This window comes from Callospermophilus lateralis, chromosome 5, assembly GCF_048772815.1.
Source record: "Callospermophilus lateralis isolate mCalLat2 chromosome 5, mCalLat2.hap1, whole genome shotgun sequence".
Taxonomy (NCBI): domain Eukaryota; kingdom Metazoa; phylum Chordata; class Mammalia; order Rodentia; family Sciuridae; genus Callospermophilus; species Callospermophilus lateralis.
The window spans coordinates 143015158-143074258 of record NC_135309.1 but is presented as its reverse complement, the minus strand read 5'-3'; the positions used below and the strand labels follow the sequence as shown (position 1 = coordinate 143074258).

Genomic DNA, 59101 nt, shown 5'->3' with positions numbered 1-59101 from the left:
CTCAGTGAGACCCAGCCTCTAAATAACATAGGACTGTGATGTGGCCCAGTGGCTCAGTGCCCCTAGGTTCAATCTCTGGTATCCCCCCACCAAAAAAAAAAAAAAAAGAAGACATGGGAGGGCTGAAGACATAGCTCAGTTGGTAGAGCACTTGCCTGGTTTTGATTCTCAGCATCACATATAAATAAATAAAGATCCATTGACAACTAAAATAAATATATTTTTAAAAAAGACATGGGAGGCACTGGGGTTACAGCTCAGTGGCAGAGCACTTTCCTAGATGTGTGAGGCACTGGGTTCAATTCTTAGCACCACATACAAATAAATAAAGATTCATTAACAACTAAAAAAATATTTTTTTAGAAAAGGACATGGGCGCTAGTTTGAAGGGAACTAGCTAGTTTTGGATAATTTTTGAGCTAAAACCAAATTAGGACTGTAAAGGATTATAACTCATTGAAAAGAAGAGGCATTCACAATCCCCAGGACCACATGCATAATATAAAAATAGAAATCCATCATTGCATGCTGATATTAAATGAGTAAATATGTAAACGGGAGTATGGGAGAACTTTTCCTTATAGTGAAATGCAGACTGATAAATGTGAAAGGAGAAATGGGGTTGGGAAAAAAAATCACAATTTTTCAGCTATCATAATAATAAAAAAATGGTTTGGGCAGGAAATTGCAAACATTGCTAAATCTAGCAGGATGAATTGTGGTAAGGAACAGGATGTTGACTCAATCCTAAAGTGTCTTTCCACAGATTGCTTTTTGGTTGTGAGAGGAAAAAAAGGTAACTATACTGAAGAAACCAGACAACTTCTGGATCCGGATCTGGATTCTGTTGACCAGTGAGAGGCAGATTGACATGATGGCCTCCAGATGAGATGTCTTGAGAAGAACATAACGTTGCTCTTCTCTCCTGGGGACCCCAATTCTGAATCAAGGCATGAAAAAAACATCGGAAAAGAAAAACTAAAGAACATTCTAACACAAAATAACTGTGTTCTTTAAGCATATCAACATCATGAAAGAGAAATGCTGAAGAATTGTTCCAGATTAAAGAAACTTGACAACTTAATGTGTGTGATCACTGGCTGAGGCTTGTACTAAGGTACAAAAAAGGGCAAGATCTTTACAACTTCTAATGGATCCTAAAAATAAATAATACAGATGGTGAGAAGGAGAGAAATGATTCATCTAAATAAAGCCTATAGGGGAGTTCTGTTAGTTCTGCAAGCTTTCTTTATATTGGAAATTATTAAAAACAAAATATCTAAAAAGGCACATAGTGGTTGTTGTGACATGGTATGAATTATTTTATTCTTAAATATATGAGTGCTTGTGCACTTAATTGAGATACCTCTGTGGAAATACTTTATTCAGTGTGGGGGAGAACAAAAGAGATAACTTTGGGAGAGTTCTGAAGATGTTTGTCTGCTTCTGCTCTTGAGAGGCAATAGATGCTGGTGATGGGGTTCCAAAATGGAAGGCTGTAGGGCCTCCTTCTTTATGGCACCTCACCATGCTCTGTTTTCTTTCTTCCAGAAGAAATACTCAGCACAGTGGAGAGATACCCTGCCCCCCAACCACCAGGGGACTAGTCCGGAGTGATTCTTTACCTCCTCTGTTTCAGCCATTAAACCCCATTATCCCTATGATTTCCTCTATCTTATCTTTCTAAATTTTAATTCCATATCATTAATTTTTGTGTAGAGGTTCCATTTTTAGTAGAATCTTTTCTTCAACCACAAACCCCCCAAATTCCTTTAATTTTGAAACAAGACAACTTGAAAGATACCTGCCAATAAACCAACCAACTACCATTGAAAAGGACTTAGGAGGAGCAAAGGGGGGATGCCAGTGGTGACTGGAACAGGGCTGTCATACTCCCAGAGGTTGTGGTTAAGGATGGGAGCACATCTCAGAATGGTAGGCGTATCTTTGATGAGCTAGCTGCCATGATTTAACTAACGTGGTAGGTGTTAAATACTGAGTTCTAACTCAGTATGTGAGACCCATCCCACAAGGGCTTATTTATGTATTTATATTTAGAAAGGCCACTGGTCTGGCCTTTGTAAAAGTCAAGTCTAGAAGCTTTGCTCCCCTCTCCCCTATTAAAAAGGCAAATAAATAAAAATAAAACTGGTAGACCAAATTAAAATTTGGATAGAGCTACAACTTAAGGGTTCAAGGACATGAGGTATCAGTTAATTCACTGGGGCAGATTTATCTAAGAGGCAGCTAATGTGATAAAGGAGTTAATGGTGTTTCCATTGTTCATGATATTCTCCTCAAGGTGGGCATCTTCAGTGGGAGAACAGGGATAATTCGAGTTGAAACTTGCACATTTATGTTACAAGGCTTCCTTTCTTTAATTTTAAAGGGTTCTGTGTATAATCAAGTATTAATTTTGCCCTTCCAAGAGACTAAAAATAGTAGGGATACCAAAAAAGGCAAACATATTTCAGGGCCATCTTTATTAAGAAACTCTTTGGGAGAGTGAAATTGCTTTCCTGTTGCTCATCTCAAATTCGAGGCCTTAGCTAACCTCAGCTTCTGAGGCTGAATTTCTTGCTGGGGGAGTGTTCTGTTTCCTTAGTGAGGAGCCATGCTAGCGTTCCTTGGGAGAAGTCACAGAGGAAACCCTTAAAGGCAAAGGTAAAAAGGATGTCCAAGAGTGCGAGTCCTGTCAGCCAGGGAGATGGAGACGTGAGTGGCTCTGTTCATCAGTTCATGTTTCCTGTTATGACACGGAGTCTATCTTACAGAAATACTCATAGACAAGTGTTTGTAGAAGGGGGTTAATGGCAGCACTGCTGGAATAGTGGAAATTTAGAAAATCATTAAATATCCAGAACTGATTAAATAAATTGTTTCTTTCTACTGTGAAATACTTTGCAGCCATTAAAAAGAAGGAGGTAGAGGGGCTGGTAGTATAGCTCAGTGATAGAGCACTTGCCTAGCAAGCATGAGGCCCTGGGTTGAGTCCTCAGCACTCCAGGGGGGAAAAAAGGAGGTAGAGGTAAGTGCACTGATGTGGAAGATTCCCTGGGTAGAACAGTATAAATAGCATGATCCTTTTACATTAAGAAAGTAGCAGGGTGTGGTGGCACCCAACTATAATCCCAGTGGCTCAGGAGGATAAAGGCAGGAGGATCAAAGCCAGCCTCAGCAACTTAGCAAGGCCTTAAGCAACTCAAGGGGACCCTGTCTCTAAATAAAATATAAAAACGGGCTGGGGATGTGGCTCAGTAGTTAGGTGTACCTGGGTTCAATCTCCAGTACCTCCAAACAAAAACTATGATAGCCAGGTGTGGTGGTGCAGGCCTATAATTTAAGCTATTCAGGAGGGTGAGACAGGAGGATCACAAATTTGAGACCAGCAACGTAATGAGACCTGTGTTAAAATAAAAAGACCTAGGAATGTAGCTCAGTGGTAGAGTACTCCTAAGTTTGATCCCAGTACTTAAGAAAAAATATTTGTATTTTATATATATATATATATATATATATATATATATATATATATATATGAATGAATAGCACATAAATGAATACATAATACACACATAAATGAATAGCATAGGGACGGGAAGGTTGGGCACCAAAGTACAACCCTGGTTACTTTGGGGAAAGGATGCAAAACTGGGGATGAAGATGAAAGATGACTTTTATATTTTGCTTTCTAGGATTGATTCTTCTTTGAACCTTTTGTAATAAGAATCTGTTCATATTTCTTGAGTAATTTTTTAAAGATCATTTGGTGCCTTCTATCTATCCAGAAAACAACATGTTTAGTTCACAAGAACTAAATTCATAATGATATAGTGAATTTGCATGAGTAGCTCTTTGGTATCTGAACTTATCCTGTTCCCCCTCAAGAGCTAAGAAACTAAGATGATTTTTTTGTAACAATCTCCAAATTCATGCTCAGGACAATTAACTGCTTTGATTTCTTTTCTTCTTACTCTCACAATAAGAAAGTTCTCTCCTCCTCTCTTAAAGCAGATCCACTGCTCCTTTTCATGATTGCTGCATTAACCTGATTATTTTTCTAAGCCGGGCTGCTCCTGGCCCCTGTGTCCACTGGTGACTTAATTCTTCCTCAAGTCTCCAACCTGTAAAATGAGTAAAAGGTCAGTTCTAAGTTACTTAATTAGACAAATTATCCAAACTGATCTGCAATTAATAACAGCTCTTAATTACTGACTTGGTTAATTCACCTTAAGAAGAGGGGAGTCTGGGTTGGGGATATAGCTCAGTTGGTAGAGTGCTTGCCTCACATGCTTAAGGCCCTGGGTTCAATTCCCACTGCCGCCGCCACCACACACACACACACACACACACACACACACACACACAGAAGGATGTCCTTTAAGTTTTACCAGAGTCATGTGCTGTATAATGAATAATGACATTTGTTCAACAAACATAGGCTGCATATGGGTGGTCCCATAAGACTGCATCCCATAGTGACCTCATGGCTATCTTCGTTTGCAGGAATACACTCTATGATGTCCCCATGAAGTTGAAATTGCCTAATGATACATTTCTTAGAACTCTTCTTGTCATTAAGTGACGCCTGAATGTACATAGCAGCCCCTGCTTTAGAGAAGCTGGGGCCAAGCAAACTGCCCCCCCCCCCCCCCCGTCCCCGTGCTTCAGTTACCTCTTTCTGATAACTATTTAGTTATCTCCTTCTCAGGCATTGATGGTTCATGTCTGCTCCCATGGCATCAGCTGGGATAACTCTACTCGAGGATGAAGGATTCACTTTCAGATTGGCTCACTTACACAGCTCACTTACATAGTTGGTGCTGACTTAATTGGATGCTCAGCTGGGGTTGTGGGCCTCTCCACAGGGTGCCTGGCTTCCTCTCTGTAGAGTGGCTGTTCCAAGAGTCTGTATCCCAAGAAAACAGAGCAGATGTGTATGATATCTTTATGACCTAATCTCAAAAGTTACAAGGTCAATTCTACTGCTGGAGGCAGTCTCAAGACCTGCTGAGGTTCAAGAGGTGGGGATATAGACTCTACCTTTTAGCTGGGAGTTGGGTGAGAGTAGTTTAGGGGAGGAGTGGCAAGATTCTAAGAGAGCATATAGGCTATCTATTTGCCACACTCCATTTTGAGAAATAGCATTGGTTATGAAATCAGAAGTGAAATATTTAAATATTTTGAACAAAAACGCCTGGCCCTCCATATTCACGTGCTCTGAGTCTGTTCATTCAACCAACCTTAGAGTAAAAATCATTTGAAAAAAATTGCACCTGTACTGAATATATTCCAACATTTTTTCCTTGCCACTATTCTCTAGAAAGTGCAGTATAACAACTATTTACATATTTACATTGTATTAAGCATGATAAGTAATCCATAGATAACTTAAAGTATATGGGAGGGATGGGTGTAGGATACGTGCAAACATATGCCATTTTATGTAAGGGACTTTCAGCATCCCAGGACTTTGGTATGAGGACCATTGGAATCCATCCTCCTTGGATGCTCAGGGATGGTTGTACTTTTTCAGTAATTCAGCAAATGCAAAGAATGAGAAATTTATCTTTTTTAGATCTCCCTCAATCAGATCATCTACAGTTTAGTGGTAAATTAATTTTTGAAAACTCAAAAACACCTTCAAATGTAAATGCAAAAATAATAATTAAAAAATAATAATCAAGAAACTCTTCAAAAAACCCAAACCCAATTCAATGTCAAATTAGGTATTATTTATTACCTATTTTGACATTTTGACTTATTGGAATGTCCCTCTTATAAGAGAGGGAAATAGTTAATTATATCCCACTGTTATATTTATTTATTAAATGATGGGAAGCAAAAGTTTACTGGGATTTTGAGTAAAATAAGATATCATTATTATAATCATTATAAAATAACTGTCAACTATTAAGATCACTTGGTTGCACTTCTTATAATTTTGATAGGAGGAAAAAACCAGTTGAAATGGTATTTTCTATTTTTAGTAAATTAAATTTTGGTAAAACCCCATTGTAAATGATTTGAATGTACTCTATTCAGAAGCTTTATCTAAAAAAAAAAAAAAAAAAGTAAGTTAAAAATTCACTTGAGCCGAGCATGGTGGCGCATTCCTAAAATTCTAATAGCTCTAGGGCTGAGGCAGGAGGATCCTGAGTTCAAGGTCAGTCTCAGCAATTTAATGAGGCTCTAAAAAACTCAACGGGACCCTGTCACTAAAACGATATAAAAAAGGGCTGGAGATGTGGTTCTGTGGGTAAACTCCTCCAGGTTCAATTCCAGGTACCAAAAAAAGAAAAAGAAAAAAAAAATTATTTGGGATGTTTTCTGAAGTTTCTTAGTGAATCAATTTTCATGGTAAGAAAAATAATAGCATAGGAACAAATGTGGAAGAGGAACTGTTGTGAATCTTGTAAAAATTGCCAACAGGTACCTGAAGACCTTCTGAAAAGGGGCCATATAGTTAGGTGAGGTGGAGCGCGCCTATAATCCCAGCGACTCAGGAAGCTAAGGCAGGAGAATCTTAAATTCAAGGCCAGCCTCAGCAATTTAGTGAGACCCTCTCTCTCTCTCTCTAAAAAAAAAAAAAAAAAAAAAAAAGGCCTGGGGAATGTGATTTAGTGGTTACGCACCCCTGGGTTCAATCCTGGGATCAAAATAAATAGATAGGGGTCATATAAATGCAAAATAAGAAGATACTTTCATCTTTTACAGTGGGATAGGAGCCAGATATGATGGCACACACCTGTAATCCTAGCCACTCAGGAGTATGAGTCAGGAGGATTGCAAGTTCAAGGCCAGTCTCAACAACTAACTCTATCTCAAAATAAAAAATAAAAAAGGATGGGGACGTAGCTTGTCAGGTCGGTGGCAGTGACTTAGGACAAAGCAGCCCATTGGGGAAGAAACGTCAATAAGGCACCAACGGAAATGCCTGTCAATCAGTGGGCTCTCCTGGCCAATCCTGGATTTCCGTCAGTTCCCCTGACCAACTCCTGAGGGACAAGGGACTCTAAAAACACCTTTTCCTGTCCTGAACCCTTCCCTTCCTGCTGTAAGCCCCATAAAATTCCAGTTTAGTCAAGCTCCCACGTGGTTTCTCCTCAGACCCTTCTGCTGTCCACTCTGTGGGTCTGAAGGAGTTCCACCTGGGAGGGAGTCTCAGGAGGGAGTCTCAAATAAAGCAGCCTTTTTAAATCTGCCTCTTTTAGTCGCTGCCCTCCTTGCCTGATCTCACATAGCTCAGTGGTACAAAGTCCCTGTACCATCTGCTTCCTGATGTGAGCTGCTTCCCTCTGCCACACTCTCCCACCATAATGCTCTATGTCACCTTGTGCCCTGAGGAATGGAGCCAGTCTTCTATGTACTGAGGCCTCTGAAACCATGAGCCTACAAATAAACTTTTTCTCCTCTAAAAAAAAAAAAAAAAAGAAAGAAAAGAAAGAAAGTCCCTGTACCACATATTTTTTTTTTAATACTTATTTTTTAGTTGTAGTTGGACACAATACCTTTTTTTCACTCATTTATTTTTACATGGTGCTAAGGATCGAACCCAGGGTCCCGCTCCTGCTAGGCGAGCACTCTACCGCTGAGCCACAACCCCGGTCCAAAATTTATTATTATTTTAATTTAAGTTGGGTAGGTGATGGGAAAAGACCCTAAAGTTACCATCTCAGGGACACACCTTGAGAAGAGCTCTTCTGCCTGTGGCAGGTGAAACTTGGAAGAGGAAAGGAACCACACAAAGAGGGGCAGGGCAGAAAACTAGTGAAGAAATTCCGTGTCAGCTAAGGACCGTGGGCAATTGGCAGAAAGTCATTCTTCCCTGACATCAAACATTTATAGAAATGAAGCTAAATAAAGTATGATAATAGCTGGACAGAGATGTTTGGATTGGGGCAAAGAAAGCAAAGCAGCTGTAAACGAACAAATGGATTAAATTTGTGAATGAAGGAAAAAGAGGAACCAACATCCCACAGAATAGGCAACTCTCCAAATCAGGAGACAGGAAGCAGGCGCGTGGTGCTTAGCCCTTCAGCAGTGAGAGTGGGGACAAAGGAAAATGACTCCTAGTGGATATGCATTTAGGGGACACAAAATGACAAAAATGTTCTAAAAAGGTAGTAATGCTGAGCCCTGCTTCACTGTCTGGCACTGCTAGGATTCAGAACTCCCTGCCAATTGTCCAGCTCTGTGGGTGGATGAGAGGAAGGGTCTGCTACAGCTGTGCTGTAAGAAGCTGCAGATCTGCTCTTTGCCCATCCATAGCATCCTCTTGAGAGGATCTTGGAGAGGTTGGATCTGGGACTTTATCCAGCAAGTGCAAGTGCAGTGTTCCTGGAGACTGTCCATTTTGTCTACTTTTGCTACCTATGGGGGCCAGATGAGCAACCTGAGGAAGCTCTTTTTCTCCCACATCTGTGTGTCTGCCTATGCTTCCCAGGAGGAGACAGATCAGTTGATGGATGATATTACCTCACAGTTTGCCAAGATGGACAGCCTCCAGAGTCTGTACCTGGATGGTGTCTTCCTCCTAGATGCCCGTCTGTGCCAGGTGCTCAGGCTCCTGAAGACCCCCCTGGACACCCTCTCAATAACCAACCGCAAGCTGTCAGATCCAGACTGGAATGATCAGTCTAGGTCTCCAAACCTCTAACAGCTAATACACCTCACGTTGTGGGGCAGCAAATTGATGAGTTTCAGACCTGAGCTCCTCGTAATTCTGCTAGAGAATGCTGCAGCCACCCTTGAGACCCTAAACTTGCAGGACTGTGGGATCACCACTTCCCAGCTCCAGGCCATCCTACCTGTCCTGAGCTGCTGCTCCCAGCTCAGGGTCTTGAGCTTCAGTGGGAATGACATCTCCAAGTTGGTCCTGAGCAACCTGCTGCTTCACACTTCCAGGCTGACCTGGTTGAGCCTAGAGAGGTACCCTGCCCCTCTGGAGAACTATGATGCCCAGGGTGCCATCCACCCAGGGAGACTTTTCCAACTCATCGATGAGTTGAATGGGATACTGAGAGATGTGAGAGAGCCAAAGGATGTCTTTTTCCATACTAAACACTGCCATAGATGTGGCAACCGGTTTATCTATAACCTGCCCTCCAATCCGTGTCGCTATTGGCTGCCTGCCTAGTGGGATGCATATATCAGAAATGTTCTCCTGTGCACTTGAAAATAAAGCAGGTGGCGAACGAGAGCCATAAGACCCCCTTGGATAAACTTGAGTTCTCTGCAGAAGTCCATTACTGCCTGGTGCTGTGGCACATGCCTGTTAATCCCAGCAGCTCAGGAGGCTAAGGCAGAAGGATTGCAGGTTCAAAGCCAGTCTCAGCAAAAAGTGAGGCACTAAGCAACTCAGTGAGACCCTGTCTCTAAATAAAATACAAAATAAGGCTGAAAAAATAAATAAATAAAATAAAAAGGTAGTAATGCTTGTAAAACTATGAATACATTAAAAACCTTGGTTCAATTTAATTAGGTGAATTGTATGGTATATGAATGATACAGTAATAGAACTGACATTTTGGAAAAGTAAATCTAAAATTAAATATCAATAAAAAGTATATACATGGGCAGATTTTTAAATTATACTGCATAGAAAAACCAAATACATCATCTACATGTTCACCACTATGTCGCTATGTTAATTCTCAAGTCACATAACTCCTTTTGTTAGTTTCTTCTGTCTTTCTGGGATTTAAAAACTGCATATACAGGCAGATATAAATATATATTCTTTTGTTCTTCCCCTTCTTACACTAATGGTAGCATATTGTATAAACCTCTCTGCTCTCTGGATTTTTCTCTCTACAATACATATTAGAGATTGTTCTATTTTAGCACAGAGAAAACTTCCTCATTCATTTTCATAGTTCATGGGTTTCCATTGTGTGGATGCCCTACAGTTTAACCAGTTTTCTACTCATGATCTCTTTGGGTTATTTCCAATCTTGTACTCCTATAAACAATGCTACGACAATAACCAAGTATAGAAGTCATTTCATACATTGGTAGATAAATTTACAAGATTAATTCATGAAGAGATTTGCTAGATCAAAAGGTAAATACAATCATAATTTTAATAGATGTTATCAAATTGCCCTTCGTGTTGCATTACTTCTACCAGGAATGGATAAAGTTCTGATTTCCTTCTACTTTTGCCATCATGTTGTGGTGCCAGATTTGTTGATGTAATTGAAGAAATGGGGTTATCAGAATAATTTTAATGTTTTTCTTTTATACTTAGTAAAGTCAGGCATTTTTTTGTATTTAAGAGCTACTTGGCTGGGCACAGTGGTGCATAAATGTAATCCCAGCAACTGGCAAGGCTGAGGCAGGAGAATTGGCAACTTAGCAAGACCCTGTCTCAAAATAAAAATTTATAGCCAGTGGTAGAGCACCCCTGGATTCAATTCTTAGTATCAAAAGATAAAAAAATAAAAAAGCACGCGCGCGTGCGCACACACACACACAACGCACACACACAAATAACAAAGCAAAAACAAAACAAAATAAAAAACCATGGGTTGTATTTACTTTCCTGTGGACAGTTAATATTCTGTGCCTCAGGCTGGGGCTGTAGCTCAGTGGCAGAGCACTTGCCTAGCATGGTCAGGCACTGGGTTTGATCCTTAGCATCACATACAAATATAAACAAATAAAATAAAGGCATGCTGTCCCTCTACAACTACAAAAAAATTGAAAAAAAATATTCTGTGCCTCTTTTTTCCCATTTGCCATATTGTGGATTTGGTGATTTTTTTTTTCCATGCAGGAGTTCTCACTTTTTCTGAAATCATATTTTTAATGTTTTCTTTTATGGGTCTGGATTTTAGGTGATATTAAGAAAGACTTCTAATCTCCAAAGTTATGAGACAGTCTAGCCATAGTATTCTTTGGTACTTTTATGGTTTATTAGTGATAGGTTGTCATGATGGGTAAAAGGTGGAACATCTGCAGTTGAGGGGACAGAAAAAGAATGTCCACACGCTTCTGCTCTTTTCAATGTTTTATTTACTCAAATCACTTAATACATTTTCACTTTATAGGTTCTTAATCAAGGAAATGACAATCCTTAATGCTAGGAACTGCAATAGCCATACTCAATTCACAACAAACAATTCTAGATTAATTAATTCCCAGCAAACAATTTTAGATTAATTTAAGTACTGTAAACACACTTAATCATGACAGGCTCATAGTAGACATTCCCTCTGCATGCCAAGTTCAAGTGTCAGATCAAAAGACTTAGGGTTGGAGCTGTGGCTCAGTCATAGCGCACTTGCCTGGCACATGTGAGGCACTGGATTCGATTCTCAGCATCACATATAAATAAATAAAAATAAAGCTCAATCAACAATTTAAAAAGAAAAAATGTCTCAGTCCTTAGGCTTTAAACCCAGCAGATGCACACTCATGCAGACCATGGTGATCAGATCAGGAACCAAGGCAGACTTTTCCTGGGCCGGTTGAGGGAGAAGTTGCAGCTCTCACCAGGGTCAAGATGTGGGTTTAGAGTTTGAGAGTGGTGAGAACAGAGAATCAGGCAAACAGTGAAAAGTGTTGGGGTGTCAGTCCTCATCAGGCTCTCAGCGTGAGGGCATCATTGTCGGCTGACTGAATGTCTGTCTGTTCATTTGCTCCATTATTTATACCAAATTTTGGGGATTTGACCCCCCTTTCAATCCTTATCATCATTTACCCTGGGGTTAAAATATCTGATGCGGTGGTCCCCATCCTGATCTTTCTGCCCTTCCCTCTTATGGGGAGGACAGCCTGACAGAGACTTAACTTTGAGTTTATCAGGGTGGGGAGAAGTGACTTGTTTGTGCCTGAGGGCTATACTGGAGGGCTCCATTAGGCATGCCTGATGAGACTGGGGGTTTCAAATTGGAGTTTTTAAAATGGAGTTGCTTAGGCTCAGGCCTAAGGCCATCCTCACATAAGTGCTCTGAAATGTTTGTTAAAATAAAAGATTGAAAGAGAAAGGAAAATAGCAAGCTATGTCTTAGTTTTTTTTTTTTTTTTAAGAGAGAGTGTGAGCGAGAGAAGGAGAGAGAGAGAGAGAATTTTTTTTTAATATTTATTTTTTTTTTAGTTTTTGGCGGACACAACATCTTTGTTTGTATGTGGTGCTGAGGATCGAACCCGGGCCGCACGCATGCCAGGCGAGCGCGCCAACACTTGAGCCACATCCCCAGCCCGCTATGTCTTAGTTTTTTACTCTAGCAGAATATCTGAAACTGAACAATTTATAAACAAAAGAGGTTTATTTTGCCTCATGGTTCTGGAAGCGGAGAAATTCAAGACTGATGACCACATCTGGTGAAACCTCATGTTGCATCATAACATGGCTCATGATATCACCCTATAAGAGTTGGGAGCTGGTACAGGAAGAAGAGAGGAGGCGTTGAAGGAACAGATGCTTACAACAACGCACTCTCCTGAGAACTACATTAATTCTGTAAGAATTAATTCAGTCTAAGGAGAAAGGCATTACTCTTTCTTAAAGAACCTACCTTCCAACACCACTATATTAGTAACCCATTTCAACATGAATTTTGATTGGAACAAACCACTGCAACTTATTAAGAATAAATTAAGTAATATTTAAGACTAACATGTGAAGACATTCATAGGTAATATATTATTGCATATGAGCAAAGATCAACTAACTACTTTAACAAAAATAAATATTAAATACCATTCTTTCTTGGGGCTGGGATTGTAGCTCGGTGGTAGAGCGCCTGCCTAGCATGTGTGAGGCAGTGGGTTCAATACTCAGCACCACATATAAATAAATAAAATAAAGGTCCATTGATAACTAAAAGAAATTTTTAAAAATACCATTATATCTCTAACCTCATCTTGTATATGAGGATCGATACCTGAAATAACTATCATGTAAATCTTGAAGTGTTCAGATTTTTTTTTAGTTGTAGATGAACATACAATATCTTATTTATTTATTTTTTATGTGGTGCTGAGGTTCAAACCCGGTGCCTAACTTGTGCAAAGCAAGCGCTCTACCACTGAGCTAGAGCCCCAGCCCCAAGTGTTCAGATTTTAATTATGTAATGTAGAAAGGAAAAGAGGTGGAGTCTATTTTTCCACCTGTTGAATGTAGACTCACCTTGGGATCTACTGTGATCAATAGAATAGCACAAGTAATACTATACAGCTTCTGAGTCTTGCAGATTCTTTTACTTTTGGAAACTACATGTCATGTGAAAAAGACTGGCCAACCTCTGTAGACTGGGAGCTAGCCTATAGCATTGCCAGTCCCTAGTGAGGGAGCTCACTGTTAAACCACACAGTCAAGCTGCAATTTGGCTGCAGCCATATGAGTGACTCCACCAGAGACCAGCAGAACCAGCAGAGCCCAATTCATATTGTTGAAACACAGAATAACAAGCAAATAAAATAATTATTGTATTTAACCACTAATTTGGGGTATGGTTTGTTATACAGCAGTAAATAATTATATGAAATTTTTAGAGGGAGCCATGAATAAAGAAAAGGATAACCAAAAAATACAGATAGGTAGGTTACTCTTGTTCTTTAATTTGTTCTTTCACATACTTTCCATCTCCATGTGGAGAGAAATCAGGCCCACTGTGGTGGGAAGACCCTAAGGAGACCACAAGGATACCCTCCTTCTGCTTTTTATGCATTTGTGTAATGGCCTCCTCTTGAATGTGAGACAGATTTCTCAACTGGTTTCTAAACAACAGAATATGGAAGCAGTGTTGACTTGTCATCCCCATGGTTGTGTTGGATTATATAAAACTCCATTCTGCTGGCAAATTCACAACAGGAATTCTCCTTGTTGGCATGAGGAAGTAAGATGTGGAAGACACCCACATGCAGCTTCCAGAAGCTGCAGGTGGCCTCCGGCCAATAGTCTACCAGACACAGAGGCCCTCAGTTCTACAGCCACGAGGAAATGAATTCTGCCAATAACCTAGCCAGCTTGGGAGCCAGTTGCCTCCCAGTTGAGTCACAGCTGAGAATGCAGCTCAATAGATTTTCCATTGCAACCTGGTGAGTTCCATGTCAGATAACCTGCCCACAGGAAATATTTCCTCTGAGACAGGCACGGTGGTGCACACCTATAATCCCAGTGACTTGGGAGCCTGAGATAAGAGGATCCAAGTTTGAGGCCAGCCTCTGCAATTTAGCCTTGGCCCAATTTCAAAAAATAAAAAAGGTGGGAAAGTAACTCAGTGGTAGGGTGCCTCTGGGTTCAATCCCCATTTCCAGGTGGGAGTGAGCAGGAAAAAAAGAAAGAAATATAACTATGGGGCTGGGAGTATATTTCAGTGATAGGCCCTGGGCTCAATTCCCAGTGCTGCAAAAAACAAAACGAAACAAAACTAAACTAAACAAACAAAACCCCAAACCACACTAGGGTTTGTAGAATATTCCTACAGCTTCTCAAGAATTCAATTCTTTGACTTTAAAGCAACCTTTACTCCCAGGAGAAAATAGTGTGGTTTGTGAAGAAGAAGGCATTCTACTTTAGAAAGTTGTGTCTTTCTTGTCACACCTGATTTATTTACAATCTCACAAAAGAGAGCATTTCTTTTCATGGCTGACTCAAAGAACTGATGATAATTCACTCAGAGACTGTGATTTGGGCAAGAAATTAAATTTGTATACCTGTGTAAGGGGCCATTTTCCAGGTAGCAATGAGTAAGCTATTCCATTTCCCCTGGCTGAGAAAAGGAGGGTGTCAAGGGCAGCAAAAGGATGGAAGAGTATACTTAAATCCAAAGTAAACTCCAGAGATTCGCCCTGAAGCTTCTGGATGAAAATAGAGACTGTGACTTAGAAGTCAGGAGATGCCTGATCTCCAGGTTGTCACTTTCCATATGCTGCCTTGTGCAGACTAATAGTTAAAGATTTAGTTTAGAAGTTCAGGAGAATTCCTGATCATCATGGTGGAGAGAGACCAAGCTTTACCTGGTAAAAGCAAGAAATCTCACCTCTAGACTTGCAGGAATAATGAATAGGCAGTTAGAAAAATTCCAGAAATGTGCACCAGTTTGATCTCTTGAGCATTTCTTAAACTATATACTTTTGGAACATGTGACAGACTGTGGTGAAAGCAAAGAACTAAAATTATTTTCATGGCTTAGCTAGTCTCTGTATTCCTGTACATTTACATTATTTGTTTCTTCACTCTAATCTTTAGTGAAAGTAAATACAAAAAAAACACTGTGTTTCAAAATTTAAATCCTAATCCAAACATATTGGTTTTTAAAAATTGAGCATTTTCTTATGCTGAAAATGTGTTTTTCATCAGCATCCCACAAGTGGTGATAAAACAAAACAAACTGTGTTCACAGCATTTAAATCTAAAAATGAGGGGCTGGGGCTCTAGCTCAGTAGTAAAGCACTTGCCTAGCACGTGTGAGACACTGAGTTCAATCCTCAGCACCACATACGAATAAATAAATAAAGGTATTGTGTGCATCTACAACTAAAAACTTTTTTTAAAAATCTAAAAATTAAAAGCAATTATTACAAAAAGCATAATCATAAACCAAACTTTTCCCCAAGAAAATATATTATCTTGGAACATGTTCCTAGCTAAACCCAATTTGAAGATTCATAATTTTGTTAATAACGGATTTATTAAAATATAATTTATATACCACAAAATTCACCCCTGTACATTGTAAAATTCAAAGTATTTATGTATAGTCATGGAGTTGTGTAATTGTCACCAGGATGAATTTTAGAACATTTTCATCATCCCCCCAAAGAAACCCCATACCCATTAACAGTTGCTTCTTTTTCCCTATAATCTCCCCAATTCTCAACAATCATTAACCTACTTTCTATTTCTATAGATTTGCTTATTCTAGATATTTCATATAAATGGAACCACACAATATGTGGTCTTTTTCTTCTTTTTATTTGTTCTAATTAGTTATACATAGACAGTAGAATGCATTTTGACACAAATGGAGCACAATTCTCATTCCTCTGGCTGTACATGGTGCAGAGTCACCCCAGTAGTGTAACCATGTATATAGGGCAGTCATGTCTCTCTCCTACTGTCTTTCCCATTCCCACTGCCTCACTCTTGCCCTCACTCCCTCTGCACTATCCAAAGTTCCTTCATTCTTCTGTACCCTGCAACACCCCCCCCCACCCCCCGCCAACTATGGATCAGCATTTGCTTTTCAGAGAAAACATTTTGCCTTTGTTTTTTTGGGACTGGTTTATTTCACTTAGCATGCTATTCTCTAGTTCCATCCATTTATCTGCAAATGCCATAATTTCATTCTTCTTCAAGGCTGAGTAATATTCTATTGTGTATATGAACCACAGTTTCTTTATCCATTCATTTGTTGAAGGGCATCTAGTTTGGTTCCATAGTTCAGCTATCATGAATTGAGCTGCTATAAACATTGATGTGGCTGTGTCACCATAGTATTCTGATTTTAAGTCCTTTGGGTATAAACCAAGAAGAGGGATAGCTGGGTCAAATGGAAGTTCCATTCCAAGTTTTCTAAGGAAAATATGTGGTCTTTTATGACTGATTTATTCCACTTAGAATATTTATATATATATATACATATATATATATATTTTTTAGCTCTCGGCGGACACAACATCTTTGTTTGTATGTGGTACTGAGGATCAAACCCGGGCCGCACTCATGCCAGGCAAGCACGCTACCACTTGAGCCACATCCCCAGCCCCCACTTAGAATAATTTTTAAAGGTTTATCCATGTTGTAGCATGTACCAGTACTTCATTCCTTTTTATTGTCTAATATTATTCCATGGTGTGGATATGTTCAATTGATGAACATTTGAATGGCTTTATGAACTGTATTGGTATGAACATTTGTGTTTAGGTTCTTCCCATTATTGAGGATTCAACTCTGAGGCACTTTGCCATTGAGCTATATCCCTCTTTTTATTTATTTCTTTATTTTAATATTTAGTTTTTAGTTGTAGGTTGCCACAATACCTTTATTTTTTATGTGGTGATGAGGATTAAACCCAGTGCCTCAACACAACCCCAGCCCCCTCTTTTATTTTTTATTTTGAGACAGTCTTGCTAAGTTGTAGAGGCTTACCATCCTTTGTCTCAACTTCAGGGGTAGTTGGGATTACAAGCATGAGCCAGCCCACTTGGCCATGTTTAGGTTTTTGTATAAATGATATATTTTAATTTATCTTGGGTATATACCTAGAACTGTAATTGCTAGATCTTATGGTAGCTCTATATTTAATCCTATCAGGATTTACCAAACTTTTTCTAAGGTGGCTATAACATTTAACATTCCAATTTCCCCATACCCTTGATAAGTATATCTTTTTATTATAGCTCTCCTGATGGGTGTGAAGTGTTATCTCTTTGTAATTTCTTTCTTTTTTTTTTTTAATTTTTTTTTTAATATTTATTTTTTAGTTTTCGGTGGACACAACATCTTTGTTTGTATGTGGTGCTGAGGATCGAACCCCGGCCGCAATGCATGCCAGGCGAGCGCGCTACCACTTGAGCCACATCCCCAGCCCATGTAATTTCTTTCTTTTTCTTTTTTTTTTTTGTGTTGCTGGGGATTGAACCCAACGCCTTGTGCATTTGAGGCAAGCATTCTACCAACTGAGCTATATCCCTAGCCCCTGTAGTTTCTTTTCTTTAATGCTTTTTTTTTTCAGAATTGGAGATTGCACCCCAGTGGCACTCTAACATTGAGCAACAGCCCTTTTTTATTTTATTTTGAGATAGGGTCTCAGTAAATTGCCCAGGCTATCCTCAAATTTGACATCCTCCTGCATCAGCCTTCCAAGTAGCTGGTATTACAGCTAAGCCCAGTAGTCTTTCTTTTGATTATCTGGAAGTGTTAGGACCTTAATTATATCTGTAACATCCTTCACCTTTGTTCATACTCTGTTAGAAACAAGACTCTAGCTCTGCCCAGGCTCAAAGAGAAGGGATCACACAGAAGTGTGGACACCAGGGGGCGGGAACCATGGCAGCCATCTTGGGATTATGTTCACAATAGATGGACATCAGGGTTGAAATACAATGTGTTTGTGTTCAGGCCTTTTATTCAATTTTTGAAAATAAAATATGTGAATTTATTACTTATTCAAAAATCAGATGAAATTTAAAGCCTTTGAAACTTTACATTTGTTTCAGGCTTTTATGTTTGTCATGAGGAAGACCACTTTATGTAGTTGTTGGACCCTAAAAACACTGAGTCATTATCAGGTCCTTGTAAAGAATGTGGCCTCTGGAGCCATTGTGTAACCTGGGGTAAGATATTGAATGACTCTGTGCCTGTTTCCTTTTCTGTAAAATGGGGCTAATTATGGTACACAGGATGTCATGAGAACTAAATGAGCTAACTTATCAGTATTCTTTACCTACTGCTATCTGACAACACAAAAATTAGTGGCTTATAAAATAACCTTTGTTTCTGGCTCATACAATCATGGGTAGTTTGAATGGCTCTGCTGATCTCAACTGGGCTTGCAGGCTTGCAGGCTTGCCTCTAGGTTGTGGGCTTGCTTCTACCTGCTCCATTCTCCTTCTTTTGGAACTCTGGGAGACTATCCAAAGTGATTCTCAAAGCCATGAAAGAAGTTCTTCGAATCGTGGTGGTTAGCGAGAGCAAAAGAAGACAAGCCCAAGTCACAAGCATATTTCAAGCCTCGATTTGCTTTACATCAGTAACATCCTGCTTGCCAAAGACAGTCAGGTGGCCAATTCCGAGGTCAAGACTTGGGTTAAACTGACATCAAGAGTGAGAAAGTAGGGGCTGGGGATGTGGCTCAAGTGGTAGCGCGCTCGCCTAGCATGCGTGCGGCCCGGGTTCGATACTCAGCACCACATACAAAGCAAAGATGTTGTGTCCGCTGATAACTAAAAAATAAATATTAAAATTCTCTCTCTCTCTCTCCCTCACTCTCTCTCTAAAAAAAAAAAAAAAAAAAAGAGTGAGAAAGTATACTCCTGCTGCTACAAGGCCACAGCAAGGATGTAAAAATATGATTACAGGGACTGAAGAATTGTGACCTATCCTTCAGTCTAAAATCAACATGTAGGTTGAGGATGTGGAAGTGTGCCATGCCTGGCATGTGTGAGGCACTGGGTTCGATCCTCAGCACCACATAAAAATAAAATAAAGATATTGTGTCCACCTAAAAAACTAAAAAGTAAATATTAAAATAAATAAATAAATAAAAGCAACATGTAAAACAGAGCCTTCTTTGACATATAATTAATGGTTGATTACATTTTTCCTGCCCAATTCTTTTTACTTTTTATTTTTCAGCACTGAGGGTCAAACCCAGGACCTCATGAATGCCATGCAAGCTCTCTACCACTAAGCCACATCTATAGTTCTCATATCATATTTTAAAAGAAAAAAAATTATTGCATGCCTCTGAAAGATTTGCTACTTATTTTTAATAATATTTCTATGCTTCATAAAAAGTTAGTCTGGGCATGTAAAATAGCAACCTCTCTAGAAAACAATTTCTTGGGTTTATTTGTTTCTTCCTTCCTTTCTTCCCAATTGTACTTCTGGAAATTAATCCAGACAACTGAAAACTTGTATCCACACAAAAACATGTAAATATTCATAGTAGTGGAATCAACTCAAAAGTCCTTCAATGAATGAATAAACAAACTGTACTACACATGTACTATCCGATACTACTCAAAGATAAAAAGAAACATATCCGATACTACTCAAAGATAAAAAGAAACAAACTATAGATATACACAATTTGGATAGATCTCAAGAGAACTATGCAGAAGAAAAATGCAAATCCCAAAAGTCTATATAGTCCGTTTATGTAACATTCTCAAATGACAGAATAATAGAGATCGAGAACAGATCTCTGGTCCGGAGGTTACAAATGGGGTGGGGTGAGAGGCTGGAGACAGCTGTGACTATAAGGGGTAGCATGAGGATTGTTGTGATGAACCAGCTTTAGATCTTAATTGTGATGTTGAGTACATATGGTAGAATTGCATAGACCTACATACACAGACACACACACACACACACTGCATATAAAAACCAATGAAATCTGAATAATGTGTGAATTGTGTTAATATTCACTTCTCATTTCCTTGTTTTGACAGCATATCATAGTTATATGTTTCCACTGGAGGAAATTGGATTAAGGGCATGCAAGATACTTCTGTAATAATTTTGCAACTTTATGTGAATATGTAATCCTAAATTTTTTTTTAAATCAGATTTTGTGTCATGGTGATAAATGCTTCTCCTTTCTATTGTTATAAAATAATTCATCCATGGTTTTCTTCTGGTATTTTTATAGTTTCACTTACAAGGCCTTTTTATTGGGTTAAGGCACAAAGTCCCTGTATATACCCACCTACATGATGGATCCTTTTGGAAATTTTATATGTTTCTCAAAAGCTTCACTGTGATAAATTCATACAGACTTTGTCATTGCCCAGTGGTCTCTTAGTGAATAGCTCTCCCATTGTTTTCATGATATGGCAGTGGGCTTCCTCCAAAGTGAATGATGGGATTATGGGAGAAAGAAAGAAGCTGCAAAGAATATTATGACCTAGTCTGAGAAGTCACACACAGTCATGTTGGCCACATTCTCTTCATTGGAAAAGTCACTAAGTCTGGCCCACACTCAAGTGGAGGGATGTTTGGCTTCACATTTAAAGGGAAGATTATCAGAGAATTGCTGGCATATTGTAGAATCTTCAAGAGAGCAGGGGGTGGGGCCAACTGGATAAACAGGAGCAGTGCTGGAAGATTTTGGCTACACAGTTAAAAAAAATATGTGTGTGTGTGTGACACACACACACATTGTTTTTTTAAGTTAGAGCATTACACATAGCAGTTGGGTTCATTCTGACAAAGTCATACATGCAAGGAATTTGATTTCAATCCTTACCTCCCACTCCCTTCCTTCTTCCCCCTATTCTCCTTCCTCTACTCTACTCTCTTTGGCTCTTTTATTTATTTTTGATTGATATTTTCTACATATAAAGGTGGATTTTCTTTTGGCACATTTATGTATACATGTAACATGATTTTGTTAAAGATTCATTCCAAATTTCCTCCCCTTTCTCATACTTCCTCCTTCCTTTCTCCACCTCCTACTCTACTGATCTTCCCTATATATTTGATATCCAATCTGTGACACTGCCTTCTTTCCCTTATTTTACTTTAGCTTCCACATATGAGAGAACCACTCAACATTATGTTTGGAGTCTTATTTTCCTTAGCATGATGGTTTCCATTTCCATCCATTTACCTGCTAATGCCACTATTTCATTCTTTATGTACATACAATTTTATGGATTTGACTAAGTCACATAATAAATTAATTACATTTCTTTCACAAAGAAACATGCAAAATATTAATTTATTTGGTAAAGAACTGGAAGAGAGATGAAAGAACAAAAAGTTGGAAAGGACCTGGATGGGAGAAACTGGCTGGGGGGAAACTGACTTTGCCCAGACAGGAAAAAGGTCAGGTAGGCTTGGTGCACACCCTTCCACAGTGGCGTCATTGAGCATTCTCACTTTCCTGGGCATGATCTGGTACATAGGAGTTCTGGATCTGTGGAGGGGGAAACAAATCTATCTAAACCACTGCTCAGCCACAGCCTGTGTTCATTATTTGAAACAATACAAGGATGACCCACAATGTCAGCTCCCCTCTCCTACTCCTCCAAATCCCTCAGGCTTTCCGGTTTGACAGCTATTCCTTTTTTAAAAAAATTTTCTCCTTCCTTCCTTCCTCCCTCCCTTCCTTCCTTCTCTCTCTCTTTCTCACTTTCTTTTAGTTTTGATGCACACAGTACCTTTTATTAAATTTATTTTTACGTGGTGCTGAGGTGTATGGCAAGTGCTCTGCCACCGAGCCACAATCCCAGCCCTTGACTGCTATTCTCGAACATGGTTTGAACAAACTGTCAAGCACTCCACGAGGATTTAACCTAGTCATTACTTAGAGATTTAATGTGAACAAAGACGTGGCATGAAACCCAACAGGTTTATTGTCTCTATAAAAGGATCGTTAAGGTCGAGTGTATTACCGTGTTCAGTACTAAGTGTACAGCACTCACCGAGCCCTGGTCACTTTACTGGACAAGTCGAAGGCAAGGAAGGAAAAAAGGTTTACCAGCAGTAGTCAGTGGTCAATTTGTTTAACCTCTCTACGCCTGGAAAACACTACCAGTCCACTTTGAGCCACTTGGATGCAGGTGCTCCTTCTTAAGGGCCAGGAAGTCCCGGCAGAGAGCGCACCTCTGGCACCTCACCAGCAGCGAGCAAAGTCCTTCCTGCAGCTCGCGGGGATCCGGGCGTCCAAGCGGGATCCCGGACGCAAAGACAGGAGCTTCCTCTTAAGGCCACAGTGTCTGGGGTGCTAAGGGGACAGCTACGAGCCGAGCAGGGTCCACCTAGGGCGCCCGGGATCGGACCGCACCCGTAGGGGGTCATGGGGGCCTCAGGCTCCAGCCCGAGTAGTGAGGCGAAGCGGGGAGGCGGACAGACGCGGGATTCGTCTCGAGTGTGGGAGCGGACGCCAGGGTACGTAGGGACTGAGAGACTGGGCGAACCTCGCAGGCCGGGAGCGGTGGGCGGTGAAGACCAAGAGTCCCGCCCGATCCAGCCGCTTCCGGCGCCCCCGGACACGCCCCTCGCCGGCTCTGCCACATCCTCTGGTGACGTCAGCCAGCGCCGCCATATTGGAAGGCCTCTGCCACGGCCTCCGCTGGGGAGCTTGGGTTGTGTTGGGGCAGCGGCCGCCGGCAGGAAGGCGCTCATCTCCCGCCCTGCCGACGCCGGTCCCACCCGCTTCACCCCGACCCGTCTCCTCATGACTGCTCCCGGACCAGTTGCCGACCGACGTCGCCCCACAACAGTGATTTAACACGGAAGCCCGGGTCGGGGGCCGCGGGGGAAGGAGGAGGAGGTGGAGGAGGAGGAGGGAGACCCGGTCGGTCCCGCGTCCCTCTCGGCCCGGCGCGGCTCCTTGGCCCGAGCCATGACCTCGCTGACCCAACGCAGCTCGGGCTTGGTGCAGCGGCGCACCGAGGCCTCCCGTAACGCCGCCGACAAGGAGCGGGCGGCGGGCGGCGGCAGCGGCAGCGGCGAGGACGACGCTCAGAGCCGCCGCGACGAGCAGGACGACGACGACAAGGGCGACTCCAAGGAAACGCGGCTGACCCTGATGGAGGAGGTGCTCCTGCTGGGCCTCAAGGACCGAGAGGTGCGGGCGGGGCGGGCAGGGCGGGGGCGGCGACACGGGGCCCGGACCCCAGGTGGGCTCCAGGTGGGCGCCGGCCTTGGGCCCGCGCACCTGCCCTCCTCGCTCCTGAGCCCCGAGGCCAGGAGCGCCCAGCTTGCCCCGAGGAGTGTTGAGTTGGCTCTCTCCTGCGCCGCCCGGTGCTTTCCAGATCCTCCTCGCACAGATTGCTTGGATTTTTCCTTCCCCCTTTCACAGTCTCTTTCCATTTCGACACCCGGCAGTCTGCGTTTGTTCCTCGCTTTTTCTCTGCCTGTTCAGCCTGGGTAGATCCTAGGTTGCAATTCCACCCTGGAGACTGCCCGCTAGACCGAACACCCAGGACCTCCAGCGCCCTGAACTCTTGGGTTTTGCGGGTTTTAGGACCTGGAGGGGTCCACAGATCCGCTTGTCAGGGGATTTGTATTTTCTTTTGAACAGATTAAGGTATACCATTTGGTGTTATGAAAAAATTCGGAGGAAAAAGTTATTTTTCCCATTAAAGTTGAAAGTCATAAGTTGTCTTGAAATTTGGAAAACGACTTTCTAGATGATCTTGCTTTAGGTGAGAGTTTATCTTTAATATTGCTGTTAAATTTTATTAGTTGACTGTTATGAAGAAAATTTTGACGTTTTAAAGGAACGGTTTTTTTTCGTAAAGTGCTTGAAATGCTAGGTTTGTAATTTGATGAACGGTAGGTTGTAGTTGCGATTGATATTTGTGTTCTGACTTTTGAAATAGATCATTTTCATCCTAATATCCAGAATTATCACACACAGAAAAGTTGGGGAAACAAACTACAGTGAACATCTTTATATATACTCACGTCTAGACTCTAATAGAACTATTTTGTTTTATTTGCTTTTTCACGTATACACCCAGCTACAAAACTGAATTTTAAAGAGATCTGTACATAAATACATGATTGTATATTCTATAAATGATGACTTGTGTGGCCCTAGGAGCTTTTTTACCTTAGTGTGGAAACTAGACAACATCTTTTGAGAGTCAGATGCAGAAGTTTGTTTTAAGTTAATTTTTCACTTGGGAAGGTGGGCAAAAGATTTCATCCCAATAAAACTTTCTTTTCCTAATGCCCCAGATTTTATCAGGCATAGATGAGTCTTTTTATGGACAGTTTGTAATTTAGTAATCTAATGCATTAAGTTTTACCTTGATAGAAATGTCTAGGGCGTCTGCAATATCTTGATTTCTCAGATCTTAATAAATAACAGCCACTTTGAAAAAAGTTGATGTCTCTTTGACTGTAAAAGGGACCCCAGTATCTGTTTATTGCCGAGTTGTGATGATAAAAGTAGGCCATATGTGAATTTCCTTTTTTCTGAGGATGAATAAACTAGATATTAATGTCCAGAAATGTGATTTAGAAAGTATTCAACTTGACCTTTTTTAGGTTTCAGAGTTTGGAATCTTGTTAGAAGACTATTAAACATTTTTATTTAAGCCCCCCCCCCCCCCCCATTTTAGAAAATATCAAAAAAGCAGAATGAAGAAAGCAAGCATTTCTGGTAATAATTTAGTTTTTGATACTTCTGTTTGGATAAAACTGTGTAAAACTAAATTATAAAGAAATGCTAAAACAAAAAGTAACTTTAGGTGTTGAGTCACTAAGTGTGAGGAATTATAATAAGTACCTCTTCTTTTTTTCCCCCCAAATATGTATTAACTCTTCATGTTTAAAGCTGTTACCATGCTGTTTTCTGTGATTGGGCCTCAAAAGAACATAATTAAAGAATTTGTTGATATTTAATGATACTTACACTATTTAGACAATTTGAAGTTCTTTGGAAGGTAATTGAAACCATCTGATATGTTTGTTATTAGTCACTATATTTTGCAAGTCATGGACAAGGTCCACAATAGCTAATTCTTCTTGCTGATTTCAACAACCACATAGGGCTCCCCTCCCCTGCTTTTTGTAGGCAGGTCTGAGGAGTTGTGATCTGGGGTTTTGCATTTGTCTTTTTGGTTTTAGAGATTAACCTTTATTTTTTTCTTTCATCACATACTCACATAGTAATTACCTGTACTGTAAACTCATCCATTCATGTTTTCCTGCTTGGTAAGTTCCCCCTCTCCCATGTCTTACATCATCCTTTTTAGGGGGCAGGAATTGCTTTTTTTACCCCAAACGTAGGCATTTATGCTTATTAATATTAGATTTCAACTTACCAAATTTGTTATTAATAAATTCTAAACTGTAGTAATATGGATTAGTAAATGCACTATGTTTATTTTAACTTAACCACTTTTGTAATATCTGAGTACTTTTAAGATATTTGAAAGCTAAACTTTAGGCAAGTCATTATTGTTGGACATGTTTTACATATATGTATATATACATACATATGTGCATATATTATAGCCTTATTTTAAATTAAAATCATTTAAATAAATTTCTTAATAATGAAATTTTACTCTGATTAAAAAACCCAGGTTTATTAATTACATATTTTGGCTCTTTAAAAATGTTGGATGACAATAAACCTGCAGAAAAATGCAAATAAACATAAATTTTTACAAACTGAATCCTGTTAAATCATTATGTAGGGCAAGAAATAGTTTATGACCAACTCTCCAGAAACCTCACTTGAATTTCTTTCTAGTCACTATCTTTTCCTTGAGAATAACCACTTGCTTAACTTTAAAATTCAGGATAGACTTAATTTTGTCTGGTTTTTGTACTTTTATTTGTGTCTGGCTTTTGTTCTTCATTGGTCAGTCCATGTTGTGTGAAATTGTCGTTTGTTTATTCTTATTGTCATACCAATTTGCTTATTTTTTTAATATCTCACAAATTACATTATTTCATTCAATTTAAAATATTAAAAAATTGTTTTGGAATTCCTCTTTGACCTATGGGTTATTAGGAAAATATTTTTTAGTTTTCAAATATTTATTGCTAAATATTTTTTATTTTTTATTTTTTTGTAGTTGTAAATGGTCAGGATGCCTTTATTTTATGTTTTTGTGGTGCTAAGGATCGAACCCAGGTGCCTCACACATGCCAGGCAAGTGCTCTGCCACTGAGCTATAGCCCCAGACCTTTATCACTAAATATTATTGCTGAAAATATTGTTATTTTCTTTTTTAAAAATTTATTTATTTGTTCTAATTAGTTATACATGGAAGTGGAATGCATTTCGATTTGTAGTACACAAATGGAGCACAATTTTTCATTTCTCTGGTTGTACACGAAGTAGTCACATCATTCATGTCATCATACATGTACCTAGGGTACTACCAATTTACTTTTAACACAATCTACAATATTTTAAAGATTACTTTGATATTCTGAGTCAAGTCTCTTCCTTCCTTTTACTGAACAGAAGGTTCAGTTTGCCAATAAGCAGATGGTCTGGCTTCACAATGCCTATTAGGGGTGAGTCTAAAGTCGTGGAGATTGATTTTTTTTTTTTTTTTTTTAAGTGCACATTTCAGATTTTCTTACCAGTGATTTTCCTTCCCAGCTTTTATAAAACACAGATGCCTAGGCCCCTTAGGGGATTCTGCTGCTCACTCTGGGTAAAGAATCAGTGGCATAGGTTACTTCAATGGCATTTCAAGGATTACAGATAGGTTTAGGTTTATACTTGAATTCACCTTCCAATTAATTTGCTAATTTCTGTTATCCCTGCCCTTCCCTCCTTGTATTTGAGGGGGAGGGAGAGCAAAAGTGGTAGGTATTTTTCTTTTTCTTTCCCCATTTATTTATTTTTTGCTGTGCTATGTATGAAAGTCATGCCAGACAAGTTCTACCATGGAGCCACATCCCCAGGCCACCCCTCCCATTTTATTTTAATTTGAATTTATTTTTGTTACCAGGGATTGAGCCCAGAGACAGTTAATCACTGAGCCACATCTCCAACCTTTTTATTTTTATTTATTTACTTATTTTTGGTACCAGGAGTTGAACCCAGGTGTACTTTGCCACTGAGCCATATTCCCAGCCCTTTTTTATTTTTTGAGACAGGATCTCAGAAAGTTGCTGAGGGCCTCACTAAGTTGCTCAGGCTGGCTTTGAGCTAGTGATCCTTATTTCTTTTTTCCCTATAGATGCCTCCAATAGAGCATTTTCATTTTATTGATAATTACCTGTACTAATAGGTTATTTATTTATTTTGTTTTTTTAAAGAGAGAGTGAGAGGGAGGGAGAGAGAGAATTTTTAATATTTATTTTTTTTTAGTTTTCAGTGGACACAGCATCTTTGTATGTGGTGCTGAGGATTGAACCCGGGCCACACGCATGCCAGGCGAGCGCGCTACCACTTGAGCCACATCCCCAGCCCTAATAGGTTATTTTCATATAATGTGTATGTGCCTGTTGAAACAACCCAACCCGTGCTGTACTACTGAGTACATCCCCAGCCCCTCAGGTTACTTTTGAATAACTTTAGTGGCAAATCTTAGCTTTTTTTTTTTTTTTTTTTTTTTGTGGTCCTGGGGACACTGAATAATACAACTGAATTTAAAACCCCGTGCCTTGTACATGTGAGGCAAGCACTAAATCTTAGTGTTTTAAGGTTGGATTTGATTATTTTAAACTGCCAGTTACAAAGTTTGCCTATGGAATAGAGAAGTGAAGAGAAACGTAGTTGTGGTCCAGATGTATTATTTGCTTTACATATTGAAGTTCTCTGAGCTTTGGAATTCTCAAGTAAAATGGTTTTGATTGTAGTGTTGTGGACGTTTGTTTAATTTTCCACCACGTCTTCCTGGTTCTGTCATTGAGAGTTCCCCATTGTGTGTAACTCTGTGGTGGCCTCTTGAATCATCTTCTCCTAACCTTTTATGCTGCAGCCAGAATTGTCTAGTCAAGATGTTTTTTCCTTAGGTTTTGGGTCTGGAAAGAGCAACAGTTCTTTGGAGATTTTTTTCAAAGTAGTGTCCATGTATGAATCAAACTCTTCTTTGACTTTTTCTTTTTTTTTTTTTTTTGAGCTTCTTTCTTTCTATTCATGGTCTTTTTCTAATGTGGTTTTTATTTTGTAAGTTCCAACACCTTCAGGAAAGTTTTTTTTTTTAGAGGTTGTATTTCTATGTTTGTAGACAGTTTCAGTACAACTGAATTTAAAGAAATAAGTAGATGCTTGAGCTGGATAATAATTAAATTTAAAATTTAGTTATTTGAATTTAATTGACTGACTTGTGGTTTTTACACTGGCTCCAAAAATGGGGAAAATTTTTCCATGGTCACTACTTTGAAATATAGTACTTGTCAAGATGTATAACTTTGATTTTTAAAAATTCTTTCCACATTTGCAGTTGATGTATGCCATTTGTACACGACAAATTTGTAAATGAGAAATACATTCAACAAATATTCAGAATTTCATGTTGTCGAAGATTTTTAGTAATTCGAAAGTCTAATAAAGCCTTCTGAGATGTCTATCTGTCCCCTCATGCCTGTGCTGATGTGCATGGTTTAGGTTTCTCTTTTCAAAGCTGGAAAGACTGCAACCTCTTTTAGTATCATATTATGGTATTAAAATGTCATTTAGTATACTTTGAAGTTTTTGAATTTTAACATGGAAAACAGGCTGTTTTCTTGTTAATTGTTTGATAAACCTGATCTGTAAGAATATAACTGGGGCTGGGGTTATGACTCAGAGGTAGAGCGCTCACCTAGCATGTGAGAGGCAGTGGGTTCGATCCTCAGCACCACATAAAAATAAAATAAAGATATTGTGTTCACCTATAACTAAAAAATAAATATTAAAAATACAACGAAGAGTAAAGTACAGCATTTACCAAAAGAGTTTTCTGGTAAATATACTTTTATTTTTTATTTTTTGTATTGGGGAATTGAACCCAGGGTCCCTCTACTATGCAGTTATACATAAATAAATAAAAATATATACACATATAAATGATTTATTTATTTATTTTGGGGGGAGTACCAGGGATTGAACTCAGGGGCACTTAATCACTGAGCCACATCCCCAGCCCTATTTTGTATTTTATTAGAGGCAGGCTCTCACTGAATTGCTTAGTGCCTCACTTTTGCTGAGGCTGGCTTTGAACTCTCCATCCTCCTCTTAGCCTCCCGAGCTGCTGGGATTACAGGGTGTGCTACCATGCCGGGCTTCCCTCATATTTTTTTAATCATAAATACATTTTGAACTAAAATTATTTTTATACTTAATAAATTGTATTTAGTTTACATATTCCTTTAATGGAGGGATTCCTAAATTGGAGTCAACAGATGGGATTTAGAAACTTTGTGATCCTTGAGCAAATGTGTGTTTTTTCCTGGGGAAAGGCTGTAACTTTCAATAATAGTCAAAACACTTTCATGACCCCCCAAAAGTCAAAATTGACCTAATGGAGCTCTTTTTTTGTTTTAGTTTAAGGTTTTTGTTTTTGGTTTGTCTCATTCTTCTTATTCCTCCTGAAATTGACTGTAGAAAACTTCAGGTTTCATGGTTGTAGTGAGTTGGATTTTTAGTTACAAGTGGCAGGGTATGATGGCTTATGACTGTAAACTCAGCAACTCAGGAGGCTGAGCCAGGAGGATTGAAAGTTTGAGGTTAGCCTCAGCAATTTAATGAGCCCCTAATTAACATAGCAAGCCCCTGTCTCGAAATAAGAAAATGAGCTCTGGTGATGGAGCTCAATGGTAGTCCTTGGGTTCAATCTCCAGTACCAAACGAACAAACAAAAAAGATTTGAAATATGAAGTCAACATTTCCATGGCCTGTTCCAGAGTTCCCGTAAGTGAATTTAGGAGAAGTGTAACTACCACATCTAGGATTCTAACCATGTCTATGTTTATTGAGCTCAATGTTTATTGAACACATTCTCTGTGCCAGACCATTTACTGTAGGTACAAATGTTAGAAAATCTCTATTTTTAAAGTTTATTTCCTTTCTGTATGTCAGAATTCATCCAATAAACTACAAAACTTAATTATGGTGCTCTTCAGATTTTTCACTATTATTTCAGCCTGACACATAACTAGCATTCGGTAAATATTTTATTTATTTATTTTTTGGCTATCAGGGATTGAACTCGGGGGCACTCAACCACTGAGCTATTCCCACCCCTTTTTATTTTTTGAGACAGGGTCTCACTGAGTCGCCAAGTTGCCCTCAAATTTGTGATCTTCCTGTCTCAGCCTCCTGAGTAGCTGGGATTATGATTGTGCACCAGTGTACTAGCTGGAAATCTTAATATTTTTGTGTGGTGCTGGGAATGGAACCCAGGACCTTACTGCAGTGTCCTGAGTTCTAGGCTAGAAACAGTAGGAGTAAAGCTCCCTTCCATACTCTTAATCTGAGAGTCTAGGAGAGTAAAAGGAAAGCCAATAATTTTAAGCTTTTAAAAACTGTGGTAATTTTACCACAATACATAACAAAATATTTTAAGTCTTTTTTTAAAGTGTATAATTCAGTGGCATTAGATACATTCATTGGTTTGCAGCCATCACCATTCCCACATCTTTTTAATCATCCTATACCGAAATTTCTGTACTCATTCCCCATTACCCCTCTCCTCAATCCCTGGTAACCATTGTCCTGCTTTTTGTCTCTGAATTTTTTGTTTCTGTTTTTGATACCAGGGATTGAACCCAGAGGTGTTTAACCACTGATCCACATCCCCAGCCCTTTTTATTCTTTATTTTGAGACAAGGTCTCTCTAAAATTGCTGAAGCTGTTTTTGAACTTGGAAGCCTTCCAAGCTGCTGGGAATGCAGGTGTATGCCACCATGCCCAGCTCCTGTCTCTATGAATTTGACTCTTCTAGGTACTTCATGTAAATGAAACCACTTGCCCTTTTGTGTGTATTTTACTTTATCTTTTCAAGGTTTATTCATATGTACCATGTATCACAATTTTATTCTTTTTAAGACCGAATAATAATCCCTTATAGGGGCTGGGGTTGTGGCTCAGTGGTAGAGCGCTTGCCTAGCATGTGTGAGGCACTAGGTTCATTCTTCAGTACCACATATAAATAAATAAAGGTCCATGAACAACTAATAAAATATTAAAATAATAATCCATTATAGTTCCTATTATATTTATCCATTCATGGGCTTTGGGTTGTTTCTACTTGTAATTTTTTTATATTAATAACTGGTAAGAGAAGAGAATTTTTTTGGGGGTGGTATTGGGAATAGAACTTGGGCGTTCAACCTATGAGCCACATCCTATTTTGCAATGTATTTAGAGGCAGGGTCTCACTGAGCTATTTAGCGCTTTGTTATTGCTGAGGCTGGCTTTGAATTCGCTCAGCCTCCCAAGCTGTTGGGATTACAGGCATGTGGGTACACCGCCCTGCCCAGCTAAGAGAATTTTTTTGAAGGGAAGGAGCTCTTGGTCATGGTCTGTTTTTCCAGATTTTGTAAGGAAGGGAAAAGGGACTGTTGTCAGTGGTAGAATGGGTAGGTGTTGAGTACTCTAAGGAGTGGAATAAATACCTGTAGGTGAGGGGTGACCAAAGAGGAATGTTGGAGAGGAGATGAGCACTTAAGTGTTTTTTTTTTTTTTTTTAAGGAGATCTCAATGAATTGCCCAGGCTGGTCTCAGACTCCTGGGCACATGTGATCTTTATGTGTCACCCTTCTAAATTTTGGGACTACAGGTACTCTACCACTGTGCACTTCTGGAGATAAGTTTTGAGCCTCCTTTTGGGATTACAAGTATGTGCTAAGGCCCAACTCTATAGTCTTATTTTAAAGGAGTTTGCCTTTGCTCATTTTTATTTAAAAAGTGAGTGGACTATCTTATGATACATGTTCTATTAACATTCTTTCTCTTAATGACACACAATGATCACCTTCTCATGTCAGTAAAGAGAATTTTTCATGGTATGTGCTCATGAAAAATTTCAGTTGGCACACTCAGAAGTAAAATGTTTCATTATTTGTAATGACTTCATGTTAGAACATCTTCCTTGATATATGGTAATTTAGATCCTTGTATTTAAATGTAGTCATGAACTGGGCCTTTAACTTTGTATACAACTTTGTGCTTCTGCCTCCTAAGTGGGATTGATTTTCTGCTGTAAGAAAAGCATGCAGAGACCACTATATAATAAATGTTATATTGACTAGATAGAAAATTTATGTGCCTCCATTATTCTATATACTTCTATAGAACTTTTCAAAGTGTTTCAACTTCAAATATTGACAGTGTGAAGTAGTAGTGATATAACTATATCTAGAGTCCACTGCTCTTGGGCATGAGTAATTGGCAGTTCCTCATTTCTCCTTGAGCAGAGTTCCACAATCTTGTGAAACTAGAAGAATAAAGTGTATAATCTTCTAAGGATTTCTTAGCTTTTAAGGATGTACAATCTTTGGACATGATATACATCAAATGCTTAGCATAGTTTTAACATATAGTAGGTACTCAGTTTATGGCAGAGTATGACTATGTGAATTTTAAAAAGGGATTTGGAAGGATATGTCCCAAGTGTTAATGATGTTACCTTGAAGAGTGGGTGAGGGATGAAAGGGGAGGGAGGAGGTAGTTTAATTTTCTCTCCTGTACTTCTATTTGAATTCTTTTTCTAAACAAGTGAGAGTGCTTCAGATGTCTCAAGAAAGTGTGTAAATGAGCTGAGAAAAGGCCAGTGAGCAATACTTTTAAGGAATAGGTAGAGTAACCTGTCAATGCCTCTTAGCAGTAGTTGCCAGAGGAAAGCCAGAAGAGGGGTTGTAGAAGCTAAGGGAATGCCATCAGCAGTGAAGGTGGAGGAGTTAAATGAAACCTTTTTCTTAAGAATTTTATCATGGTGCCCTGGACTGGGAAGTAAAAGGGAGACTTCTTTTTGACTGTACTTTGAGTTTGGTGTGAATGGAAAGAAGTTAGGACAGGGTTGGTCCTTAATCTCCTGCATATGATGGGCAAACTTGAAAATTTTGAATGCTAATAACAGGGAGGTGCTGGTGTATATGTAAGAACTTTAAGGTATTTAGGAAGGCAGGAGTTGTGAACAAAGGTAAGTCTTAAGAGAATGAGAAGAAGGCAGGGCAGTTTTCTTTTGGTAACCAGACAAACGAACATGTATGGGTAAGATTGAGTTTATTGGGTTGATTTATTGCTTCTGTGAAGTAATCTGCAGATGAGCTGAATTCAGGAATTGGAGAGAATGGAATTTTGAAATAGCTGTGATGGAGAGTAGTGAGAACTTTGACCAGGGGAAGCAGCAGATAGATTTGCCAGGTTGTTAAGGGATTGACTTAAATTGGAGATAGTAGAGGTCCTAGTGGTCCGAGGCCTGGTTATTACTTCTGTGGAGGAATACATTCTGAGTTGCAGATTGCTTAAAAAGGAAATTTTGGAGCATAATCATAGCTTGGGTTACTACGAGTAACATGGGAAAAGGTGTGCTTTTTAGCAAGACTATATATATATATGATTATATATGAATGTATGTTTTTATATTCTTGCTTTTCTCCCAATATACAAAAAAGTACCATTTTGTACTTTGCTTTTTATGTATTATATTTTGAAGATTGTTCTCTGTCACTATAGAGGGTTTTTTTTTTTTTCCTTCCATTTTTTTGGTACTGTGCATTGAACCTAGGGATGCTTTGCCACTGAGCTACATCCCCAGCTCTTTTTTGAAGCAGGGTCTCACTAAGTTGCTGAGGCTGGCCTCGAACTTTTGATCCTCCTGTGTGAGCCTGCTGAGTTGCTGGTATTACAGGTATGTGCCACTGTGCCCAGCTATATAGAGATCTTTTGTGACTCCATAGTATTATATTATGTGAATATCTTTCAGTGTGTTCATCCAGTATAATGATGTATGGATCCCATTTTGTTTTTCCTAATGGCTATCAAATTATCTCAACATTACTGATTAAAATGGCTAATTCAAATTGATTTGAGATGACACGTTTATCATGTATTTTGTTTCAGTAAAATACATGGGTCTGTTTCTGAACTCACTTTTTTTTAAAAGTCTTTTTAGTTGTAGACGGATACAATACCTTTTATTTTATTTATTTTTACGTGGTGCTGAGGATTGAACTCGCTGTCTTGCCACATGTCGTAGGTGAGCGCGATATCACTGAGCTGCCATCCCAGCCCTGAACTTACTTTTTTTAGTCTCTTTATTCCTGTGCGGATCAGTATCCCAGCACTAGAGTTCTAAAGAGTTCTAAATTTTTTTCAGTATCTCCTAGGACAGCTTCCACTTTGGTCTGCTCATATTGCTTTTTACTTCCTTAAGTTTTCCTAACTTTAGTCTTTCTTTTTTTTTATTCTTCAGACATTTTTTTTTTTAATTTGAATAGCTCCAGAGGGAAAACATCTGTTGCTATTTTTATTGGGATCATATTAAATTTATAAGTTGCTTAAAGAGACCTCGTAACTTCATAATGTTGAGTTTGTATCCAAGAATGAGAAATCTTTTCATTGCCCAAGTCTATTTTTAAGTCTTTCAAAAGAGTTTTTAAGGCCCTTTTTAGCTAGATTTTGCCTAGGTACTTTGAAGTCTTTTCAATTGTATTTTAACTTTTTATATATTCACATTTATATTTTGTATATAACTGCTGCTGATATCAGTTTTATAATCCTGCCAATTTATTCTCAGTCGTTTTTTTCATTTTTTTCTAGATACCCAATTACATCATGTACAAATATACATAGTTTCACACATTTTCCAGTTCTTACGTATTTGCTTAGTTTCAATTTCTAGGTACCCCATTAGATATGTATAGTGTATTTTAACTTTGTTCCTCAGTTCTTTATATGCTATTCATCAGTTTTTAAAATACTCTAGTTGACTTACAAATAGCTTCTTTTTAAGATTGATATTTCTTTTTTTTAACTTTTACTTATTTATTATTTATTTATATGCAGCGCTGAGAATTGAACCCAGTGCCTCACACATGCTAGGCAAGCACTTTTGCCACTGAGCTACAACCCCAGCCCAACTTGGAAATAACTATTAAAATAGATCATATGTGTGTCTTGCCCTAAGCCATACTCTTGGTAAATTCTTTTTTTTTTTTTTTTTTTTTTTTTAATATGTGGTACTGAGGAATGAACCCAGGGCCTCGCACGTGCTAGGTGAGTGCTCTACTGCTGAGCCACAACCCCCTCCCTCTGGGTAAATTCTTAATTGACAGAATCATATTTGTGGAATGTTTGAAGTCTGTCTTGCTATATACTGCCTCTCACCTTTGGTGTTAAATAGAAAATTACAATTACTTACTTTTTTGGTTTTATATCTATTTGAGGCCTTTGTGTGTGTGTAGTTGTGCTAAAGAATTACAATATGCACCTTCATTTTATTATATTCTTCAAATTAATACTAATCAAATTCTGGTGAAATATAAATTTTGCTCCAGGAAGCTTTATTTACTTCCCTTTCCTGTATGAAATTATCGTTGGAAGTATTGAGCTTTATAAGTTATAACCCTAACAATGCTGTTCTATGAAATCATCTACTTTTAAGTCAGTTTTAAAAGGCCAGTGAGGAAATATATAGCCTTATGTTTATTTATCTTAATATAAAAGATTGATATTATTTATATTCATCAACAGGAGTCCTTTATTTCTTGTAAAGTAGGCTTGCCAGCAGCAAATTCAGTCGTTTATCTGCAAATGCTTTGTTCTTTTTTTTTGAAGAATAGTTTTGTTGTGTATGAAGTTTTCGTTGACAGTTTTTTTTTCCTTTCAGTACATTGAATGTTATCTTAATTCCTTCAGTGTTTCCAGTGAGAATTTATTAATCTGTAATCCCCTTTTTCCTAGGATGTGGTAAGTCAGTTTTCTTTTGCTGCTTTTAAGGTGTGATTTTTCTTAATCCAGGGGTGCTTAACCACTGAGCCACATCCTCAGCCCTTTTAAAATTTTTTATCTTGAGACAGGGTCTCACAAAGTTGCTTAGGGTCTTGATAAATTCCTGAGGCTGGCTTTGAACTCCTGCCTCAGCCTCCTGGGCCGCTGGGATTACAGGTGTGTGCCATGGCCCAGTTTCTCCATGGAAATCTTTAGTAAAAGGTGAAAGATGTATGCGATTTGAAGAAAAACCAGAATATTCAAGGTGTGCTGTTTGTTTTTGCCTTTCAATAATATGACTATTTTTTTCATCTTTCATACATTTGATTCAAGTGAGTTATGCACTTCCATTTTTACCCCAAATACAAATTGCAGAATCACATCAGTTACACATTCACAATGTTTACATAATGCCATATTAGTGACTGTTGTATTCTGCTGTCTTTCCTATCCCCTACTATCCCCCCTCCCCTCCCCTCCCATCTTCCCTCTCTACCTCATTTGTTGTTGTTCAGTTCTCTCCCTCCCCCCCCCCCCCGCCCCTTCCCCTCACTACCTCATATATGTGATTTCGTATAACGATGAAGGTTTCCTTCCGTTTCCATGCAGTTTCCCTTCTCTCTCCCTTTCCCTCCCATCACTCATCTCAGTTTAATGTTAATCTTTTCCTCATGCTCTTTCCCCCTGCTCAGTTCTTAGTTGCTCTCCTTAAATCAAAGAAGACATTTGGCATTTGTTTTTTAAGGATTGGCTAACTTCACTTAGCATAATCTGCTTTAATGCCATCCATTTCCCTGCAAATTCCATGATTTTGTCATTTTTTAGTGCTGCATAATACTCCATTGTGTATAGATGCCACATTTTTTTTATCCATTCATCTATTGAAGGGCATCTAGGTTGGTTCCACAGTCTAGCTATTGTGAATTGTGCTGCTATGGTCATTGATGTGGCAGTATCCCTATAGTATGCTCTTTTAAGGTCCTCAGGGAATAGTCCGAGGAGGGTGATAGCTGGGTCAAATGGTGGTTCCATTCCCAGCTTTCCCAGGAATCTCCATACTGCTTTCCATATTGGCCGCACCAATTTGCTGTCCCACCAGCAATGTACAAGTGTACCCTTTTCCCCACATCCTCGCTAGCACTTATTGTTGTTTGACTTCCTAATGGCTGCCAATCTTACTGGAGTGAGATGGTATCTTAGGGTGGTTTTGATTTGCATTTCTCTGACTGCTAGAGATGGTGAGCATTTTTTCATGTACTTATTGATTGATTGTATGTCCTCTTCTGAGAAGTGTCTGTTCAGGTCCTTGGCCCTTTTGTTGATTGGGTTATTTGTTATCTTATTGTTTAATTTTTTGAGTTCTTTGTATATTCTGGAAATTAGGGCTCTATCTGAAGTGTGAGGAGTAAAGATTTGTTCCCAGGATGTAGGCTCCCTATTTACTTCTCTTATTGTTTCTCTTGCTGAGAAAAAACTTTTTAGTTTAAGTAAGTCCCATTTGTTTATTCTTGTTATTAACTCTTGGGCTGTGGGCGTCCTATTAAGGAATTTGGAGCCTGACCCCACAATATGTAGATCAGAGCCAACTTTTTCTTCTATCAGGTGCAGGGTCTCCGATTTGATATCAAGCTCTTTGATCCATTTTGAGTTAACTTTTGTGCATGGCGAGAGAAAGGGATTCAGTTTCATTTTGTTGCATATGGATTTCCAGTTTTCCCAGCACCATTTGTTGAAGATGCTATCCTTCCTCCATTGCATGTTTTTAGCCCCTTTATCAAATATTAGAAAGTTGTAATTTTGTGGATTGGTTTCTGTGTCCTCTATTCTGTACCATTGATCCACCTGCCTGTTTTGGTACCAGCACCACGCTATTTTTGTTACTATTGCTTTGTAGTACAATTTGAACTCTGGTATCGCTATACCTCCAGATTCACACTTAATAATATGACTATTGTGTGTTTAGGTGAGGCTCTCTTTGCGCCTCCCTCCTTTGGAATTTGTTAAACATTTGGATCTTAGATGAATGTATTCCCATCAAATGTGGGAATTTTTCACCTGTTATTTTTTCTGCTTCCTCATCTCCCTGTGAGATTCCTGATACTCTTACTCTGGGAGGTTTGAAGGTGTCTATGGTCTCTTCTTTTTTCTTTGTTATTCAAATTAAATTTTGATTTCAGGTCTGTTGTTGAACTCCTATAGTGAAATTTTCATCTCACTATACTGTTCAACTATAAAACTAGCATCTCTTTATAGAATTTCTGTATTTGATGAATCATTTTTTAAAGATTGTAATTCTTTAAACATGTTTTCTTTTAGTTCTTTATCAGTTATTTGGTAAAATGTTTCTCAGTTTTGATTTGTATAAATGCTTTTTAATGTGGGGTGTGTGTGTGTGTGTGTGTGTGTGTGTGTATGTGTGTATTTATGTATTTGCTTGGAATTAGGGAGACTGATTTTAACGTGGCATTAAAATTTCAGGCAGTGTTGGATAACAAGTTCTTATTTACTCTCTGACAAGTGGATTATATTGATTGGTTGAATTGTAGTTGGTTAATAGTATCTGCATTTATTGTGATAATCACACTTGTTGATTTCCTAATTAATAGACCCTAGCGGTATAGCCATGTAAATTTGAATTTCTTGGTCATGCGTAGCATTTCTTAGTTTACAGTGAATCTTTTAGTTGTATTTTCTGTAATTGAAATAGAAAAGGCCTTTGTCATATTATCACTGGTTTAATATCATAAGTCCAGTGTGTCACTAGATTCCTTTTGGTCTTAACTTCTTAGAAGTTATGTGTTTGCCTCAGTAATTCAGATGGAGGTTTTTTTTTTTTTGTATCATGGATTGAACCCAGGTGCCACATCCCGCCCCTCCTTTAATATTTTATTTAGAGACAGGGTCTCATTAAGTTGCTTAGAGCCTAGCTAAGTTGCTGAAGCTGGTTTTGAATTTGCAATCCACCTGCCTCAGCCTCCCAAGTGACTGAGATTACAGGCGTGTCCACCTCACGTGTGACTCAGTTGGAGGTAATTTAATGCAGGCATTTAATGTTATTACCTTCAATGTGAAACACTATTAAACAAAAAAATTTAAGCGTGAAAGTTAAAAAAAAAAAAGTTATGTGTTTGTAAGATCAAAAACCTCTCAAAGTAGCCTAAGTAACAGTAGATACAGGTAGGTATATCTTGTAGAAACAAGGTTTAGTCCAACCATATAGGTATGCTTTAGTTATTAGGGTGGGTGTGTTGTGTGTCTCTCTGCTTCACATTGTATAATCCCTTGTTTTTATTGTGAAAATATTTCTGCTTAGCTTTATTTAAACTCTTGCATTTGTATAAAATGACTTGTAATTTCTGTATACACAATTATAGCTACAGTGCCTCCATAACTGACCCAGTGCGCCAAGTTCAGGTTCTTTTTTTTTTTTTTTTTTTAATTTGTTTTTTTAAGTGAGACAGAGATAATTTTAAAAAAAAAATATTTATTTTTTAGTTTTCGGTGGACACAACATCTTTATTTTATTTTTATGTAGTGCCGAGGATCAAACCCAGTGCCCCACGCATGCCAGGCAAGCGCGCTGCCCCTTGAGCCACATCCCCAGCCCCAAGTTCAGGTTCTTGAGTAAGACTTTTAATTTGCCCATTCTAGTCCAGTTAGATGTGTCAGGCACAGTCACCTCAATCTGTAGATGGGGCATCATTAGCACTGCTTTTTGGATTGGGTTTGGTAGTAAACCCCATGTTTTGGTAATGTTATTTTCTTTTGTTGGGGAAAGTCTGTTTAGGAAGACGGTTTCAGAACACTGATTATATTAGAATTCAACTCTATGGAAATATTATGTGGAAGATACAGTGTTGTGTTTTAGTGGTTTCATTTTGAAATATTTTGTATGTGAAAACTGTATCTGTTCTTGGTACATATTACTGGTAGTTGAGAACTATATATTTGTAAAAGGTTAATTTAGAAGTTACACACTGGTTTGTAGGTATATTTTGTTTGATCTATGTAGTGGTAAAACTTGTTGAACTATTTCAAAGATAGGACATTTTATACAAATTTTATTCTCTTGGAAAATTAAAAGATGTGGCAAGAGTATGCACATTTTATACATGGCAGCGGGTTTTTTGGTTTTTGAACCCCCAGAGGGAGTTAAAGCCACATCCTCAGTCCTTTATTTATTTTTCATTTTGAGACAAGGTCTTGCTAAGTTGCTGAAGCTGGCTTTGAGTTTGTGATCCTCAGCCTCTTGAGCTGTTGGGATTACAGGCATGCACCACTGTGACATGCCAGTAGTTGTTTTGAACTGAGTTGTTTTTCTGCATTTGGTAGGGAGGACATTCTCATTTGTAGTAGTCTATACCTGGGCTCTTTATTCAGTCATGTTTGTTCTTGTTACATTCTAAGTATTTGAGTTTGCAGTCTCCCACTGCCTATTCCATTGTAGTTGTATGTATTTGTCATTATTTAAAAATTACTGTTTGCCAGGAGTTGCTTTATATGTACTCTTTATGCAAAGAAAACTAATCTTGGAAATTTAATTACATAGTATGTGGCAGAGTGGGGGTTGATTTGAATTTTCAGGTGTTATTCATAGTTTGGGCTCTTAAGCTCTGTTCTTTATTACCTCCCAGTTCTATTTTAATTTGTCCTTAGCTATTTTCATTGGAAGTTTTTTAGTGCTTCTGATATTTTGCCTTTATCACTGTTATTCATACTGTGTTAATTATTACCTTATATGTCTGAACAACCATGGTCTTTTCCAATCTTCTTTAGTCTATAAAGTCTAAACTAAAATTAACTATTTCTTTAATTTATAAAGTCTGAAGTAAAATTAACTATAACCATTTCTACTGCTATCATTTCTTATCTACTTAAAAATGGAAACATTTTATACACACACACATAATTTGATAATGTAATTCTTATTTTTGCACTGATCTTTTGCACCAGGATTTTAAAAAAAACTGATTTACATAGAATTGTAATCTGCAAGCTGTTAAAGGCATACCAGTGTTCCAAGGTCAAGAAAGTCGAGAATGTTTGGGAAATACTGAACTTACCTGATATACCACCCCCCCCATTTTTCCATGTTGCAAATATTTTTATAACACATTAGGGAAAATCTTAGTTAGGTGGGTGGTGCATGCCTGTAATCCCAGTGGCTCAGGAGGCTCAGGCAGGATTGTATGTTCCAAGCCAGCCATAGCAATTTAGCAAGACCCTGTCTCTAAATATAAAATGGGCTGGGGATGTGGCTCAGGGTTAAACATTCCTGAGTTCAATCTCTGGTACCATACCATAATAAACCAAACACACACATCTGAATATATCTCTCATATGACATTTATATAATATGTATTTATTTTATTAAAATTGTGAGTTCCTTCTTAACAGAAGACTAGGCACTTAAGAGTAGATCAGTGGTGAGACCTCATTTCATTGTTTGCAGCTATAGGGGAGCCAGTAAAAATATCTTCCCCATTCAGGTTGGGCCTTTTGAGGGGGAAATGGAAATCAGGCATTTGGAATCCAAGTAAGTATCTGTATTATCACTGAGAAAAATCAGTTGATTCTTGCTTATATGTGAAACCACATTGGGTTTCCTATAATCTCTGCTCCCCAAATTTTGACCTTGATCCTGCCCATTGAGGGAAGTATTATGTCTGCAGAATATGTCCCCTGGGTCATTCCCTTGTTATTGTGTCATTCGTTTTTTTCTTCTGGGCTCCTTACTTTTGAATAGCATGCTATATGAAAAAGGGAGTTTAGTTTTGAACAACCTTAATGTTATCTGCCCTGAAGATTGGCCATTTGTCTGAGGCTTTGACCCTAGAAACTTTAAACAGATTGGTATAGAACTCTGCAGACTGGTGCTCCATTGCAAAGTGTCTGCCTTCTGGGATTTAATGGTTATTAAGAGGTGACTGGTAAAAGGCAAGTGGTTTTTCTTTTCTTTTCTTTTTTAAATAAATTGGTCTCCAGGAGTTTTTTCCTGTCTCGCTTTCCAGTTTTATTCGATATCTCTGAGCTGCACATGGTATAACTTTCAAATGTGCCTGTTTATAGGTTTTTCTGGCATCCCAGTACATCAGCACAGCATATTGGGGTCTTAATGGCATACTCTGTTCTGCATGCTTTGTTGTGTTTTGGATCTATAAACCTAGTAAAGTCATGTTTTTCTGTATTCTTTGTAGGTGGAAATGACCTATTCCTTCTTGGGATGTCTCTGTTCTTCTCCTTATATTTTAAAATATATGGACTAATATCTGATCATAATCTTGGACTTGTAGTGCCCCAAACTATTTATTTTGTGATCGTCTTAGGACTGAGTTATTAGTTATACAGTGCATGGGGGATACCCTCAAGGTCCTATGGATCTTAGTGCAGCTGCTGATGCTTCATCAACCAGCTGATTGGCTAGTGGTCCTTCCTTAGGGTGACTCTGAATGTTGAGCACTAGTGGACTGAGGCTATGAAGGTATCCCCTCCATTAGTGGTTGTGGAATTTCAAATCCATTTAAGGTAGAAACGATTATTAGCTTCCAGGAGCAAGAGGTGGGAACCATCCCTGAATACATTATCAATTCTTTATCCTCTCAAGTATGGTTTCATATTTTTGAATCAAATAATAGCTTGATATTGCCAGTTAATCACTAGTCTTCCCCACATATTTTAATTACCATTTTAAAGTAGCGACTTTCTCTGCTTGATAGATGGGTATAAGATTTTTGCTGGGCACAAACAAGTGTTGTGAATACATAACTATTCTGCCTAGACTACAAGCTTCTGTAATTGCTTCATAGAGAGTAGCAGTTTGAAATCCTCTGGGCTGTCTGGTTGTTATTGATGCACTCCTATAAAATCATATTCACTGATAAATCGGGCAGATTGTCAGCATGACTAGATCTGGGTATTCAGTTGCCCAGTCTCGTACCACATTTTAAGTACTGTCCAGTAACTGACAAGTTCATCTCTATTGCTGCGTACCCAGCAGTCCTAGACCACAGGTTTCCTCTCTCTTTCATGTATTTAGGTCAGTTCAATAGCTATAATACTGAATGTCCTTTAAGGTGCCATTATTATTTAAAAGTGCACTCAAATTACAAAGATACTAAACCTTAGAAATAATATTTTTAGAAGTTGATAAAATATATATTATTAAGGTTAGCACAAGACAGGTGAAAAAATAAAAGAACTCCTCAGCACTTGGCAAGATTATCTTATGTAAAGTTCCCCTGCCAGCTGGTAGTCTGTATTGTAATGTCAAAAACCTTGCAAGCCTATGTCACGACCAATTCACTTGACTCTCCCATTCTGTTGCATTCTCTCTTTCCCATGTGTTATTGCCATCTGATCAGTCATACTTTTTTTTTTTTTTTTTTTTGGTCATTTTTGTTTAACCTCTCTTTTTAAAACCCTTCTCATTTAATTCTTGATTATGCTTTTATGATATGGATTTTAGCAGAAGGTCACAAAATAATAGACTTTCTGTTGCTTATTTTTGGCTTTTGTTGGCTTTATTTATTTATTTATTTTTTAAACTGGGAATTGAACTCAGGGAACTACTACTGAGCTACATCTTCAGCCTTTTTTATTTTTTATTTTGAGACAGGGCCTCAGTCTTCCAGGTCTCTGGGATTATAGGTGTATGCTACTATGCCTGGCTTCACTTATCTTTGGAATATTCCTGATAAGTCCCAGAGCCTTGCTGTAGAATTGTCCTTCATCTGCTTTCCAACATGAATTTTCCAGAACCATTCACTAAGTATAAATCTCTTAAGTTTATTAATAAAAACTCAATTTTGCTAACATCTGTGGGTTACTGATAGCCCTAGATCAGTTGAGACTAATGTTTATTTAGTCCTCTGTTATCAAATGTAAACTTCTAAATTTTGTTCATCTGGGACTTTCAGGCTATGGATCCTTCCACACCATTCTTCATGAGGTGTACTTTCTTTGTAGAACTGTAACTCTAGGAACTCCATTTGTGTATCCAGGTCAGTTAGAGCCACATATCTATAATTCTAGTACTTCTAGTTTCATGTAGAATCTATTCTGTAATTCTGCTTTCATGTAGAATCTATTTCCAGTCTTCCTACAGCTTTAATTTCCATGTGTTTTACTTAATCTCTATTATTAGTTTTAGTAACCACTTGCAAAATTGCTGGTATTAATTTGATCAGATCATTTACATTTACCAAGTCTAAAAGGATTCTCTCAAATCTAGTTTTCCCCATCTACCTCACATTTAAATTAACCTCTAAAAAATCCCCCAAACTTATAATTTTGTTTTTCTCTTAGGGTTCCCTTAAATTCTCATTTTCCCAAAGCCCTCCTCATTCTTAAGAATGATAGCTTCCTCAGTCTACTTTAAGTAGACTTGTATCAATAATTAATTACTTGTATTAAGTAAGTCTTGTATCAATAATGATTCATGGGCCATAATTGACCACTCTGACCTTACAAAGTACCAGGACTGATTATTTTAATTTTTAGTTGTAGATAGACACAGTATCTTCATTTTATTTATCTATTTATCTGTTTATTTAATGTATGTATGTATGTATGTATGTGGTGCCCCAGTCATGTGAGGCAAGTGCTCTACCACTGAACCATAACCCCAGCTCCCAGGACTGATTTTTAAAAGTGCCAGATACAGCTGGGTATGGTGGTGCACACCTGTAATTCCAGTATCTCAGGAGGCTGAGGCAGGAGGATTGTATTGTAAGTTCAAGACCAGCCTCCAAAATTTAGCAAGACCCTGTTTCAAGGTTTAAAAAAAAAAAAAAAAAAAAAAGATCTCGAAATGTAACTCACTGGTAACCTACCGCCCCTATTCAATCCCTAGCATCCCCCCCCCCCCCCATACAAGTGCCAGATATGAGGGTCCAGGCCTCCTCAATCCCGGTTAGATCCTAATTCTGACTGTCCACTCTTCTGTAATTCAGTTGACATGTTCTTCTCTCCTACCAAAATTATTTGTTATCCACTTCTGAGGGGGCTTAACTAGAACCATTGAAGTTTCCACTTTCTTATGAGAACTGAGAATCTTAAATTGATAGCTGTGAACTCTACTGGCACAGTTCTTGGCTTTATAATTTGAACAACCCCTATTTCTTGCTCTTGAAGAGTACCCTGGTGTGATGCCTGATTGACCAGTATTCCCTGATGCTTGGATGTTGCACTTAAATTCTCTAAGGGCCAAGATAATATTTTTACTGTTACCCAGAACTTTAGGCATATAATTGTCCTTTCCACTCATGGGTTTATGCATGTCTTTTTCTGATGTATTCCAAAATTAACTTTGTGTTTTTATCTTATAGCAACAAATAAATGATGTTTTAATTCTCCTTGAGACCTAATTGGCTAGATTGTTTTTCCTGATTTCCTGAACTTTCTCACATACTACTAATTAAATACTAGTCTGAGGTTAACTTCCAGGTTTCCTGGAACTTGTGATCAGTAAGAGTCGTACACAGCTCAGTAAAGCATGGATTATATTTCTAAGTCTTTGATCAAAGTTGTTTTATCTGTATGTAAGGATATATGGTGAAAAGACAAAAGACCATGGTAACTTTAGATTAATAATATGTATTCTGTTTTTTCAGTATTTTGTTGTAGAAAGATAATGAAAGGTAAAAGACAATAAAAAATGACTTTGGCTAAAAGTATTTCTGACTCTTAATTAAAGGCAAATTTTGTTTTCCTTTTTTAAAAAATAGGGTTACACATCATTTTGGAATGACTGTATATCATCTGGATTACGTGGCTGTATGTTAATTGAATTAGCATTGAGAGGAAGGTTACAACTAGAGGCTTGTGGAATGAGACGTAAAAGTCTTTTAACAAGAAAGGTAAGAGGATTGCTAACATCCTTTTATTGAATTTGTTCTGCTTAAAACAAAGAATGTTTCTACTACTAGCTTTCAGAAATTGAAGTGATTTAAATGTTATTTTTATTGGATTGCATTCCTTATCCTTTTTGTATTCTTGGTTTCCTGATTCTTTCATATATAATGAATAATATAATTCATTATTAGGATCAATGACCACTGCTATTTATATATGTAGATATATGCCCAAGTTTATTTGCTGCTTCTAAAAGCTATGATTTTCAAAGACTTGACATAACTTTAAGAAGTTCAAAAAGGTTTCTGTGCAAGTTACCCTATTGATCTTTTGTTTTTAAATTTTCTTTTTTAGTTGTAGATGGAAGTAGTACTTTTGTTTTGTTTATTTATTTTTATGTGGTGCTGAGGATCCAACCCAGTGCCTCACACGTGCAAGGCAAGCACTCTACTGCCGAGCCACAACCCCAGCCCTGGCTGTTGATCTTTTTAGTAGACCTTGAGGGCTTTTCAGATATCAGTCTTCACTGTGAAGGTTTGAGTAGTTATTTCTGTGGTGTGGTTCAGTAGAGGTCATATTGGCCTCTACAATGAAAACTACAGAACACTAAAGAAAGAAATTAAAAAAGACCTTAGAAGATGGAAAGGTTTCTTTCCCATGGTCTTGGATAGGCAAAATTAATATTGTCAAAATAACCATACTACCCAGAGCACTATACAGATTCAGTGTGATTCCATTTAAAATCCCAACATTATTCCTTATAGAAATAGAAAAAGCAATCATGAAATTAATTTGGAAGAATAGCCAAAGCAGTCCTCAACAAGAAGAGTGAAGTGAGAGGCACCACAATACCAGACCTCAAAGCTATAGTAACAAAAATGGCATGGTATTGGCACAAAAATAGATATGTAGACCAATGGTACAGAATAGAAAACAGAGACAAACCCACTTAAATACAGTTATCTCATACTAGACAAAGGTGCCAAAAACATACATTGGAGAAGAGAGAACCTCTTCAACAAATGGTGCTGGGACAACTGGAAATCCTTACGCAGCAAAATGAAAATAAACCCGTCTCTCATCGTGCACAAAACTCAAAGTGGATCAAAGACCTAGGACCTAGAGGAAAAAGTAAGGCCCAAATCTTCATCATATCAGATTAGGTCCCAACTTCCTTAACAAGACTCCTAAAGCGCAAGAAATGAAATCAAGAATTAATAAATAGGATGGATTCAAACTAAAAAGCTTCTTCTCAGCAAAAGAAAGAAACAAAGAGGTGAACAAAGAGCCTACATTTTGGGAGAAAATTTTTGCCACACACACGTTAGATAGAGAACTAACATCCAGGATATATAAAGAACTCAAAAAACGTAACACCAAAAAACCCCAAACAACCTGATCAGTAAATGGGCTAAGGAGCTGAACAGACACTTTTCAGAAGAAGATATACACTTGATCAACAAATATATGAAAAATGTTCAACATCTCTAGTAATTAGAGAAATGCAAATCAAAACTACTCTTAATATTTCATCTCACGCCAGTCAGAATGGCAGCTATCAAGAATACAGACAATAATAAACGTTGGCAAGGATGTGGGGAAAGGCACACTGGTGAGACTGCAAATTGGTGCAACCAATCTGGAAAGCAGTATGGAGATTCCTTAGAAAACTTGGAATGGAACTACCATTTGACCCAGCTATTCCCCTCCTTGGTCTACACCCAAAGGACTTAAAATTAGCATACTATAGTAATGTAGCTACATCAATGTTCATAGCAGCTTAATTCACAATAGCTAAACTGTGAAACCAAACTAGAAGCCCTTCAGTGGATGAATGGATAAACAAATGATGACACACACACACACACACACAGTGCAATGTTACTCAGCATTAAAAAAGAATAAAATTATGGCATTTGAAGGTAAATGGATGGAGTTGGAGAATATCATGCTAAGCAAAGTAAGCCAATCCCAAAACACCAAAGGCCGAAAGTTCTCTCTGATAAGTGGAGGCTGATCCATAATGGGGAGGGGAGAGATGGGAAAAATGGAGGAACTTTGGGCAAAGGGGAGGGAAAATAGGGAGGATACACGGGGGCAGGAAAGATGGTGGGATAAGGTGGACATCATTACCCTAGGTAACATGTATGAGTGCACATATGGTGTGACGCTTCAGTGTGTAAGACCATAGAAATGGAAAGTTGTGCTGCAATTATGTACAATGAATCAAAATGCATTCTGCTGTCATATATACCTAATTAAATCAAATAAATAAAAAAAAATAGATTTATTCCCTTACAGTTCTGGAGGCCAGAGGTCTGAAATCTAGGTGTGCTGTGTTTTCTTTGAAGGCTCTAAGGAAGAATCTTTTCCTTGCTTTTTCCATCTTCTGGTTGCTCCAGTTGTTCTTTTTTTTTTTTTAATATTTATTTTTTTTTAGTTTTAGATGGACATAATATCTTTATTTTATTTTTATGAGATGCTGAGGATCGAACCCAGTGCCTCACACATGCCAGGCGAGCGTGCTACCACTTGAGCCACATCCCGAGAGAGCCTTCCAGTTGTTCTTTAGTGTCTGTCTATATCTACTTCTGTTCTGTTTTTAGTTTTTTCTTTCCCCAGAGGGCAGTGCTGGGGATTTAATAAAATTTTTATTCTACTAGTGGTGGCAGTTTAAAAAAAGTCTTTCTCATCCTTAAAATTATTTTTCCTATTTGAATCTTAATCTTTTATTGTGGAAGAAGCTCAGAGGAGCCAATCTTACTTGATTTTTGCCTCCAGTTCATTAGTCAACTTAATGATGTTCAGATTTCTTTCTCTGAAGTGAAATGTCACCTTTATTGTATATGAGATTATTTCAAATAATTGAGACTGTTTTTTGGTGGGTGAGTGGGTAGGGGTACTGAGGATTGAACTCAGTGGCACTCGACCATGAGCTACATCCCCAGCCCTATTTTGTATTTTATTTAGAGGCAGGGTTTCGCTCAGTTGCTTACTTAGCCCCTGCTTTTGCTGAGGCTGCTTTGAACTTGTGATCTTCCTGCCTTAGCCCCCTGAGCTGTTGGGATTACAGGCGTGTGTGTGCCATAGCACCTAGCAAGATTGGTTTTTGAATTAATAATGTTTTATAAATGAATTTCTGGATCAAATAGCCCAAGGTTCAATAAGTGGAATTGTATTAAGAATGAATTATTCTAGCATTTAGCCTTACTAGTTATTGCATAGTAGCTTCATTTTCATTTGTTTGTACCTAATCTGGTTAGGTTAAATACAGAATTTCCTTAACACAGAATTAATTTAAACTTTGAACTTTGATACTGCATGAAATGAACACTTTGAGCTTGGTGAATTACTTGCACAGTTGTTGATTTTTTTTTTTTTTTTTTTTTAATTTAAAGAGTTTATGTCAGAAAACAGTCTTAATGCTTGTGTTTTAGGTGATCTGTAAGTCTGATGCACCAACAGGGGATGTTCTTCTGGATGAAGCTCTAAAGCATGTTAAGGAGACTCAACCTCCAGAAACAGTCCAGAACTGGATTGAATTACTTAGTGGTAAGCCACTGTAGAAAAATAAAAAAATGAATTTTATTTAAAAGTATTTATAAATTTTTTTTTTTTTTTTAGAATTTTTTAAAAATATTTATTTTTTAGTTCTCGGCGGACACAACATCTTTGTTTGTATGTGGTGCTGAGGATCGAACCCGGGCCGCACGCACGCCAGGCGAGCGCGCTACCGCTTGAGCCACATCCCCAGCCCATAAAATTTTAAATTCTTTTGAAAGGAGCCCATAAAAAATAGCAGAATCTTGTTTAGTCACTGAGACAGATTTGAAGGTTATTTATCACTAAGAGGGGAAAAAAGTGTTTTTTTTTCCCCAGTTTCATCTTATGATGTATGTATGTATGTATACAAATATATGTATTTTTGGTGGTGCTGGGGATTGAACCTAGGCCTTGTGCATGTGAGGCAAGCACTATACTAACTGAGCTATATCCCTAGTCCCTGAGCATTTATTGATGAGATGTAATATTCTTTCTTTCAGCTCCCATCATTCTTTATCAGAATTGTAGTCCACTTCTTATTCTGTGTAGGCTGGGTTAAACTGTGGAGATATCTTCAGATGCTCTGCCCATAAGTCATTTCTTGATCTTACATCATACATACTAATAGTACATTGGGTTTAATAGCATATCTTTGACTGCCACATGTCCTTTGACAGTATATGCATTGGCAGAGGAAATTAGTATAAATTAGTATGTCACATAAGGGTCTTGGGTTGACATTTAAGATGACTATCTACTTGTATTTACCTAACATTTTATGAGTGACTTTTATTTAATAACTGAACTTGGTTCTTAACTTGAGCAGCTGTTACACTCTTCCCACTTGATTGGACATTGAAAAGATGTGAAGTCTTCTAAGCTTTTCTCAAAAGTATTTAAATACATTTAAGATTTAATTTAAGTAAATGTATGTTTCCCATCTAGTGAATGTACCAAAATATTGCTTGCTGATTAAAATTTCTTTTCTTTAGGTGAAATATAAATAATGTAATATTTACCATTTTAATCATTTATAAGGGTATAGTTCTGAGGCCAGCTTTCTGATTTTTAAAATTTTAAAAATGTTTAGTTGCTTTAAGATAGTATATGGTATCAAATACCAGTTGCTTCAACAATACAGACATAGGTGCTATGAAACTTTTTTAAAAGAGATACTCAAAAACGATTGAAAGAATCTTAAAGTCCACTTGGAACAATTGTATATATCTAAATAATTTGATAACAGATTAGAGTTTAACAGTATGGTTCTTTGAAAGTTCGGTAGCTCAGAAAAGAGAAATCCTTGAGATCTTTAGTAGTTGAAGGAAGATGTAGACATTGGATTAGACTTTTTTTAAAGAGTAAGAAAGAGACACAGAAGGAAGTGTATCTGTTTAGAGGGATTAGAGGTAGTGGTAAAATTGGTGAATCTGTCCTTACATGCTGGGTCTGTGTTTGTTCCAAAGATTATATGCTGTTGCATTGTTAACAGAAATGTGTGATCATTTGTAAAGAAGAGAGAATGATTAACACAGGTTTATTGGTGGTTATTACAACCAGCAGTAGAGATGGTACACAGGAGGCTTTTAATGTAGAAATAAAGAAGGCAATTAGAGAATATTTTCATTAAGAAACAAAAAGGTTTATTTACCTGGGATGGATGGTATATCTAGGGACTCATTTTTTATTATATAATGTTAAAACTATTGATAACATTTTAAACATTTAAACATCTCTTAAAATTAATAAAAAATGTGCAAGACAGACTTTAAAAGTTTTTAATAAAACTACTGTTTTTAAAAATAAAATTAGTCATGAACTGAAATTAATTTGTACGCATGTATGAGTAGGGGATAAACCCAACAATTATGTATAATTCTAAACTCTAGTAAAATAAAATTTCTGGCTTCTGAAACCTTAAGTAGTTGATCAGTTTGGTCACAATATATGTAGTTGATCAGTTTGGTCATAAGGTGTCACTAGACTGCCACATGTATGAGGGAAGCTGCTTATAGTTTAATATGATGTCCAGGCAGTTAGGAGTTCTTTGCAGAGAAATTATTTAATATGTCATTCTCTTTTGGTATGATTTTTGGGTGGTGAATATTATCTCTTAAGAACTTTTTTTCTCACACTTTCCTTTAAAAAATGAACTACAAATAAATTCTATATATATTAAATTTGCATGTATAATTTACCAAGTCTTTCCATACATACACACACACACTCTGTATGTATACATATACAGTGATTTAGGGACTGGATTACAGTAATATCTTTTAATGTAGTAATTCAAACACTACTCATTCATCAAGCATTTATTACAAAAATTTAAAAAGATTTTTAATATTCTTAAACTGAAGTAACTAAATCTTTAGTAGCTGGCATAGATCAAACCTTATATTTTCATTAATCCATCTATACTCCTCTCATCCCAATTTATACTGGTGTCTTAATTATGCCTAACTTGGGGGTGACTTTATCCTTTGCACTTGGCTTAATTTGTTTTTTGTTTTTAAAAATAAAAGGTAGAAATTTCAGGATACCAAGATACTCATTTATTTCATTATACCTTTTTTCTTGTGTATCACAAGAAATATAGCACTTGAGATATTCCCTTATGGTTTCAACCTTCTGCTTATGAAATTTATTTTTTATATCTGAGGAGATCTAAAAAACCTTTTGAAGTTTTTATATCTGAGGAGATCTGAATAACTCACTTTTTCTTGAGTGAGCACACATGGTTTGCCCTCTTTCAGGGAATTGCTACAAAAGAAGATGATGACTTGGTCCCTTTTTATTACTTCCTCTGAGGCAGAAATGGTTGCCCATGAGAAGGTCCTATCATAAATGGAACACCTTATTGAAGGTGGGTCTGTGTATAGACTCTTCTCAATTTTAGTTGCAACAGTGAACAATTAAGGTAGCATACTTAATTAAGAAATTTTTCACAGGAACTTTGTAAGCATTACATGTTCCGTTGGTTGTAATATATAAGATATAATTAAGGATATGGTGAGAGCAGATATTCGTATGACTTTAGTACAATAAGCAGTGGTCATAAACTGTTAATCCTATCTGTTTCCCTTGAGAAAGAAAACAAACCATTGTGTAGCAGCATTAGAAGAGTATTCTTTTTAATGCTTGCAAAGAGAAATTTAACTGGGTTTCCAGAATTACATACTTCTCTATTTCCTGTTGTTTGGGAATAGATGACCAAGATGTTTTGTGGGGCATAAAATTCCTTCCTGTTTGACTTACTAAGTTAAAGTTGTTCTGCTACACTTTGGTTTGATGACAACATAAACATATTAAAGCAATAATACCTAATTAGCTAGAATTGCCAGGGGATAGTAGTGTTTTTTTTTTTTTTTTTTTTGGTAATTTACATATTAACTGCATGGTTAATTAATTTAGAATTGAACTATAGTTTTTTAAACAGACTAATGTAAATTTGGCTAATATTTTATGTTGTATTAGTTTAAATTTCTAAAAATCAATTAATAGAACCCATCCTACTCTAATCGTTGCCATAGGAAACAAAAAATAAAGCCCATACTGTCTGGTGAAAGATGCAGCAGACAGGCAATTTTTGGGAGACAGTGGACTGGCACAATAAAAAATTGGATATCCCATACCTTTGAAAGAAGATGTGTACCTCCTCTAGGACTTATAGCCCGCTTATAATCACCGGCTATGTATTTTGTTGTTTCTTTGGTCCATAGTCCAGGCTGCTGTTCTCTGGAAATCCAGATTCTCTAGAAATTCAGATTTCTAGATTTAGCTTGGCCTTTCTTTTCTAACTTTCTTAGAAATACCCCTTAATATTAAACCCAAGTCATTTCTCATTTGTTTGGGAACTTTGTTCATGTCATTCATAGGGCCCTCTTTCCATTTTATTCTATCCACTAACATGAATGTGTCTTCAATTTGATTTTAAATTCTTTCAGGGTAAAAAATATGTCTTAATGTTTATACTCTTGGTACCTACTGTATGCTGAGAACATTGTGAATACTATAATTTTTTTCATCCAGGATGTTGATTTTGCACATTAGTAAATAATACTTAACAATTATTGAGAGCTGTGTATCAGGCTCTATTCTGAGAATTTGATGTCTCATTTAATTCTCATAATATCCCTTTGAGCTTGATACAATGTTATCCTTACTTTACAGATGAAGAAATGGAGGAGAGAGGTTGAGCCTTGCACAGGCTACACAGCTGGGTGTTTGCCTAAGTAGGGGTTTAAACTGAACCAGTCTGGCTATAGAGCCTGTTCTTAATCTTGTTTTGTTATACTGCCTCATCAGCAGTTACTAATTTCTTGACATTGAATGTAGTTATGAGCTTGTTTGACACCAGAAGTTGAAATAAGAATCATGTTTATTACTCAATGTTCTTGTTTAATACTGTAAGGTTGTTAAATCTAATATGGCTCCAAATATATTTCAGTGCTTTTTCTTTTTGAAAGTACCAAAGACATTGAATGTAGCAGTTGTTTTTCTTTTGTGGAAATTGATTTGCCAGGACTACTTTTTGTTTGTTTGCTGTCTTTAAATCCATGGAGTGACTTTAATTATTAGTGAGTTAGGTACGTGTGTGTGTGTGTGTGTGTGTGTGTGTGTGTGTTTTCTCCTGGCACTGGGGATTGAAACCAGGGAACACTTTATGACTAAACTACATTCTTGGCCCTTTTTATTTTTTATTTTGAGACAGAGACTTGCAGATTTGCTGGGGCTGGCCTTGGATTTGTAATTCTCCTGCTTATTTAGACTCCTGAGTAGTTGGGATTATAGGGTTGTGCAGTTGTGCCTAGATGTCATATAATATTTGACAGTTTTGAATTCCCTGCTTTTTCAAAGTAAATCCAAAATTGACATTTCTGTATCATTCCTTAAGAGGAAACAAGCCTTTAAAAGAAAAAAAAAATTTGTGTGCATATTTTCCTTTAAATTAGATACTTACAGTAGCTGTTTTAAGTTTTTTTGTCTGCTAATTCCATTACCGCTGTCATTTCTGGGTGATGTCCGATTTGGTTTACTATTTATTTTTTTTCTCCCTTAGTGTTAGATCATATTTTCTTGCTTCTTTGCAAATCTAATGATTTTTGTGTTTAACTGAATGGCAGACATTGTGAATGTTAGATTGTTGAGTGCTGTTTTTTGAAGAGTGTTGAATTTTGTTTTGGAGTAAATAGTTAAACTACTTGTGGATCATCTTATTTTTATTTTATTTTTTTGGTATCAGGGATTGAACCCAGGGATGCTTAACTGCTGAGCAGATACCCAGTCTGTTTCATTTTTTAATTTTGATACAGGGTCTCACTGAGTTGCTTATTAGGGCCTTGCTAATTTGCTGAGGCTGGGTTTGAACTTGGATCCTCTTTCCTCAGCCTCCCAAAACTCTGGGATTACGGGCACCCACCACTGTGCCTGGCTTGGATCAGCTTATTTTAGAGCCGATCTTGGGTGGTCTGATCTAGTTTAACCCTACTACTAAAGTGTCATCCTTCTGTGGTCTCTTCTGCACATCCTACGTGTTCATTGAGGTCTTTTCACCTAAAGTTTTTCCGATCTTTATGTAAACTCTTGGAATTATTCAGCTAAAACTTTCTGGTATTTCTTTGTCTAACCTTGCCCAATTTCTTACCTTAACATGTGTGGCTTAGTTTTTAGTCAGAGACTCAAGGGTATACCACGCAGGGTTCTAGACTTCCTTTCTGTGCATAGAGCTTGCTTCAGTACTCTGCCTTGCACATTCCAGCTTCCTTGGCTTCTCTGACCTCTGATCTCAGACCAGAGAGACTATTCTGCTCTATTGTCTTGTGTGTGCCTCCAGGTAGTAAGTTTGGACATCATAGGGGTTGCTTAGATTTCCTCCAGATTTCTATTTATGGTGAAGCAAGTCTAGGATTGGATGATTACTCTGTCATAAGCCTGTATAAACTAGTATTCAATAATATAGTAACATACTTGTCCATGGCTAACTGAACAGTTTAAGACCACTAGAACTTTCTGTGATGATGAAAATATTTTATTTCATGCCATCTAGTCAGTAACCAAGGGCTGCACATAGCTATTTGTACTTGAAATGTGACTTGTGCAACTGAGGAACTGTGTTATTTACTTTTAAATTTAGTTTTTTCGGGTATTTATTGGTCTATTGTGAGCAGACCAGTCCTAATTTTGGAAAGTATTATAGTATTTTTTTTTCAAATTACAAAAATAGTTAATATTTGAGACATTTGGAAAATAATGAAAAATACGAAGAAAAATTGTCACACAGAATCCAAAAGATAACCAAGGTTAATATTTTGTTATATTTCTTTCAATCTAATGTAAAGAAAAAAACTTGTAGTGAAAAATATTTGCTTTTATTTAAAATATTTATCTTGGAAGTATGCACAAGATTAAAATTGTGAAATTTGTTGTCCTCTTAGAATTAGCTTTATGTTATTTGTCATCAAAGCAAGCCTGCACAGGAAAGCCTTTAGACTATGTGTTTGGCACTTCCAGGAATATCATGGAAACATCATTTTTTTTGTTCATTTGTTGTAGGCTGGTGTTTTGTAGAGAAAGTTTGTATTTTGCTGTTGGTAAGTTTTGGCAATAGCTGGAGTGAACTAGAAATATAATTTGAGTTCATTTTCCCATTAGACTAAGGGTGACTATGGTTTGAAGACTATTTTCTGATTAGATTTTTGTGTGAATACCGTGCCTGAGAATGTGTCAGGTGCCTAAAATTCAAAGGTCTAGCCTCAGATGCTTCATGGTCTTATTGGGGAGCAAAATATTGTTGAGTTTTTTTATTTCTTGGGGGAAAAATTAAATTTTACTGCTCATTCTATTACTATGAAACTTTGCAAAAATAGCAAGTAATACTCATCATTTCATTTCTAACTTCCAAAATCTTTTGTTTAGGTGAGACATGGAATCCATTAAAATTGCATTATCAATTAAGAAACGTGAGGGAACGATTAGCTAAAAACCTGGTGGAAAAGGGTGTACTGACGACAGAGAAACAGAACTTCCTACTTTTTGACATGACGACACATCCTCTCACCAATAACAACATTAAGCAGCGCCTCATCAAGAAGGTACAAGAAGCTGTTCTTGACAAATGGGTGAATGACCCTCATCGCATGGACAAGCGCTTGCTGGCTCTCATTTACTTAGCCCATGCCTCGGATGTCCTGGAGAATGCCTTTGCACCTCTTCTGGACGAGCAGTATGACTTAGCTACCAAGAGAGTGCGGCAGCTTCTTGACTTAGACCCCGAGGTAGAATGTCTGAAGGCCAACACCAACGAGGTTCTGTGGGCAGTGGTGGCGGCATTCACCAAGTAACTCTGTCGGAATGAAATGTTTCCTTTCTCTCATGTAAACCAGTAGTTTTTCTTCTATTGACTTCTGGTTTTCTGCAGTTTGTACTTTCCCACACTATAATTGGCTTTTGTTTTATAAAATGGTGGGTGGCTTTTTCTTTTTGTATGTATGCAGGATTCTGCTGGTACGAGAGGCCTTCCTCTTTCTGTTTTTAACAAATTTACTGCCATATTGGCATTCCATTCCCCGTTGCCATTCTCACTGTTACCTGTTTTGGGTTTCTGATGTACTTTGTCTTCAAAGTACTTCCAGTCACCTCACGTGCACAATTTCTGGATTACCTCAACTTGAGTTTTCCCACATGTGCACGTCCATCTATATCATTCTGCCTACAATTCAGACAGAAGTCACAACAAGGCCTTCAACTCACCAAAGGTAAATATCTGTATCTATTAGGACATTTTATACATAGACCTCAGTTGAGATGTATACTTAGCAAAATTATTTTTAAATTGAGACAGCACAGTAAATACTTAATATAAAATGCCCCTTGGATTTTTGCTTCCCATGTAAATCTATTGTATTATTACACTTGTTATAATTTTAACTATTAAATCATAAAGGTCCATTTGTTTCACAAAGCCAGTTTGGGATGAGCTGCATTCCAGTTAAGCTGTATATAGTTTGAATTATATATAAATTACTCCTTCTTCTGGCCACCCTGCCTCCATCTTAGTATTTTGCAAGATTTGATTAGTTGTACACCTGGTGCCCCTTACTAGCTTCAGTCATTGTTATTTGATGGCAAAATAGACCTCTCATCATTGAAAGAGAGAAAAAATGTGTATCTGATTGGTGCTGGGATTTTTTTGAGCTCTGCCGTTCATGGTACTCTTTGCCTTTGCATCTGTTTTTGGATTTTTTTTTTTTTTTTTTGGAGGGGGTGTGTCTTAACTGTCCTTATGATTTCTGTAGGGAAGAGGCTTGTGACCAGTACTAATCTTGAGTACAGTTTTTTTCTGTCAACAAGTAAATTAATGTCTGCTCCGAAATGTCACTTAACTACTTACACTTCCTTGGGGGAAAAAAAAAATCAAATGTCAGTCCTAGCAGATGTTGCATGTAAATTGGTAGCAAGTAATGACTACAACTCAGATGATTAAGAATTTTGTAACAGAAAGCTCTGCTGTTTTAATTTTTTATATACAATTATGATAATTAGCACATTGTAAGACTAGAAACCTTTGCTTTTAAAGTTTATTTTTACTATTTCTTTATCACTGTTTATCATACCACCATTGTTTCATAATGTAAATACTATACATTGAACAAATTAAATGTCAATTTTTTATTACTATAGTTCATGTTAATAGTGGGGCTTTCAGGTGTTTAGGAATTTCTTTGGTTAACATTCATTGCAAAAGTACTAGATGGTGTATAACTCTAGAGTTGAATTTTAAGGGATTCCCTAATATGTATACTATCTTTTTATCTGAAATAATAAATAAACTATGATCTTGAAAGTGCCTGAATCAGAGCAAGCATGTCATTTGTATTTTGTGTTTTGGGTTTGCTTTTATTTTTAAAAAAAATATTTATTTTTTTTAGTTGTAGTTGGACACAATACCTTTATTTTATGTATTTTTATGTGGTGCTGAGGATTGAACCCAGGGCCTCACACATACTAGGCGAGCGCTCTACCGCTGAACCACAACCCCAGCCCCTTGAATTTGCTTTTAAATGAAGTTTTACCTAGTATAGAATTGTCAGATTTCAATGCAAGACTTGGAAAACTTTTTCTTAAATATTCACATATATATTTTAGGCTTTTTTTTTTTTTTTTTTTTTTTTTTTTTTTGAGAGAGAGAGAATTTTTTTTTTTTTTTTAGTATTTTTCAGTTATCAGCGGACACAACATCTTTGTTTGTATGTGGTGCTGAGGATCGAACCTGGGCTGCACGCATGCCAGGCCAGCGCTGCGCTACCACTTGAGCCATATCCCCAGTCCCTACTTTAGGCTTTTAGAGCCACATATTTTGTTTGTTACAGCTACTCCTCACTTTGTTGAATGAAAGCTGTCATTGACATTATAAATAAGAGACTAGGCTGTGTTGGAATAAAACTTCACAGAAACAATCAGGGCCTACAGTTTGCCAGCCCCTGTACTAATGCATGAAAAAAGACACATTTTTCTGTCCATTCAAATAACCTCCTTGACTGGGTGTGGTGTTGCCTGTCTATAATCCCAGCTACTCAGGAAGCTGAGGATGTTCCTGAGTTTGAAGACTGCCTAAGCATTTAGTGAGGGACCGTGTCTCAAAAGCAGAAACCTCCTTTTTCCCCCAAAAGTGA

General features: G+C 37.6%; 1 protein-coding gene and 1 pseudogene across 1 annotated transcript; one reads left to right on the top strand and one right to left on the bottom strand.

The window, feature by feature from the left end:
- Positions 1-22714: 22714 nt before the first annotated feature.
- On the top strand, positions 22715-58281 carry Golph3 (golgi phosphoprotein 3). Its single transcript, XM_076857339.2, has 4 exons — positions 22715-23255; positions 45755-45886; positions 49319-49433; positions 56346-58281. The coding sequence occupies exons 1-4, from the start codon at positions 23031-23033 to the stop codon at positions 56768-56770; spliced, it is 897 nt and encodes a 298-aa protein (XP_076713454.1). The 5' UTR covers positions 22715-23030; the 3' UTR covers positions 56771-58281.
- Positions 36225-36278, bottom strand: LOC143400610 (U5 spliceosomal RNA; annotated as a pseudogene).
- Positions 58282-59101: the final 820 nt, after the last annotated feature.

Excerpts from the sequence above, each read along its gene's own strand:
- Golph3 (XM_076857339.2), top strand. The coding sequence starts at position 23,031 with ATGACCTCGCTGACCCAACGCAGCTCGGGCTTGGTGCAGCGGCGCACC. Across the intron at positions 23,256-45,754 it reads TGGGCCTCAAGGACCGAGAG|GGTTACACATCATTTTGGAA; the intron begins GTGCGGGCGGGG and ends TTTAAAAAATAG. Across the intron at positions 49,434-56,345 it reads CTGGATTGAATTACTTAGTG|GTGAGACATGGAATCCATTA; the intron begins GTAAGCCACTGT and ends TCTTTTGTTTAG.